Source organism: Medicago truncatula, chromosome 7 (assembly GCF_003473485.1).
Source record: "Medicago truncatula cultivar Jemalong A17 chromosome 7, MtrunA17r5.0-ANR, whole genome shotgun sequence".
NCBI lineage: Eukaryota > Viridiplantae > Streptophyta > Magnoliopsida > Fabales > Fabaceae > Medicago > Medicago truncatula.
In genome coordinates, this window is record NC_053048.1 from 22,901,186 (window position 1) to 22,973,274 (window position 72,089).

General features: G+C 32.7%; 4 protein-coding genes across 4 annotated transcripts; 2 read left to right on the plus strand and 2 right to left on the minus strand.

Moving 5' to 3' along the window:
• Positions 1 to 1,118: 1,118 nt before the first annotated feature.
• Positions 1,119 to 6,087, minus strand: LOC25499884 (uncharacterized). The gene is made up of 3 exons (XM_013592909.3): positions 5,743 to 6,087; positions 2,078 to 2,148; positions 1,119 to 1,631 (listed from the first exon to the last, which is right to left on the minus strand). Exons 1-3 carry the CDS (start codon positions 5,959 to 5,961, stop codon positions 1,613 to 1,615), a joined length of 309 nt encoding a protein of 102 aa, XP_013448363.1. The 5' UTR covers positions 5,962 to 6,087; the 3' UTR covers positions 1,119 to 1,612.
• Positions 6,088 to 11,450: 5,363 nt separating this feature from the next.
• LOC112416439 (uncharacterized) lies at positions 11,451 to 13,768 on the minus strand. Its single transcript, XM_024770250.2, has 2 exons — positions 13,585 to 13,768; positions 11,451 to 13,269 (listed from the first exon to the last, which is right to left on the minus strand). The coding sequence occupies exon 2, from the start codon at positions 13,267 to 13,269 to the stop codon at positions 11,995 to 11,997; it is 1,275 nt and encodes a 424-aa protein (XP_024626018.1). The 5' UTR covers positions 13,585 to 13,768; the 3' UTR covers positions 11,451 to 11,994.
• Positions 13,769 to 24,835: 11,067 nt separating this feature from the next.
• Positions 24,836 to 25,864, plus strand: LOC25499880 (GATA transcription factor 3). The gene is made up of 2 exons (XM_013592905.1): positions 24,836 to 24,908; positions 25,347 to 25,864. The coding sequence occupies exons 1-2, from the start codon at positions 24,836 to 24,838 to the stop codon at positions 25,862 to 25,864; spliced, it is 591 nt and encodes a 196-aa protein (XP_013448359.1).
• A 35,900-nt stretch (positions 25,865 to 61,764) lies between these two features.
• Positions 61,765 to 62,754, plus strand: LOC25499876 (GATA transcription factor 3). Its single transcript, XM_013592901.1, has 2 exons — positions 61,765 to 61,837; positions 62,273 to 62,754. Exons 1-2 carry the CDS (start codon positions 61,765 to 61,767, stop codon positions 62,752 to 62,754), a joined length of 555 nt encoding a protein of 184 aa, XP_013448355.1.
• Positions 62,755 to 72,089: the final 9,335 nt, after the last annotated feature.

Genomic DNA, 72,089 nt, shown 5'->3' on the forward strand with positions numbered 1-72,089 from the left:
AGCGGAGAAAAATGGTCGTTATTCTGTCAGGAACGCCTACAGGTTATGTATGGAAGAAGGTTCTGATAATTCACATCTTTACAGACCTCGGAGATGGGCAGGAATCTAGAAGTTGGAAGTCCCTCTGAAGGTGAAGAATTTAATATGGAGGATTTGCAGAGGATGCTTACCGACGCGTGCCAGATTACTTGATCGAGGAGTTAACTATGCTACTGTGTGTACTATGTACGATGGAAGTTATGAAGACAAAAAAACATGTGCTGCTTGATTGTCCTGCAGCTAGGAACGTTTTTGGAGAGAAAGTCATCTCTTGATTGATGTGACAGCAGTAATGCAAGAAAACAACACAGTAGCAGAAATTATATTTGCTTTAATGCAGAATCTATCATAAGAGAAGTATGAATTATTTGCAACAATTGTGTGGAGTTTGTGGAAAAGTCGGAACATAAAAATTTGGAAAAATGGTTCCGAACACTGTCATGCGGTGATTGAACATCCGAAACAACTGCTGTTTGGACAGCGAGCTGCAATCAGCTGCAGAAGTAAGCATGAAATGGATTCCATTGTTGCTGATGTGCAGAATTGTTACAGTGTTGCAATCTCAGCCTCGGTGGCGAAAACCGAGTCTTGGAAGAATTAAGTATATGTACATGCGTCATTCTCGAAGGGTGCAATGTGTAATATGTTTTACAGTATGTTTTATGATGTTGGCTTCCTAGGTGTACCCCAAGTTATCTCTCAAAGGGTACTTTTTGGTCATGATGTTGGTAGTTATATAAATGGATGGAGGAGCTACCTTGTATATGCATTAGAAATATTGATTAGAGTTTCTTGATGTTGAATTGAAATTTAACTATACCCTTGAAGGGGAAGGCAGTTCAAAATGTACTTTATTCAAATAGAAAAGATTATGCAAATACCAAGGCAAAACTGCAATCACTTACTGGTGGAGAGTTCAATGTAATTCCCCGTTATAGTCAAACCAGTGTGAGCTATATTTCCTCGAAAGATCCTTCAAGTGAAGATATCAACCAAACTTCAAAATGATAAAGCAAAGTTTACGAGCTTATTCATTGGAAGGTCATGCAAATTTGTAAAGTATTTGCAAACTTTATATTTAATGAACATGTCATTCTGAATTACCAATGACATAATGAAAGTCATTCTAAGTGGATGTACTTACCGAACATATTTTTATGCAACTTTGTCATGGATCGTGATACATTGCAAATCAACAGTACAAAACTATATTTGTATTTTCATAAATCCTATATGAAACTTGATTCTACTCTATATCTTAACAACTAGCATCATAGCACATGACATATGCATGTATGACGCTGCCACTAAGCGAGCCTAGAAGTGCCGGCTGACTAAGATCAATGAAATAGAAATTATCGATGACGATGTAGTACAAGTTGCATAAACAAAATATTACAAGTTGCATCAACAAAATTCAATTGGATCTAGTATCTCTAATAAGCATATTATTGTTGAAATGCACATCAAACCTTTAACCTTTCAAGGAACCACGCCACAAAATGTTATGACTGCTTCTCCAACAAGGAACCACAGCTCCAAGTAATATCACAAGATGTGAATGAGCATTTGGTTATGATTCATCCATTTTCCTATCCAAACAAAATATACTATTTTATTTCATAGAAGACCAATAAGTAATTAAAAAATACGCATGAACTTCATTATAAAAAAATAATAATTAATCATTGACAGGAGAAAAGACTGAATTTCCCTACTAGAAGAATTTATGAAGAAATGATGAATCTGTTGAAATTTTAAGATAAGGGTCCATTTACTTTCTAACATCATTCTCAATTTTTCATTTTTATAGTTTACTTTGTACATGGGGGGCTAAAATGACATTTGGTTATATATTTTCTTTTTCAGTTGTGATAGAGAGAAGATAGAGCTTATCTAGGTGGACTGCATTTTCGGAAAGGCCAAAAACAATGTTCGTAAAATTTTCTGAGTTTTCAAAAATATTTAATCCATTTTTAAAATGTATAACTCAGTTTGCAGATACATTTTCTTTTCATGAACTACAAAATTTACTTACTTATTCGGTGTGCGTGGACGTAACCCAAGTTTAGCTCTTAAATTGGCACCAGCTTCAATGAGATCATCCACCTATATGCAATAACATGTAGTATGTGAGAATATTAATATCAGCACATATGAGATCTTACATCTAGACCATACATTTTATTTTACTGAAAACAACTCGAAAGGAAGCAGATACCACAGTCGTGTATACAGAAGATCACTTGACATCTATAACAACTAAGCATTATACTAAGCATTTTCACATCTTCTGTTCAAACAACTGTAAAAGTGATAGAACCCCGAAATTTGAAAGCAAAACTGTATTTATTTAACTGGAAAGTGATGAGCTCAAAGCTCCAACAAAGATGAAAACAGAAAGTTGAAAAGATAAACCAGAGTTCAGAGAACTCCTACCAGAGCTAAGCTCCTAGACCAGAAAGAACTTCTCTCCTAAACAACTCTTAACAAACTTTCTGAATGCCTTATCTCTAGACTCCCCCCTCTTTTATAACGGAAATTCTCTTCTTAATGACTGACCCTCTAGGCTTCCCTCTCTTCAATAACTGCAATTCTGCCTAAATTCCAATAATTATTATAACTGTTTGTATTCCCACAGCTTCTACAGGCTTCTAGAGGTTGTGCTTGTGTGGATTGGGCCCAACAATTGGGCCAACACATGTACAGGAACTCAGGGTTCTATCAAAAAGCATCTTTAAAGTAACAATTATGCCTTATGATCTGGTTTCCTATTTAGCTTTTTGCAAAAAATCATAACCATCAATAGTATCATCCACCACAAACAGTGAAATAACATGTTATCACCTGCAATATAAGAAAAAGGTTTGAAGTTACCAAGCTACCAATTAAGAGTAGTGTTATTAAACCTGGACAGGATTGACCAGTACGACAGGTTCAACCAAACACCGGACCTGCCACTGGTCCTGTCAGTCATCAGATCATTTTTGCACATAACTGATGATGACATCAGAAACATAGATCTAAACTGGAAGAATCAGCAACTCAACTTTCTCAATTCAATTGCTTACACTCGCACTTTGTACATCCACGCACATCCACTTAGGGAACAGCTAACAGTATTTAAGGACAGTCACACATCCACTAAGTGAAGGGAAAGTTCGCTCCCATGGCTATTGCCTTGTAAATTGAAATGTTAACAACCCCAACATGACTTTCAATTTACAATTACAAAATGCAATTGCAATTCTGTCGTCTGTCAGGATTGAATCCACGTCAAATGCACAGCTTTGTCATGTGAGTGATGAAATAGTCAAATTAAAGTCTTATGAAGTTCATTAAGCCATCCTTCTCTTTGAAATTCCTAAATTATGTTGTAATAATTGTTGCAACTTAATGCTGGAAGGTATATTAATCATAAGCAGAATTATAGTCATTAAATTGATTTATGACATACCAATTCTATCACTAGTTTTCAATCTGTCCTTTTTATTATCGACCTTGATATACTAGTCATATACGCTGCGTTTGGCAAGAGTGTTCATCCTAAACTTAGTCTTGATTATACTGTTCTATTTGATTCTTAACTAAGTCCCCGAAGATTGGATTCAGCTCCATTTAAGTGTAAGGTAAAATCTATAACAGAGCAAGTCACAGGTGAGGCTACTGTCTGAGGGATGATAAAATCCAGAAGAGTGGGTTGGGTTCTAATGGAACACAAAAATTAAAGATAAAGAAAAGGAGATGATAAACAAGAGTGTGAACACTCCTACCAGAACACGATGTTCCTAACCAGAGAGAAACTCTCCTAACCAACTCTAAGCATATTTCTCTGTGAGATACACAATACTATTCCCTCTCTTTTATAATCAAAATATTCCTAAAATTCAGGAAATATTCCCAACTAACACTTATTGAACTAAGGCCCAAACTCAGGGTCCTATCAAGTTCCCACAAACTCAAAGAGTGTGAACAGTTGGTCATCAGTATAATTATCATTTCTAGGAGCATAAACCTGGTTGACATAATCTCATCTTGATTTCAGTTCATCAGTTACACTTTCATGTATCTTTTTGGTAGCGGGTGGATATCCAAGATACCTTGCTCTTTTTGTCACTACTCACCACATAATCCTCAAATGCCCAGCACCCTCAGTAATTTCGTATAATAAAAGTGTATTGATGAAAAATATGCTCGGACTTTATCATCTGATTATATTTACATGGTATTTAAGTCAAGGAATACTTCGATCATTGCGTAAAGCAGTGTTATCAGAAGCTTGATGAATGAATATCAAAACTAAGAACAACATCAAAGTAAAGCAGTGTTATCAATAGAGTATGGCAGAAAAAGCCAAAAATCCACCATTTTCAACCGCCATCCTTAAAAAATTGACCATGGTGGTTGTTAAACAATCAGCCACTGTAATCTGCCATGCCGCCGCCATGGCCAATATTTGACAACATTGCATCAAAGCCATTAAAGAACAATGCATTGTGGTGTGTTGTATTCCATTGTAAACTTGAACGACTATGAAGCAGATCTCTCTGCCATCACCAGAATCCAATGACACAGATAAACAAAAACCATATCAGAATTCACTTTCACTCTCCATAAATACCTTACGACATAAGTTTGTCCATTATATATCTCCCCAGGAACTACATCTTCATCCACACCTATTCTAGTCTTACAATCAACAAGGTCTTTTATTTGATTGCAAATTCAGCGTATGAAAATCCTCTTCCAAGCTCAATCTTCTGCTTCCACCAGAAACCCACAAACCACTAAAACCCCATTTCACAATTCACTTTTCAACTCACATTATCACTCAAACTCATCCCTTTTCCCCAATACAAAGTAAACACACAAAATTCATCCACAACCAACATAACCCTTTTAAGATCTCTTTTATGATGCAATTCATATTCACATTACTCTGTACTCCCAGTGTACCACTTTCACTCGGTCCCAAAAGATAAACTAAAATCGCATTCCATTTCATGGCAAACCAAACAAAGTTGCGATTGTGGGCATTGCGGCTGTTGTGATATGTATTGTTGCCGTTGCAGCATGCACAATTTATGACTATTATAATTCACACTAAAATATCTCTATTCCTTCATAATACCGTCTAAATCTATGACATAAGAAGATTGAAAATAATTTTTGTTAGCACCATATAGTCCGCTGCAACCTGATGCGCCGTTGCATAACTTGCATCTACTACATTGCAGCCATTGCAGTGCTGCAATGTAGATTCTACAGTGATTTACGATCACACTACAATTATGGGCTGATGTGGTTGTGGCAACAATGTCACAACCATAAAGGATTTTAAGGTCCCGCAGTGGCATTGCAACCACAATTCAATTTTCAACACCACCGGCCGCATATTCCCAAAAATGAATTTGAAACCCTAACTAACTAGTGACATAACAAACAAGCTACAAAACATAAAAATAAAGACCCAATTTGGTCCTTCACTATTTTCGAGCAGCCCGACTTAGTCCGTGACAAAAAATAATACTCAAACTAGTCTCTGACATTCTCGTAAAGAATAATTTGTCAACTAATTTAGATATCATGTTTTGTCACGAATTAAAGCTGGCTACACGAAGATATGTGAGCATCAAATTGGGTATTTACTCTTAAAATAAACGATTAAGAAATTTAAAAAGACAGTACTATAATAATTATTACCCCATGAATGCCATTAGCATGAAGAATGAAAACAGAAGCAGAAGCAGCACTGCCAATAAAAAGAGAAGCAACAGTGAAAGCCTTCAAAGGCATGAGACAAGAATCCCCTGCGTGACCCTTACGGTAGGAACGTACACCCAATCCCATTTGAGCTGCACTAGCTACACCCCACAACCATTGAATTCCTCCGCCACCGCCGCCACCGGTTACTTCCTCCATTGAATCTCCGTGCTGTGATTTTCACCGATCAGGGATTTTGATTACATGTATCTATTGCGGTATTGGGTTGGGGCTGCGATTTTCACCCTTTTTGTTCTTTTGTACTGTTGCACTTGGTGTGTGTTTGGGACTTAGGCCCCTTTGGATAAACATATTATATAGATGCTTATAACATTAGAGTTTACATCATAAGTTCTTATACTTGATAAGTTATTTATGTTTGGATATGTACACTAAAAAGTACTTACATAAATTGAAGTGTTTAGATGTGACATTATATAAGCAATTATCGAAATTTTAAATATTTTTAATTTAACAAAAAATCAAAGAATTGAACCACAATTATCAAGATTTTTTTTTATGAAATTAATCAAGGCGTAAAAAAAATATTATAATTTATTAATTATATATATATATATAGTATAATCAATATTTGTCCTTAAAAAAAAATATAAATATTCATATAAGACAAAATTAACGTGTAAATAAACTTATCATATATATATATATATATATATATATATATATATATATATATATATATATATATATATATATATATATATTAGTGTACAGTTTGTTAAAAAAAAAAAAAGTTAAGTTTGTTTTTTTTATTTAGTTTCATTTTGTTACGTAACAAAAAAAAAATCTTAGTTGGGTGTGTTACATTAGTAAGATACGTATATAGCAATTTTGTTACTCATGTACTGCAAAAGATAACTAAAATTATAATTAAAATATTCCTTCAAAAAAATTTATAATTAAAATATATGTTTTGAAAAAGTGGATCCAGAGAGAATCGAAGGAGGTTACATAAATTCATAAGCTTCTTGTTAAGCCGGAAGGTAAGCTGAAAATTTAGGCTTATTAAAATATGGCATAAGCAGCTTATGAAACTATGATAAGCTGTTTTTGTTTATTTACCCAAACACCTTCAAAAAGGCTTATGCGAGCAGATAAGCCCACATAAGCTCAAAATAAGCCAATCCAAACGGGGCCTTAATATCAAGAAGGGTAGAGTGGAGTGTTAAAATCCAGTATTTTCGCTAAAAATGAAAGAGAAGTGCGGTAGTTTTTTGTTTGTCAAGTAATACAGTGGCCGGAGCTCACACAATTAAATTTCGAAAAGTGAAGTGTTTGGGGTTCGAACCCCGCTCCCTGCATATAAAATGCAATATCCCTACCAATTGAGCTAAGCTCATGGAGATAAAAGTGCGGTAGTTTTAATAAGGGCTCGTTTGGATTTACCTATTTTTGAGGTTGGGTAAACTAGCTTATCCAAATATATAAAGGGTTAAGGCCGCGTTTGGATTGGCTTATTCTAAACTTATGTGAGCTTGTCTACTAACATAAGTCTTTTTAAAACTATTTGGATAAATCAATAAAAATAGCTTACCACAATTTTATAAACTGCTTATACCAAATTTTAATAAGCTCAAATTTTGAGCTTAACATGTAGCTTTTCACGGAGCTTATACAAACTTGCTTCGATTCCCGAATTAAACTTTTTTTCCAAAGCCTATATTTTATTCATTGTATGATTATCTTTTGCACCGATACTTATTTTATTTTATCCTCTATGTAAGTAATAACACACGTAACTACCAACAAAAAAATTAAAGAATTTTCAAACAATGGTTTAGGGCTATCAATTTTTTCTTTTTTAGGGAGTATAGGACTGTCAAACTTTTACCTATGTTTGATTATTTCTTACTTTTATATTTGCATTATTATACTTCTTTTAAAAGGGTATTTGCATTATTTTACATGAGAATAGTGATGTTTAGACTATTTATTTATACCTATAATGTTAATTTTGTTATAAAAGAATATTAATGATTTTTTATAGGATAAAATAAGTTTTTGGTCCCTATAAATATATCTAATTTTGTTTTTAATCCTCATAAAAAAAGTTGCATGTTTTAGTCACTATAAAAATTTTAGCACATAGTTTTAATTCCTATAAAATTAAAAAATTTATAATTATTCTTAAACTTTTAAATTTTTAAGTGTTTTTACAAACATGTTAAGAATATTATAAGAAACTATTTTACTAAAAATTATAACTTTTTAACATCTAATGAATTAAATATGATTTTTTTTAAATCGTCAAAATTTCAAGATAAAAGTAGTAAAATTTTAGACTTAAAAATCAAATTTTGAGCTACATTTGTATGGACGAACTTATTATAATGTTCTAAACAAGTATATAAAAAACCATTCAAAAGTTTCAGATTTTAAGCATAATTAATTAAACAAATTTTAATTTAACAGATACTAAAACCGTGTTTAAAATAAAAATTAGGGACCGAAACATTTCACTTTTTTTTATGAGGACTAAAAATAAAATTGACTATATTTTTAAGGACCAAAAGCTTATTTAAGTCTTTTTTTATGTATATTAAAATTAGGATTAAATATGTTTTTGGTCCTTATAAAATAGGGACCTTTTAAGTTTATTCCATACTTAATTTTAATAGTTCTTTTTTTAGTCTCTACAAGAAAATTATGCACTCATTATTTTTTTTGAAGAAGCCAAAATGAGATTATATAACAAAGCAGTCCCTAGAGCACAAGGTGTGTCTTAGAGACTACTACAGGAACCAAGAGTTACAACAATTACAAAACCAACCCAACATGACTACATTAGCCAATACCCAAGCAAACAAGAGGGCATGACCATCACTGCTGGGTACCAAAAACAAAAGTAGTTTTATTAGCTTTCAACCATCCTAAAGACAACATCTTTACCTTGTCTAACAAACGGGGAATGGGAGTTATTACATTATTAAACAGACGATTATTTCGTTCATTCCACACAACTCATGCACAAAGAAGCCATATAAGTTGCATAAAAGAACGTCTAGAAACAGCACCACCTATCAAATAAGTAAACTGAAGAAAATGGTCGGAAATATTATCAGCATCCACCCCCGCACAACCAATCCAATCACGCACCATATGCCAAAGCGAACCAAAAGTGTTACACAACAAAAAGAGATGTTGAGCCGTTTCAGGATGACCGCAACCAGCGACACATAAGGACATATCAGTCGGCAACACCCGTCGAGCAATCAAGTTAGTCTTTGTTGGTAAACGATCCCGGAGGAGTCTCCACGCAAAAACTGATACCTTCAAGGGAACCTGTTTGTGCCACACCAACTCCGCATCAGGAGCCGGACCAGAATGGTCCTGAGAGGTTAGCACATGATAGGCACCACGAACAGTGTATCCATCTAGAGGAGCAGGAAGCCAAACCCATCTATCTGAAACATTCGGAAACAAGAGAACATCAAGAAGTAAAGCCCTACACTCCGCTAACATCTCCTCCTCCCACTGCCACAATCTACGCCTCCACCTCCAGAAAACCCCCTGCTGCTCCAAATCAACAGAGAACAAGTCTGCCATAGACATGAGCTTATTCTCCGTTAACTCAAACAGTCTACGAAAACGGGCACAAAAAGGAACATCCCCTAACCACCTATCAAACCAAAACAACGTATCAGATCCATCTCCAACCCTCCTAGCCACGTGGCCAACAAACCACCCACAATCACCCTCACCAACACTATCCCTAAGACGACTCACCTCCCTCCACCAACACGACACACTCCGGCCCCCAACCTCCAACCTGCCACCTAATTCGCCATACCTGGCAACTAAGACCCTATACCAAACCACCTCTGTCCACCAACATCCGCCAACACCATTTACCTAACAAAGCACTATTAAATTCCTTCAACTGTCTCACCCCAAACCTCCATTCTCCTTTCTGGAACAAACAGTTTTCCAGCCTATCCAAATTCATTATTAGTCCCTACTTAATTCAAATTTGTTTAATTTATGCTTAAACTCTTAAATTTTTGAACAATTTTTTACAAACGTGTTAAGAACATTACTAAAAGTTCCTCCACAAAAAATTATCGTAAAATTTGATTTCTACGTCCAAATTTTGTTACTTTTAACTTTTGTCATTTTAAAAAATTCATATTTAATTTGTTTCATATTAAAAAAAATCTAAATTTTAATAAATAAACCTTTCATATTGTTCTAAACGTATCTCAAAAAAATCGTTAAAAAATTTAAGAGTTTAAGGATAATTAAACAAACTTTTTTTAGCAGGAATTAAACTTATATGTATTTTTTTGTACAGACTAAAAAAACTATTCAAATTAAGTTAGGACTAAACTTAAAAGTTTACAATTTTATAGGATCAAAAACATATTTAACCCTTAAAATTATTACTAAATTTTAATATTGTTCTTTTTACAACTTTAAAATCGTGGTTTGATTCCCTAAAAAAATTGGAGTAAATAGTCAAATACCCCTCCGAAATTGCAGGTTTCATCAATTATCCCCCTCGAAGTTGCATAACAATGGTCAATTTCATTCATCTGTCCATTTCTGCCGTTTGCAACACCAGGCATCACTTCTTGAAAAGCAGGTATAAGTCTCTGCACAAAACAGAACAAATGATCAAAACCCTCCTGTTGTTTATCACAAAACAGAACAAATGATCAAAAACCCCCTGTAGTTTATCACTAATGATCAAACCCCCCTATAGTTATCAAAAATTAATGCATAAATGTAAAACTAGTGCAATATATTAGTGCACAAATGGCATATATTAGTAGTAATAACACTGAAATAACAGACAACAAATGTAAAACTAGTGTAATATATTAGTGCATTATTCAACAGAAGCAAATTATAGTCCCTGGACATATAGTTACTTTAGTAATAACAGAAGCACTTTAGTCATTTTAGTCACTTATAGCACATATAATTAGTATGACCTTAAACATACCATCATCTGGGTTGTGGCTTAGTAGTAATTTATAGAGAATATATACATAGAAGCACATTATAGAGAATAGTATAAGGTATAAGCACTAATTTATAGAGAATATATACACATAAGCACATTATATAATGTGTAAGATTCATAGTATAAGGTATAAGCACATTATATTAGCACATTATCAGTGGCATATATTAGTCATATAAATTAGCATATAGAAGGAATAAGATTCATAGTAGTAATAAATTAGCATAAATTTGCAAGGTCAAGTATACTACCTATAATGACAGTACCTATAATTAGCATAAATTTCTTAGTTGATTTTGACTCTTCTTAATTCTTAGCATAAGCATATGCATATAGTAATTGACAGAAGCATATAGTAATTCTATGACAAAAGCATCACTCAGTCATATAGCACTTTCACACAAACTTGAGATGAAAAAACCCCATGTAGTTTATCACTTATATATTTATGCATTGTCATTATTCTGCACATATTCAAAACTAGTAATAACAGAAGTAGTCAAAATTGTAGCACATTAAAACTGCTCATATATTTCTGCACTGTCATTATAGCACTTTAGTCATAATTTAGTAATTGTTCAAAACTGCTATACACACTTATATATGTTTCATAAGTAGTAATAACAGAAGTAATAATAACTTAAGTAATATAAGCATATACTGGATAAGTAATAATATCTTCTGCATATCAGATATAAAGTTCCAACCATATTGCGTATGTTGACCAAAGTCATTTTCCAACAAGGAAAGAAATCATTTTTAGTTATCTTTGTTTTCAACATCCACAATTGCATAAGCAATCACATAAATATGATTATTTGCATCTTGGCCAACATCAGACAACAATTGACCACCATAATAACCTTTTAAAAAGCATCCATCCAAACCTATGAATGGTCTACAACCAGCTTTAAAACCCCTCTTGCATGCATCAAGACAAACATAGAACCTCTGAAACTGGGGTGGAGAATTAGGAATAGGTATGGTATCTATCTTTAATGTTGATTCCGGGTTGCTCCTCTCGAACTCTTTGGCATAGTCCCATACTAGACCATATTGTTCCTTTTTAGAACCCTGAACAATTTCTCTAGCTGCCCTTAATGACCTTGTTATTTTTGAGTCGGAAAGAATCACATTAAAAGCCAGCTTGAAGTAATCATGTACCTCTTTATGTGAGATAGTTGGCTGAACTCTAACTTTATCCACTAACATCTTAACCACCCATTTTCTGCCGATATGTAAGATTCTCTGCTGCAAGTATGGGGTTCATGGTATGTTTTAATCTGAAAGCTATTTCTTACATTATTCCTGCAGCAGTATATTTCCCACTGACATCCTTCAACATCCTTCTTGCACTTAGCCCTCGCTCTGTATGACTCATCTTTTATCCATCGTATATCTTTGCCATTCCAGATTGTGTAGTCCCTAACAACTTCTCTAAAAATAGCCAATGATGCAAATTCCATACCCGCTTCCAAAACAACTTCACCAAATGATGCACCTTTATTCAACTGAGGGAAAATGCCCTTTTTAGTACCGTCCCTATCAGAATCCGTACTTATTGGAGACTTGAGCACTTCAGAATGGTATGAATCATCGCTTTCACTTTCACCTTCCCTTCTAACTTGCACAATACCACTTCCACCACCATTCTCATCAGCATCTTGATAATAACGCTCTCTATGATCTAGTGCATCTCTAAACTCAACATGGTAATCATCGTAACCACTATCTGAATCACTATCACTTGGTGGTAACACATACCTCTTCCTTTGAATAACACTTTTCACCTTTTTTTCCCCCTTCCGTTTAGCCTCCTTTCTCATCTTCGAAAGCTCCTCATTCAAAGTTTGCTCTTGTTGGATTAATTCATCAGCGCATGGAAAATCATCTGGATTTTGATTTTGTTCTGGACCTTCTTGCCTTGCTTGAGACTCTTGACCAGATACATCTTTTGGCTCTAAATCAACTCTTGTTTGAGTACGTGTTTGAACTTCCCTAACAAGTCCTTTGACGAATTCCATGTCAGGATTCTTCACTGGCTCTTTGGATACTTTACATGCACTTATCTGAGTTTCAACCAACATCAATGCTTCTTCAATCTCTTTCCTTTCAGCTTCAGTGATATGCTCCACCTCTACACACTCTATAACATAATGTGTAACGTTTACGTCAACACAATTTCCATTTCGCTCTGTAGCGTCAACCATGTTGATAAAGTCACTATCAACAGACAATGGCCTCAACCCCAAATCATAATCTTCGCCAAATTCTTCCCTCAGCCACTGCATACCCTCAACATTCCCATAATTATCACACTTCACAACCATTTTTTTAAGATCAGGTATGCAAACGAGGTCTGGGTCTACATCCCACACACGTCTTCCTTTCCCTGTATATTCACAGTTACCTCTTCCATTTCTTACAAACCTCCCTCCATGATACATGACAAGTGATATCTCCCCATTCATCCTATACATCTAGAAAAATAACATTGAATCAGAATAATAACAACTTAACCCTAAAAAAACAAACATCGGATAAAGATGCAAAATCAAAGAAATTAACAACATTCAAATACTATAATATCACATATAAACAATAATAGGATGATTAAAATGGTAAAAGAGATCATTTCCATATCAACCTTATGTCAAAAAAATCTAATCTTTAACATGCAAAACCCATCAAATAGTAAGATTTAGATATCAAAATAGTAAGATTTCCACCATTATGGTAGTTTTTTTTAGACCAAAAATTGAGCAACAAAGTTTCAGGACTTATGAGAAGTGTACCTTACGTACGTGTTCTCTTACGGTGACGGAATGATGAAGATGGTGATATCTGGAACTGAAGGCGCAACGACGCCGATGACGACGGGCTTCACGGCGGCGATTGGTGGTGGCTTCCGGTGACTCTTCGCTGGATACCAGTGTTGAAAGGAAGAGAAAAACAAAAAGGGTTTTGGTATGTTGTGAGTGAAATTAGGGATATATTTGGGGGGAAAGTAATAAAAAATATATTAAAAGTGACTTTTATAATTCAGTCATTTACGCCCTGCCAGCAAGGATTGACACGTCAGCATCAAATAGCCACATCATCACCTTTAACTAAACCACTCAACACAAGGACTAAATTGACTAACAGTGTAAAATTTCGAGGGGGCAATTGACGTTTTGTGAATTTCGGGGCAATTGATGAAAACTGCAATTTTGGAGGGTATTTGACCATTTACTCAAAAAAATTGTGGTTTGATTCTTTGATTATTTTTTTAAAAAATTAGAAAATATTTAACATTTTATGTAATGACACATCCAAACACTTCAATTTATGTAAGTACTTTTTAGTATACATATCAAAACGTAAATATCTTATTGAGTATAAGAGCTTATGATGTAAGCTGTAGTGCTATAAGCTCTACTGCTATAAGCATCAATATAAGCTGTTTATCCAAATGGGGCCTAAATATGTATTTGAATCCTATAAATGTATTAACTTTTCGTTTTAATTTCTCTAAAAAATTTCTTCAAATTATAGTCTTTATAAATTTTGGGTTAAATATGTTTTTGGTCCCTACAAATATACCAACTTTTCGTTTTAATTCCTCTAAAATTTTTCTTCAACTTTTAGTCCCTATAAAATTTCCAATCACTACTTTTGGTCCCTATTTTTAAGTTAATTTTAGTATTTTTTTAATGAAATTTGTAGAATATTGTAAAAATATTTCCCAAAATTAGAATTTTTTAACAAAACATAAATTTAATATGAATTTTTAACCATCAAAAATATAAAAATTCATATTAAATTCATGTTTTGTTAAAAAAAAAAAAAATTGGGAGAAATTCTTATAATATTATGATTCTTTTTGCAAAAATATGAATTCTACATATGAGTTTACTTTAAAAGAGAGGCCAAAAGTGAAGATGAAAAATTTTTGAGGGACAAAAAGTTGAAGGAAAATTTTAGATTGACTAAAATGAAAAGTTGATATATTTATAGGGACTAAAAACATATATAAATGATTATTTTTTTTCTTTATTTTTAACTCAATTTTTGTACTTTTTATTTATGAAATTGCAAAGAAATATGTAAAATATTGTAAAAACCTCTCTAAAAAAAGGAATTTTCTAACAAAACGGAAATAAAATATGAATTATTAACTGCAAAAAATATAAAAATTCTTATTTAATTATTTTTGTTAAAAAATTCTAATTTTTTTGAGATTCTTGTAATATTATAACCGTCTTTTTGCTAATTTTTTATAAAAAAAACACCGTTCATAATTTTCAAACATTAGCATAATAGTCTTTTTTCTAGTATGAATAATGAAAAAACCATCCAAAATTTGTCCATCTTTCAGTTCTTTTTCTTCGTTTTTGCGTGTAAATTATGAATGATATTTTATATGAATATTTGATTTTGATTAAAATTATAAATATATATTTGTAAATTTCAAATTGTAACAAAAGCAACAAACCATGATCATATTTTTTAATGACACATATAATATAAAAATATAATATAAATTTTTATCTTTTTTAATAACATCAACAATCTATTATTGTTATAGAAAAATTTATTTATGAGTATAATAGTAATAATAAAAATCTTATATTCCTTTTACGTATACATATAGTATAGCTATAAGTTTATTTGGGAGTGAGAATGAGTTATTACTGGGAATCTATACTGTATATAAATAAAACTATCCCTTTCAGCATTTTTGAACTATAACAAATAGATAAGTATATTTAAATATTAAAACAAATGTAATAGATACGATATGAATATATTTTTTTCCTTTATCATTTAAAAAGTGTAGCAAACTAGATGAGTATATTTATACTTACTTTTTCATCATTTCAATTATACCATTAAAACAACTTTTTCTATAATAAAATTGTCGTTGGTAAATAAAGAATTTAGATTATATTTTTTTGTTATATTGTATTATTGTCGCTGCCGTTGAAATAGATAATCATGGTTAGTTTGATTTTTTATAACTTGAAAGCAACACACATTTATATATATTTTTTTTAATTTTAATCAAAATCAAAATTTCATAAAAAAACATCGTTCATAATTTTCAAACGTTAGCGCAATAAAAAGAGCGGAAAGACGGGCACGTGAGTGCTCGTCTTTTTGCTGGTTATTCTAAGAAAGTTTATTTCAATTGACAATTTTATTGTTACATTTGTGAGGGAAAAATGAGCTATCATGAGAAAGTTTGTTTTAAAGTGAGTTTTTCTTTTTGACAAGTTGTTTCAAATGATTTCTGATTCTAAATGTTTTGATTAATTGTTTGTGTAAAGTTGTTTTTGACCGTCAACCCACTATCATTAAACTCTAAGAGTTAAAAAATAGACAATTCATCGACTAATAATATTTTATTTTATTTTTGAAATATGTTAATCTTATTTTGAAAACATGATAAGAATGAAATTAATTTAAATCCAATTTTAAAATTGAACCATTAACCCCTTAAAAAAAAAATTAAAAGGTTGTTCCCTATTTTTTATCAAAAAATAAAAAGTCGGTTCCTTATTGTGTGGGATTTCTGTTAAAATTTGGCTGTTATATATATAGTAGATTATGCTGGTTGAATTTCAAGAATATCTCTTATTATTGTTTAAAAAAAGAGTGCAGCACAAAAGTTTCACTATGGCTATATTCGACTTCAACTCAAAAAGTAAATATCATGAGGAAAACCATGCAGAGCAATTTCATTATTATATCCCAAAGGAGGTGCTACAAAATTTGGAAACCTACCCTACTTTTTGGGATACCATGGAGAATAGTTTGCAAGAGGATTCCAATTATTTTCTTTTTTGTGACACTTATGAGAAAGAAAAGGTCAAATTCAATCAATTGGGTGAAGGAAATACACAATCTTTCGATGTAACAAATGTTCAAATAAATCAAGAGGAGAATATTGATACATATTTGTCTAATGATTTCGTGTGGCCAAATATTTATGAGAGAGAAATTATCAATTTGGAGCAACAAAACCTAAAGGTTCCTTTCTTGGATGTGTCAAATATTCATGCCATCAATCAAGAGAATCTACCAAAGGAGAAATTGGATACAATAATACATAAAGAGAATATGAAAGAAGAGCAATATGGTAAAGGAAATACTCAAAAGCCTCTACAAAGGACTAAAGTGAAGTCAAATTCTATTAAGAAGAATAGAGATAAGATCATAGATATATATAAAGAGAGAAGTTGCAGTCATTGTGAGACCAAATACACAACTCAATGGAGATTGGGTCCTTTGGGGAAAAATACTTTATGCAATGCATGTGGATTAAGATACAAGTCAAATCGATTGGTTAAAGGGTATAGACCTGTGGCAAGTCCATCCTTTGATTTTAACAAGCATTCAAATTTTCATAAAATCTTGTTGAGAAAGGAAGGATAAACTATTGGTTAGATTTTTTTTTTTTATAGGTATAGCATTGGTTTTTATTTTTATTTTTATTTTTATGTATAGGTAGAACATTTGTTAGATTGAACATATAGGTTGGTTTGGTAATGGTAGCGCCGTTTTGGTGAGATGTTTTTATTTTTTGACTTTTATATTCTTTCAATCTTAACACTTCTTGTCTTTTGATCGTTGTTTAATATAGCTTTTATTTGATTATAATTAGAAAAAAGATTTAATATATATAAGTATTTTTTTTTTCTCAGACGATTACTATGTTCGTTCTGTGTATGTTATGACCACAACTCACGAGGTACTGCAGGTTACTCAGGATTTAGATCTAATTTGGCATAAACAGATTCCACTAAAGGTGTCAGTCTTTGCTTGGCGGCTGCTCCGTGATTACCTTCCTACTAAATCTAACTTGGCATCACGTGGTATAATTAATGTGGACGCTTCTATGTGTGTTTCGGGGTGTGGCCAGGTGGAGGATGCTCATCATTTGTTTTTCTCTTGTCCTTGCTTTGGGTCATTGTGGCCTCTAATGCGGTCATGGATTGGTTTTGATGGTGTTGATCATCAAGAAATTTCTGATCATTTTATTCAATTTACTCACTATACAGGTGTTATGAAATCAAGATGGTCTTTTCTTCAGCTTATTTGACTTCTGACCGTTTGGACCATATGAAATGAAAGAAATGCTAGATTATTTAATCAAAAGGAGTCATCTTTAGATCAGCTACTAGACAAAGTAAAAGTATTATTCTTTGTGGTGGTTGAAACCCAAAAATGCTTGTTTTGTATTTGATGATCATATGTGGTGGTCTAGTCCTATGTCGTGTTTAGGCGTTGGATAGACTCTTTGTATCTTTTATGAACCATTGTTTTCGGTGGTTTCTTGGCACACCTTGTGCTAACGATATCACTTTTGCAAGTTAATATAATTCATTTTTGCTTGTTCAAATTTTTTTTTTTTTAAGGATATTCTTTTTTTTTTTTTGAAAGATGAAGGATATTCTTTTTTTTTTTTTGACAAGGATATTTTATTTGTTAATAGATTTTAAATTCGATTATATTTAGATTAGTGTTATTATTAGATGATATTACATATGGGTAGCATGAGTGGTTGAAGAACACTATATGTGGTGTGCATAATTTTGAACCGTTATTTTTATTTTTTTATGGATGTATATATTCTTTTTGTTAATAGATTAAAGTTCAATTATATTTATATTCGTGTTATTACTAGATGATATTACATAAGTGGTTTTATCGATGAGGATTCAGATCATCTCATGCCCTTTTTGTTAAGCCTTCTCTCTTTTTCTAATTCAATTATTGATTGATCGACGCGAAGAAAGAAAAAAAAAAAACGATACAGAAAAAAAAAAGAGAAAAAATGTGAGTGAATGATTGTGTTTAAGAATGGACAACACAAGAGTATGGGTAGGAGATGATCGAAATCTATATCCAAGTTTTCGAGTTAGGGCAATGCAAATATTTTCACTTTTTTTAATAATTACGTTATTATCAAGGTTTTTTCTAGATTATCTTTAAAAAATGGTGGGTAATTTACCCACCAACCAATCATAATGAGCAATTTATTGGTGGGGTCAAAATAGTTTATGGATACCACCTAAAAAGGTGAATGTTTATTGATTGGGGTAAATTACCCACCATTTTTTCATGGGTACACTAGTTGTCATCAATTATCAATCATATCTTAGTGGAGAAAAACTTGTTTGGCCATAACCTTTAAAAAATCAATTTTCAATTGTGAAGTTTGAAGGAAATTGGAAGATTAAACACACGGTGTTTAAATTGTAGTACTTAATTTTTAAATACTTATAATGATAAAAATAATACTCAATTCATTCATTTTTAAGTGTCGTTTTAGAAATTTAACACAAAAATAGTTAAGTGTATTTTTGCACATTTTTTACGATTATACCCTCATTTTAATCCACTAATAATTTTCTATTTTTTTGCACACATTTTATCTTTCCAATAAATTTAATATTTAAGAAAAAATTATTAGTTACGAATCTCTTTCTCCAACAAATTCATATTCTTTTACTTTGCACTTGAAATTTTTAAAAAGTACTATTCATCTTATTTATAGAATTTTAACTCTTCATGTAACCATTATGATAGCTAACAAAATTTTGTTTAAATTTGAAGATAACAATAAACAAATTTTGTTTTAAAACAAAACAAACAAACTTTGTTTAAAAATAAAAAACTTTAGTTTTCCAAATATATAGCATTAATTAGTTTTATTGAAAAAAATAAGAGTAATTGATAAAGGGTATAATTGAGAAATCGTACCCTTAAAATACCAAAACGACAGTTAAATAGAAACGAAAAATTCATCCTAAAAAAACACTTAAAAGGAAACGGAGGGAGTAATAATTATTATTTTTTATTCATGATATCACATCCCATAATTTTAACTTATGCTAGTTGTGATAAGGTTCGAGAATCCAACTAAATTTTTTATCTTTCCTTCGTTCATAGACAATACATTTGTTTCATTCACTTTTGTGGTTTTGTTTCTTTTTTATCTTATCCACGAGATTTGTTGAGCTGACTAGTGATTAAGTTTCATTTTGATCTTATCCACTAAAGTAAATTGTTGTCGAAATTTTAGCTAAAATACAAAATCTTTATATATAAATAGAGGATTCCACTGCAAAACCAGTAACAAAATCTCTATATAAATAGAGGGTTCCACTCAATTGAAAAATAACACCAAATATTTCTATTGAGTTGTCAAGAAATCATTCTCTATTCTCCATCCAGTTTGGGTTAACAATCTATTCTTATCCTCATCTCCTTTTTATGTCCCTTCAGAATTAATAGTGTTCTTAATACATTAGTCCTTATTGGAGATAATGTCCCTTTAGAATCAAAAATGACTTTAAGAGCATAATCCCTTCGAAATAAAGAGTACTTTTAAGATTATAGTCGTTCTTTGTAATAATAACTTGCCGTTAGAATTAAGAATGATATATATATATATATATATATATATATATATTCTTTTGATATTTTCCTAGTTTTGGAAAAGTTAAAAAGTCAGAATGACGGTGTCACCATATTTGAGTGGTTGTAGTACTATATTAATATTTTGGAGAACTTAAAGGTTATAATGGATATTTGAGTGGTCGTAGTACCATCTTGATATTTTGGAGAACTTAAAGGTTAGAATGGTGATAATACCATATCTGAATGGTCTTAGCACCATAAGAGAGTGGTCACAGTACCATATTTGAGTGGTTTCTATAGTGCAGTAGTTAACCGTGCCGTTGTAGCTGAGCCTGTTTTGTCCTGGAGGCGACGTAGTTGATAGTTTGTCTTCCACAATTTTGGATAGTGTCATGAAACGTCTTAAAAAGAGCGACCTGATCGTGACACAATTCTGTAACAACTTCGGTAGATATTCTTTTTCAAAATAGAATTTGAAAATCCAAATACAGCAGTTTAAAAATCCAAAACAAACAATTTTAAGATGGACTAAATTCAATCCTATCACAATCCTCTATCGATCTTGAGATCTACAATCGGACTACCATTCACTAAAACATACATAATACTAAAGAATATACAGGCTTGAATCCAACTAATATATTTTTCTGAAAAACCCATCTTCTGAAACATGATCAACAAATAACTCCAATTAACTTAACGACATTCCTTTACTAAATCTACAATCTCATTAAGAACGACAATTCCATCTAGAAATTCTCTTCCTGATAGAAACACCACCTGAATTTTGGAAATCATTCTTCCAAACATTAAGGACCCATTTGTTATGGATTAAAATAAAAATGATTTTGACAGAAAATCTACAATCTCAATAACAACTACAACTCCATCTAGAAATTCTCTTCCTGATAGAAACACCACCTGAATTTTGGAAATCATTCTTCCAAACACTAAGGGCCCATTTGTTATTGATTAAAATAAAAATGATTTTGACATAAAATAATCTCGATTATTTTATAGAGATTTTGAGCCCGTTTGTTATAGCTTTTTTTAAGAAGAAATCATTTTTTTTCAAAATAATCACTTTTAAAAGTTTTGCTGTCGTTTGTTACAACTTTTTTAAAAAATCATAATCTAAAAAAATCTAAAAACAGTTTCATACGAGAAGCTGTTAAGAGCTGCTTCTCAAAAAATAGTTTTTTTTTAGAGGAGAGAGAAAATATGGATTAAAATATTGAACTATGAACTCGTTTGTTATAGCTTTTTTAAGAAAAAAATCACTTATTTTAAGAAAATAACCACTTTTAAGAGTTTTGCATCCGTTTGTTAGTGTTACAACTTTTAAAAAAGATCAAAATCTAAGGTACTGTTTGGCCATGCTTTTTTACGGTCTAAAAGCTATTTTAATACAAAGTTACAATAAAGTTCTTTAAGAAAGAAGCTAAGGGCCTGTTTGTTACAGTTTAAAATAAAAGTGATTTTGACATCAAATAATTTAGAGATTATTTTCTAGAGATTTTATGAAAAATCAGAATCTATTTTGTGTTTGTTTTGCGTAGAAAAAATCACTTTTTTAAAAAAAAAAAATAATTTAGTTTGTTTGGAAACAGCTATATAAAAGCGATTTTTTTTTTACAAAATTAGTTCAAATTTTTGGTCCCAATATAAAAATATCAAGGAATAATTTGAGTTTATTTTCTACTGTGATGGACCAAATTAGATTTTTACTCTAAAATTATTAGTTGTGATATACAGCTTAAAATTATCAGTTTTTTTTTTAAAGAAAATAATAACTTTTAAGAATATTAAATATGTCTGTTACAGCTTTCTGAAAAACATTAGAGTCTAAAAAAAAAAAAAAAAAAAAAATCCCAAAACAGCTTCAAATGAGAAGCTGTTAAGAGTAGTTTCTCAGAGAATAGAATGTTTTTAAAGTAAAGAGAAAATATGAATCAAAAGATTAAGGACCCGTTAGTTACGGATTAAGCGATATTTTTGTTATAAAATTAGTTCAATTTTTTTATCCATATTTTCTCTCTCCTCTAAAAAAAATCTAGTTTTAGATTTTTTTTAGATTCTGATTTTCTTAAAAATCTGTAACAAACGAATGCAATATTCTTAAAAGTGATTATTTTCTTAAAAAAAGTGATTTTTTCCTAAAAAAAAGCTATAACAAACGGGCTCATAATCTATAAATTATTTTATGTCAAAATCACTTTTATTTTAATCTGTAACAAACGGGCCTTAAATATATATATATATATATATATATATATATATATTTTTTTTTTTTAAAAAAAAGTGATTTCTATTGTGGTAAACAAACGCAAAATAGATTCTGATTTTTCATAAAATCTCTAAAATATAATCTCTAATTTATTTTACGTGAAAATCACTTTTATTTTAATCTGTAACAAACGGGTCCTTAGTTTAAAGCCTGTTTGTTATAGCTTTTTTTTTAAGAAAAAAATCTATTTTGTTTAAGAAAATAATCACTTTTAAGAATATTGCATCCGTTTGTTACAACTTTTTAAAAAAATCAAAATCTAAAAAAATTCTAAAATCTGCTTCAAATGAGAAGCTGATAAGAGCATCTTCTCAAAAAATAGAATTTTTTAGAGGAGAGAGAAAATATGGATAAAAAAATTGAACTAATTTTATAACAAAAATATCGCTTAATCTGTAGCAAACGGGCCTTTAATCTTTTAATTCATATTTTCTCTTTACTTTAAAAAGAGTATATTCTCTAAGAAGCTACTCTTAACAACTTCTCATTTGAAGCTGTTTTGGGATATTTTTTTTTAGACTCTGATGTTTTTCATAAAGTTGTAACAAACAGATTTAATATTTTTAAAAGTTATTATTTTCTTTAAAAAAGTGATTTTTTTTTTTTCTTAAAAAATCTATAACAAATAGGAACTAATTTTAAGCTGTATATCACAACTAATAATTTTAGAGTAAAAATCTAATTTGGTCCATCAAAGTAGAAAATAAACTCAAATTATTCCTTGATATTTTTATATTGGGACCAAATTAGTCCCTCTGTTCTAATGAATCAGGTTTTATATTGAGTTTATTTTTTGTCAGGGATTAAATTGAGAGAAAATTGTGATATACATGATTAAATCTTTATCCATACTATTATATAATGTCTAAACTGTCCCCGCGAGTTTAATTCAGTTGGTAGAGACATTGTATATTATATGCTAGAGTTGGGGTTCGAATCCCGTACACCCCACTTCCCCACAGTTAAAATGTGTAAGCTCCAGTCACTATACTACTTGACAAAAAAAAAAATATAATGTCTAAACTCTAAAAAAATGAGGTGACTAATAGAATATTTAAGAGGCCGGTAAGGATAAAGAGAAAAGACGAGTGAGCTAACTTGATATTTTGTCATTATAAACACAAAGAATACCTTTTGGATTTCCATTTTTTTTATCTTCAAAAAAGATTGGAATCATAGGATTGAGCTCTAATAAGGGGATTCATCGTATACTTTCTTGGTGTAGTTTATTATGAATATGCATAAATTATCCTCAAACCGTTTACTCTCAAATTCATTGAATTATGATTTCTATGAATATTTCTTTGTTTAACTCCCAAACAGTTAATGGGATTTTGCAGAATTCATAATATAATTTCTTTTATCCTCAAAGACGTATATTGTTTTTATATACAAAATTCATTAATGGGATTACTTGGTGCTTGTGGTTAACGAGAAAATTTATTATGAACCCCTAGTAATCCCATTAATGAATTTTGCAGATAAAAACGATATACGTCTTTATGCTAATATACTTTGACTACTACTAATTCATATAAACGGATGATAAAAGACAGGAAGAAACTTATAAATGCATTTTCTTAATTTTTTTTTTCAATGGGTTCTTTGACTAACAATCATTTTTTCAAATCATTTCTTCAAATCTATAAATAACTTCCGCAACCCAAACTTAGATGGATAAGTTGCGACTACTCGACCTACAAAGTCTTTCCGTCATTGATTCCACCACCAAACTCCAAGTTGAAGATCTTCTCGGGTTGGCTCCCACCAGAATGTCCAAGAAACGAAAAGCTACACTATATATGGTTCATGAAAGAAAATTTAATGGAGCATACATAAAGGAATCCTCCAAGTTCAGTCTCTATAACTTATTTTTGAAACAATTAACCTTTAGACTCGTAACGAGTTCAAAGCTTCTTATATTTGTTTATATTCTCCACAAATTGTCGCAAGAAAGTTCTCTCGAGAATTCTATCGTCATGTACCATATAACCTCTCCGCTGCTATCAAGAAAAGAACCACGCTTATGGATCTCCTGACATAATACTAGAGAATATACATACGCATTCAACTAACAAATTTTTTCTGAGAAACCCATCTTAGTGAATACTAATTAATTATAAAAGGATGATAAAAGAAAATGTGAATGAAATAAAGTTCTATAAATACCGAGACAAGTACAAATGGAAGTGATATATTCTGCATAAAAAAAAAAGAAGTCATATACATTTTTGGCAGCAATAAGAATTTATCCCTTTAACCAAAGCTTGGTAATATTTTCTTCAATTGTGTCTTTTCTCTGTCTTCAAGATTTTTTTCCCAGTTACCTCTTCTGAGTTTTCCTTGAAATGGCTAATCTGAGAGAAGAACAAGATTTCAGTGAACATCAAGTCGATCAGTACTCGCAATCCTCATCTTTGGGTTAGTATTATTAGTCTCTCTTTCTTTTGTTTGGTTTTCTACATTGTTGAGTTCTTGCATGAATCACTCTTGATGTTCTTTGTCAAACTCTTTTTCTTTTTCTCCTTTCCTTATATTTTGTTTTGACCGTACTATAAATTAGTGGTAGAATTAATAAATATTTGATGATCAAGATTTGCAACGAAGTATTGTTGCAATTCTTGATATTATAAATAATTAGCCACAATTGTCATGTTCTTGCAATTTAAAATCTTGATTATGACCACCCTACTTTTGAATGTGTTTAATTGTGGTTTTTAAAGTTTGTGACTCTTGTATTTTTTGTTGGCTGGTTTTGGATAAGAAATTTTGGCGTTGTTTAATTTTTTGTGCAAGGCGATGTATTCATCATTTTGTGGTAATTCTTAAGTAATAGAATATGGAAATTAAACCTTGCAGGGAAACTTGATTATATCCCACAGGAAGCACTAGAAAATTTGGAATGGTATACTACTTTTTGGGATGACATGGAGAAATTAGAAAAGGTCTTAAAATTCGATGAATCAATGGGTGAAGGAAACACACAAGAAAATCGATCTTTCAATGTGTCAAGTGTTCAGATTAATCAACAGGACAATATTGATACAAGTGTGCCTAATCATCATCAGAGAATTTGCAGCGATTCTGAGACGAAAGAAACTACTCAAAAGCCTCTGCGAAGGACTAAAGTGAAGTCATGTTCTATTAAGAAGAGTAGAGCCAAGAAATTCATAGGAGATAGAAGTTGCAGCCATTGTGAGACCAAAGAGACTACTCAATGGAGGGAAGGTCCTTTGGGGAAGAATAGTTTGTGCAATGCATGTGGATTACGATACAAGTTAAATGGATTGGTTAAAGGGTATAGACCTAAGGCAAGTCCAGCTTTCGATATCAGAAATCATTCAAATTTACACAAGAAGGCGATGCGAAAGGAATGATAAACGATCGTTTAGATTTTTTGCTTTTACAGATGTTTCATTGTTATTTTTCACAAGATGGTGATGATATATATCGAGCTTATATGCATGCATATTCTTTTGAATTAATAAATATATGCAAATATGTTCACTTTTTTTTTTTATCAATATCAATCCTATCCTCATGAGGAGAACATTATTTTTGAATCCTAAAGTGACCAATTTGAGAATTTAAGTATCTGTTTCTCTGACTCTAATAGCAACTAAGAGTATCAACATTCAAGAGCAAAATGTTTTGTAACCCTTATTTGATATGTTATGTTATCCTATTGAATTCCTAACCTCCTTTGTTATTATCTATCTATGAGTATTGCTATTTCAAACGCACGACAATGCACGACTCACGTGCTTAGTGTAAAAAAGTCACGCACACTCTCTTATATTTTATTTTTTATTCTTATTGATTTTGTATAAAATAAAAAAAGCAACTGAAATCACTCCCACGTTTACACCGCCAAATACAATTTAACCGCCACCAATTGGTTGATCTCACCACAAATTCCACAAGCCTTTGTCTTTTCGTCGCCGTTGTTGTCTTCTCTACCATCGCCACTGTTGTATTCACCGCCACGGTTCTCGTCGCACAACTATAACTGCATATTATCGCTGCATTTAACATTCAATTCCACAAGTAAGTATGAATAATTTGTTTTTTTTTTATTGTTTTTATCTAGTTAGATATATAGAAATCATGTTATATCCACTTGTTAATTTAGTTGATTGATTTAAGTTTGTGTTTTGTAAAATTTTCTGCATTTAGTGGAGACGGGATCTACTTCTTCTGTCCAAGAGGAGGTAAATGAAAATAGTGATGAAAATTTAGAAGCAAATATTGTTCAAGCAACCTAGGATTGGGATGACATTTAGTTATGAAGAAGAAATTACCAAATATTTACAAGAGTTATGCTAGATGTATGGGTTTTGGAACTGTTAAAATCAATTAAAAAAATGCAAAGGATGGAAAAAAATACTTTACTCTAGGATGTACTCGTGCAAGAAGCTATGTGAGTAACTCAAAGAACCTTTTGAAACCAAACCCTACCATAAGAGCACAATGTATGGCTAGAGTAAACATGTGTCTGTCTTTAGATGGAAAAATTACAATTACAAACGTTACTCTTGAGCATAATCATGAATTAAGCCCAACAGAATCTAGATATTTTAGATGCAATAAGAATTTGGACCCTCATACAAAAAGGAGGTTAGATATTAATGATCAAGCTGATATTAATGTAAGCAGAAATTTCCGATCTATGGTTGTTGAAGCAAATGAATATGATAATCTTACATTTGAAGAAAAAGATCGTAGAAATTACATAGACAAAGTAAGACGGCTTCGACTTGGTATAGTTAAAGTTTGGAAATTGCGACTTTGCTCTGTCTTCAAGAATTTATCCCTTGAAATGGCTTCTTGTTATCTGAGAGAAGAACAAGATTTGTCTAAACATGAAGTGGGTCAGTTCCGCCAATCCTCATCTTTGGGTTAGTATTAATCTCTCTTTCTTTTGTTTGGTTTTCTACATTGTTCAGTTCTTGCATGGATCACTCTTGAAGTTCATTGTAAAAAAAATTATTTAGATTCCAACTCTGTAATTTGAAGATATTTTGATTTTGAACCTTTATGCCATCAAATTTCAAAATTTATGGTACTTTCGCCCCCTATAACTTGAGAGAATTTCGTTTTACCCCCCTACCATATCATCGATATTTCGGTTTACCCCATGCCATATCATCTATTTTATACGGTTAAAATTCATGAAGGTCCAAAACCAAAAATCTTCAAATTACAGGGTTGGATTCTAATTTTTTTTTACAGGGAGATAACCTGGAAATCGATAATATTACAGGAGGTAAACATATATTAACAATTTTTTGTATAATTTTTTTACGCAAAATTTATTAAAAAGAGTATAAGAGCACTCAAAATCCGGTATAAAAATAATGTATCAAGTCTAGAAGTCATAGCTCAACTAGCAAATGCCGAAATTGTAAAGTCGGACGTCGTGACCCGGATTCGAAACCGGAACTTCACAGTTGTGTGTGAGTTTATTTTCAGTAGATTACCACTTCATCTAAAGCCAAAAAAAATAAAAAAATAATGCATCAATCATTGCAAAACGCACCACTAAGCACACACACCCCCCGTTCCAATAAGCACTCTGGACGCATTCTACCACCATTCAAACCACCACATTTAAAGCACCGGTGGTCACTTTCTGATCAGGTACGATCAAAGACCTTCTCGGGTTGGCTCCCACCATAATGTCCAAAAAACGAAAAGCTACACTACATATGGTTCATGAAAGAAAATTTGATGGAGCGTACGTACATAAAGGAATCCTCCAAGTTCAGTCTCTATATCTTATTTTCGCAAGAAAGTTCTCTCGAGAATTCTATCGTTGGCTTGTTGTAAAATATATAATGCAAAATGCATGTATAGGTGATAGGGGATGTATATAATTTGTTTTTTTTTGTGTTCATCCTCGTGATGGTTAACAAATCTCTTTCCATAATATTCGGAGAGTTCACAAAAAATAAAAATAGTTACTCCACATGTAAACCCGTCATTTTATCTTAATTTAATGAATTAAATTATGTCTGTTTTTTTTTTAAGAATCAAATTATGTCTAAACCACCCTTATATTTGAACATCAATTATTCTCAAACACTCATTCAACACCTTATTTAATTTTCTCTCTTCCTCCCAATATTTTTTTGTACTATTTGTTATATTCTTCTTCCCAATATTTTTTATACAAATGCATCGATCGCCATCATGTCTAGTGACTATGGATGCTTGCAGTTCAATACATAAATAAAAAAAAAAAAAGACAAACAACCAAACTCCAAGATTATTGGTTTTGGACCCACCGAGAAAATGAAAGTAGTGAGCCAACAACGAGAATTGGAGGATTAAAAAACCTGATCATTTATTGTAATAAATGTTTATTAATTTTATATACATTTTTGAATGAAATATATGATTGGGAACTAACATAGATGCCCAGTGCATTCCTCCTGTTTACATACTTTTTAAAGCTACACTATTGCGTAGTAATTGTAACAATCCATGTGGAGAAGAATTTACTTTATAAATTTGATAAATTTTCAGGACACTTGCTAAAATTCTAAAATTCTATGAGTGTTCACATAAATTGTTGATTCTTAACGTCATTGAATTAATTAATTGAGCAACTCGTCAGAAGTTAACAAATACAATGGACCTTGTGACCATTTTCCAAACACAAAAATGGATGACGAGCGACATGTGAAGTTATAATTGAAGCCTTGAATGCTTAGAATCAGTTTTGAGGATATATTATAAGAATATCTGATGAAGTCTAATCCAACACAAATATTTTAAACTTGACATCTTTCTTAATATTATGATTAATCGTTTCAAACAATCAACCAAACCCTTTTTCTTAGAATACAAAAAATTGTTAAACGGTTAGAAAATTACCAAGTCCTTATGGATATGATAATCTTAAATACTTTGATACCTTTATATGGTGTTATTATTGTTAGATAATAAAATATTTATTGAACCTTTATATTTTTTATTTTTTTTTAAGAAAACATGCTTATAGCATTTCATTGATAATAATAGTTTCAATACAATTGGGTATTTCAAAGTAAACAACGGGACTAGCTAGTAACGTGGCTTCTCTTGCAAGAGTATGAGCAACCTCATTGGCTTGTCGCCTAACAAACTCCACCCGAGAGTTGGAAAATAAAGCAGTGAACAACGAACGACAAGAAGAAATAATGCAGCCAAATTCGGACGTGTCGTTCCTGTCGGAGAGAAAAGAATCAGCAGACAATTTAGAATCTGTTTCGAAATCCACACTATCAAACTGCATGTCGCTCAACCATTGGAGAGCAGCGTGCAACCCAAACGCTTCACCTACATCAGTCGAAACAGTACACGGTAATGACACATTTTAGCCAAAACAAAGGTACCTGAAGAATCACGGACACAAATACCAATACCAGTGTGGTTGAGGGAGGAAGAGAACGCAGCATCAATGTTGCATTTATATCGACCCGAAAGAGGAGGTCGCCAAGAATGTGTAATTTGGGGCCCCTAAGTGGACGATCCCCCCTCAAAGGGTATTGGCGACTGGTGTTGACTGTTAGATGCTAGGGCCGCTGGATCATTGGCTAACTGCCAATCAACAACCATGCTTCGGGCCCGGTCTGTAACGCCCTATTGTTATATTTAATTATTTTGATTTATGTGGGTATATATATATATATATTTATATATGATGTTTGGTGATTTATGTGGAGTATATATATATATATATATATATATATGTGTGATTTTGGGTGATTTATGTGGTGTATTATTTTATTATATGGTTTATTTAATAATAGTTAGAATAAGTGTGAAATAATAATTATTTTGGTGTTTTGGAAATTAATAGAATTTATTAAAATTAAAGGGAGTTAAGTGTAATATTGGGGAGTTGAGAAGGCAGTTAAGATAGAAAGATTAGAGTCAGAAACACTTTTACCTGAAACTGACAGTTTTGGGAGAAAGGAGGGAAGAGCAAGTAGAACTCAAGAAACCAAATTGCTGTGCATTTCTTTCTGCAATTCTAAGGTAAGGATGAGGTTTACTTCAATAGTGTAGTTACTGATTTCTGATTTTGAGTTTAACAGGTTTTGGTGAGGAATTGGGATTTTGGGGTTTTATGATAAAATGAGGAATTTGAAGTTGTAAGCATGATTTCGATGTTAGAATTAGGTACTGTTGCATAGAACACGTAATTATGTATCTGTAAACTGATTTGGGGAGTGATTGGAAGAAAAATGGGATTTTTGGGAAAAACCTGTTTTCTGCCCGTACTGATATTCATCGCTCGCCTCGCGAGCATTCATGTCTCGCCTCGCGAGTGAACAATATCATGGCTCGCCTCGCGAGCAGTCCAACTCGCCATGGCAAGCAAGCCAAATAAAAACTTGATTTTTGAAAAGTTGTTATAAGATGTTTTGGGGATGGTTTAAGGTACCTAGATGATAATAATGAAGACTGGAACAATTTTCAGGTTAAAAAGATGAATAGGGAGCTTAGTATAGAAGTTGGAGTGAGAAAATGTCATTTTTCCCGAGAGCACCTAATTTTCACTCGCCTCGAGTTCGCCTTGAACTCGCCATGGCGAGCTAGTGATTTTGTGAACTTGCCATAGCGAGCAGATGTGCTCGCGAGGCGAGATGTGCAGTTTTGAGTGCAGTTTTGCTTGCATGAATGGTAATGTTTGAGTGTTGTTGTTTAAGCATAATTATATTTAATTGTGCATAATTCTGAATGGTTGGATCTCTGTTGGTTGTTGATTGATGTTGAGGAATGCATTGTATGTTTTAACTATTAATCATACATGTTGTTTAAGTGGAGTCACATGGAGTTTGCATTGCATGGTCAGTTGTATGTAGATATACACAAGTAGGTCCATCGCATATGAATAAAACAGCGGAGAGGACTCATGTCCTGGAGTACTAGTTGCTCAACAGCGGTGAGGGCTTCGGTCCTATTTGGTACCACATGCATATTTGCATCCATTGAGAAGTCTAAGGTGTTGTCTTAGCAGTGTTGTCATGTCATTGCATGAGTCTTAGTTGTTGATTGTGGTTGTTACTTGATGATGATGATGTTGTTGGTGAATATGTACATTGTTTACATACTTGTTAAGTGGATTATGATGATGTTGTTGTTGCTTGTGAATTAATTATGTATATTTGCAAGATGATGTAATTTGATGTTATAGGGTGTTAGATTCAATTGAAGATTTAATATCTATATTTATTGTTGTGAATCTCACCCCTTCTGCTTGAAAATGTGTGCCCTTCCTATGGGTAACTTGCAGGTGATCCTGAGTAGTTGGTGGTGGCTCAATGTCGTATCTAGGGCTCTGATACGTGGGATTGGGAATCATTATTTATATTATTGTTGTTTTTCCTTTCCATGTATCAAATTTTGGAATTGTGATGTGGAGCCTTTTATTGTCTTTTGAACAATGATGTTGACTTATGCTAAGGCCTTTAATGCCATAGACTGTTGTTGGATGTTCATGAGGTTATGGATTTGAAAACTATTCCGCTGCTATGTTTTCATATATATCAAGTTGTTTTGACTAAATTGTTTTATTTTCTATTTAAGAAATTTTGAAATGACGTGTAGCATGCCCGTTGTGGAATTACTCTGATGAATATTTGTTATTTAATTGCTTTTGGGTAACGGGGTGTTACACGGTCAACCACCGTAGCGCTCGTTTCTGAAACATCGTCCCAGATGCGAAGATCGCGGTGTTTCCAAATGCTCCATATTACGGTTGTCAGTCGTTGTGAAAGTTCAATCAACAAGGTTTCGAGCAAAGAAAAAATTGCAGCTGTAGATGATGAGGAAGTCGAAAGTGCATATTGAATAGAGCTCTAAAGACCAGTTATCTGCCAAACTTGGATGGCAAAAGGACAAGAGAAAAAGACATGCTTGAAATCTTCATAATCAGATGCACAAATGACACAATTAGTGGGACAGGTGACACCTTTGTCTAAACGTCGAATCCGCGTAGGGCGGCAGCCCCTACAGATACGCCAGATTAAATTCTTAACCTTTGACGGGACTTTAAGGTTCCAAATACCAGTCCAGTACCCTGGCCGCCAAATATAAGAAGAATCGATAAGTTCAGAAACACAAAGTTTGTAGGCATTACGAACAGAGTAACGTCCGTGACGTTCTGCTTTCCAAATAAGTCTATCTGTGGCAACCTGTGGGATGAGGGGTGTGTGCAAACATGATTAGCTCACCTTAACTTGAGATTTTCCGCTAAGTCATAACTTGGAAGTCTTGGAAGTTTTTGGGAATTTTAGGCTTTTGTCGAAACAAACTGTTGTAAACTAATGGAGCTTGCAAGTTGAACCTACAGTTCATATAGACTTAGGTAAGGCTTGTGGGATTGGTCAAACATCTTAATCATGTTAAAAGAGATATTTCGGGTGGGAATATGATAGATTGTGAAATTGGGTTTTTCATACGAACTTAAGCTATTCTTTAAACTAATGTCCAATAGTCCTTAAGTGGCTTAAGCTCATGACTACATGATTGATTAAGATTGTTTGAGAGCTTTCAATTTGTCTATGTTGTTAGTCTTGGGAATTATCAATGTTGGCCGTTTGCCACTTGATACGGTATGGTCGGAAATGTTCCTTTGAGTCAACCGACTTATGATTTATCGTGACTATTCTTATATGACTAAGTGAAGTGGTATGAATGAATGATATATGTTGAATATAATGTTTATCATGGAATGTTGTATGTTCTCTTACTTAGAATGTAAGAAATGCTTGAAATGATAAAACTATATGAGATAGTTGATGTTGAATGACATTGTTGATTATTGATGATCATGTTGATGTTAAGTTAATGAATCTTATTTGAATTAAGAATTGATTGTGTATGGACATGATTTCTTGATAATACAATTGTTGTGGAAATGATCAATATATTTGAAAGTTGTCCTCTATATTGTGGTGAAAATTGTGAAGTGACGTCGCATTATCGAGTCTTTGTTACATGTCCATGCATCATAGTCGCGTTGAGATTTTATATGATGTTTTTGTTGCATCATTGGGCTTCGGCGTAGCAGAGATCATTTAGTGATCTAGTTTTGTGGACTTCGGTCTTGCAGAGTTCCATTAGTGATCTAGATTGTGGGCTTCGGCCTTGTAGAGACCTTTGGCGGTCTAGATATAGGTGACGACCATGAATTGAAATGGTACCACATGCATATATGTGTCGAACTAGGTGCACATCATGACATGAGTCTTATTGGTGAAATGTGAATGATGATTGTGCATGAATAAATGTGAGTTGATGATTGTTCATAACACATCTGATTGGTGATTAATTGATGTAAGATATTGGGATTATGGTATGAATATATATATGGATATTATGATTTGATTAAGTACATGATATTTGAATTGAATTATTCATGTTAACTGTTATGTGGATTATGATGATGTAATACTTACCCCTAGTGGTTTTGACCGCCTACCTGTCTGTATGGATGGGTAGACGATGTGTAGGATTAGTTGCTCTGGTGAGTTGATTGTTGCTTGGTGGATATCGGGAGCTATCTCCAGTATCGGGAGCTATCTCCAGTATCGGGAGTCTAGGTTGGCACTGATCTAGGCGTCTGTTAGATTTCCTAGATTTATACGTTTGGATTTTATTCATGTTGGAGATTTACCCGTTGTTGGGATTTGGATATTCATCTATGTTGATGTATTACTTGATTCATGACATGTATGTTTGAAGTATTCTGGTTTATATCCTCTGCGACTGTTGAGATTTTGTGTATGCGCGTTGACTGTTGAGATTTTGTGTATGCGCGTTGAATTTGAATTCTGGATGATGACGTAGCATCTATTTCTTGAATAAATGTATTATTTGCATGTTTTATTGCTTTAATAGAAATAGGGTGTTACACTAGTGGTGAAGTTCGAATGTTGGAAACTTTTCTGAGGAATCACCCACCTACTTTCAAGGGAAGGTATGATCCTGATAGAGCTCAGACGTGGCTCAAAGAAGTTGAAAGAATTTTTTGGGTCATGCAATGCAGTGAGGTTCAGAAGGTGCGCTTTGGTACGCACATGTTAGCAGAGGAAACTCATCATTGGTGGGTTAGTATTCAACCGATCCTAGAGCACGGAGGTGGAGTTGTTACCTGGGCTGTGTTTAGGAGAGAGTTCATGAATAGATACTTTCCGGAAGATGTTCGCGGGAAGAAAAAGATTGAGTTTCTTGAGTTGAAGCAGGGTGACATGTCGGTGACCGAGTATGCTGCTATGTTTGTGGAGCTGACTAAGTTTTATCCACACTACACTGCTGAGACTGTTGAGTTCTCTAAGTGCATCAAATTTGAGAATGGCTTGCGTGCTGAGATTAAGCGAGCAATTGGATATCAGAAGATCCAAAAAATTTCTGAATTGGTAAGTAGTTGCCGGATCTATGAGGAGGATACGAAAGCTCATTACAAGGTTATGAATGAGAGGAAAAGTAAGAGTCAACAAAGTCGTCCAAAGCCTTACAGTGCTCCTGCTGATAAGGGTAAACAAAGGGTGAATGATGAGAAGAGGCCTAGAAAGAAAGATACTCCTGCTGAAGTTGTTTGCTACAACTGTGGTGAGAAAGGCCACAAGAGTAACGCTTGTACTTGGGATGTGAAACAGTGTTTCCATTGTGGTAAGAAAGGGCATACTATTACAGAATGCAAGCATGATGATGTGGTGTGTTTCAACTGCAATGAAGAGGGTCATATTGGTTCGCAGTGAAAGTAGCCTAAGAAGGCTCAAACTAGTGGGAAAGTGTTTGCTTTGACTGGTACGCAAACAGTGAATGAGGACCGGTTGATTATAGGTACATGCTTCTTTGATAGTACTCCTTTAATTACTATTATTGATACTGGTGATACGCATTGTTTTATTGCCGTTGATTGTGCTCCTATGTTGGGTCTTGATATGTCGAGTATGAATGAGGAAATGGTTTTCGAAACTCCAGCTAAGGGTTCGGTGACTACTTCTTTAGTGTGTCTAAGGTGTTCTTTGCCGATGTTTGGTCGAGACTTTGAAATTGATTTAGTTTGTTTGCATTTGAGTGGAATGGATGTAATCCTTGGTATGAACTGGTTGGAGTATAACCATGTTCATATTAATTGTTTTAATAAGTCGGTGTATTTTTCTTCTGCGGAAGAAGAGAGTGGAGCGGAGTTCTTAACTACTAAGCAGCTGAAGCTGTTAGAGCGTGATGAAATCTTGATGTTTTCTTTGATGGCGTCCTTGTCTGTTGAGAATCAAGCAGTAATTGATAAGTTCGAGTTGTGTATGAGTTTCTAGAAGTTTTTCCTGATGAGATCCCTAATGTGCCGCCAGAGAGGGAAGTTTAATTTTCGATTGATCTTGTTCCGGGTACGAAGCCTGTGTCTATGATGCCTTACCGTATGTCGGCTTATGAGTTGGCTGAGTTGAAGAAACAGTTAGAAGATTTGCTTGATAAGAAGTTTGTAAGACCGAGTGTTTCACCTTGAGGAGCACCGGTGTTGTTGGTTAAAAAGAAAGATGGTAGCATGAGGTTATGCATTAATTATCAGCAGTTGAATAAAATGACGATAAAGAATAGGTATCCACTTCCAAGAATTGATGATTTGATGGATCAGTTAGTGGGTGCACGTGTGTTTAGCAAGATTGATTTGAGATCGGGCTATCACCAGATTAAACTGAAAGATGAAGATACGAAGAAGACGGCTTTTAGGACACGTTACAGACATTACGAATATTCGGTGATGCCTTTCAGTGTTACTAATGCACCAGGTGTATTTATGGAGTACATGAACCGTATTTTTCATGCTTATTTAGATCGCTTCGTGGTTGCGTTCATCGATGATATTTTAATATACTATAAGTCTGAAGAAGAACATGTCGAGTATTTGAAGATTGTTTTGCAAGTGCTGAAAGAGAAGAAGTTATATGCTAAGTTGTCAAAGTGTGAATTCTGGTTGAATGAGGTGAGTTTCCTTGGCCATATTATTTCTGGTAACGGTATTGTTGTAGATCTGTCTAAAGTTGATGCGGGATCACAATGGGAGACTCCTAAGTCGGTTACCGAGGTTAGAAGCTTTTTGGGTTTGACAGGTTATTATCGCAGATTTATAGAAGGATTTTCCAAGTTAGCACTTCCGTTAACTCAGTTGACCTGTAAAGGTAAAGCTTTTGTGTGAGATGTTCAGTGTGAGAACAATTTTGTTGAATTGAAGAAGCGGTTGATGACGGCTCCGGTTTTGATTTTACCAAAGTCCGATGAACCTTTTGTTGTGTATTGTGATGCGTCCAAATTGGGTTTAGGTGGTGTGCTTATGCAGAATAACAAGGCAGTGGCCTATGCATCAAGACAGTTGAGGATTCATGAACGAATTTATTCTACTCATGAACTTGAGTTAGATGCAGTGGTCTTTGTGCTTAAGATTTGGAGACATTATTTATATGGTTCTAGATTTGAAGTGTTCAGTGATCACAAAAGTCTAAAGTATTTGTTTGATCAGAAGGAATTAAATACGAGGCAGGGAAGGTGGCTTGAATTATCATCCAGGTAAAGATAATGTTGTTGCAGATGCTTTAAGTAGGAAAACTCTACATATGTCTGCTATGATGGTTAAAGAGTTGGAGCTGCTCGAACAGTTTAGAGATCTGAGTCTAGTCTGTGAATTGTCACCTCAGATTGTGAAGTTAGGAATGCTGAAGATTGATAGTGAATTTCTCAATAGTATTAAAGAAGCGCAAAAAGTGGATGTAAAGTTTGTAGATTTATATATTGGTGGAAATCAGACTGAAGATAGTGACTTTAAGGTCGAGATGATCAGGGAGTGTTGCGATTTCGAGGCAGAATTTGTATTCCTGACAATGATGAGATGAAGAAGATGATTCTTGAAGAAAGTCACAGAAGTAGCTTGAGTATTCATCCGGGAGCTACAAAGATGTATCATGATTTGAAGAAGTTGTTTTGGTGGTCTGGGTTGAAATGTAATGTGGCACAGTTTGTGTATTCATGTTTGATTTGTCAGAAGTCAAAAGTAGAGCATCAGAAACCTGCTGGGTTGATGACACCTTTAGGCGTGCCAGAGTGGAAATGGGATACTATATCCATGGATTTTGTGACGAGTTTACCGAATACTCCAAAAGGGAATGACTCTATTTGGGTGATTGTGGATAGATTGACGAAGTCGGCTCATTTCATTCCGATTAATATCAGTTTTCCTGTGTCTCAGTTGGCGGAGATCTACATTCGCGATATTGTGAAGCTACATGGTGTTCCGCCGAGCATTGTGTCAGATAGAGATCCAAGGTTTACTTCTAGATTTTGGAAGAGTTTGCAAGAGGTTTTGGGTTCTAAGTTGAGGTTGAGTTCGGCGTATCATCCGCAAACAGATGGTCAGTCGGAAAGAACAATCCAGTCGTTGGAGGACTTGTTGAGAGTTTATGTACTTGAGCATGGAGGAACTTGGGATAGTCATCTTCTGTTGATAGAGTTCACGTACAATAACAGTTATCATTCTAGTATTAGAATGACACCATTCGAAGCACTGTATGGTCGGAGGTGTAGGACTCCATTGTGTTGGTTCGAGTCAGGTGAGAGTGTAATTTTGGGACCAGAAATCGTTCATCAAACTACTTAGAAGGTTAAGTTGATCCAAGAGAAGATGAAAGCGTCGCAGAGTCGATAGAAGAGTTATCATGATAAGCTTAGGAAAGACCTTGAGTTTCAGGAAGGAGACCATGTATTTTTGAGAGTCACTCATGTGACTGGTGTTGGACGTGCATTGAAGTCAAGGAAATTGACTCCGAGGTTTATTGGTTCATATCAGATATCAGAAAGAATTGGAACGGTGGCGTACCGAGTGGGTTTACCACCGCATCTTTCGAATTTGCATGATGTAAGATGCTAGAGTCTTATCCAGAGTTGTTTGCATGAGGTACATTTTCGGGGACGAAAATTTTATAAGTTGGGGAGAGTTGTAATGCCCAATTTATTTATTTAATTATTTTGTTGAATTTAGAGTCTAATTATATGACTTAATTCTTTGTGTGGTAAGTTGTTATGTTGTTACGTGGCTTTATCTTATTTAATAAAATATGATTTAAAAATAGAATAATATAAGTGAGGGGCTGTTTTGGAAATTAGAAGAGTTTAGTGAATTAATTTGAAATAAGATAAAGAGGGTTAAGGATATATATATATATATATATATATATATATATATATATATATATATATATATATATATATATATAAGGAAGAGACAGAATTGAGAAAAAAGAAGAATACGTGAAAGCAGTTTTTGGGAGAAATCAAGAGAAGAGAAGATTCAGAGGAGAGAAAGCGGCAGAGTCTTACTTCGATCAATCTAAGGTAAGGGTGAGACTAACCTTCAATAATTCTAAGTGTATGATTCTGAAATTGAATTTAATAGGTTGTAGTTTGTAGTTTTGGGAATTTGAGAATTAGGTTTAGGAGTTGTAATTGGTTAGTTTAATAGAGAAAAATATGTTGAATTGATGTAGAATTAGTCTTCAGACCTTAGATTATTCATAGTGCATTGTCGAGTTGATGTCGCTGTTGTCGCATTGTCGTTGTTGTTAAGTTGTCAATTATCAATAAATTGTTAATGAAGAACTATATGAAGTATTAATATTATTAATTGTTGTGGTTTATGTTGTTAAATTCTATTGATGAATTATATGCTTATTATTATTGAATGTGAAATCTCACCCCTTCTATTTGAATGTTTCCTCTACGTGGGTAACGTGCAAATAACCAGGAATAGTTGTTGAAGTGAGTTGACTCTCTCATGCGTTGTTTTAGTGTCACTCTAATACGTAACGTGATGGGGATTTTGCTTGTTTTCCATGTGTTACGTATTTCTATGATTTTATGTTTATGAACCACCTAGATTGGAATTTTAATAAGTTGTTTATGTTGAGGCCGTTGTGCCATTACGTTGAATAATGAATGTTTTCCGCTGCAATGTATTTTGAATTGTTGACATGAGATGTTTCGAATAGATAGTAATTCTACTCTATTTATCTTTTAAAGTAGTGTGACATCCTGTTGAGTTGATTACTCTGATTATTATGTAAAAGTTTTCAAGTTGAAAAAACGGGGTGTTACACTCACAATTTGGTTTCTTCTCCCCGTACTGGTTCTTCAATTTGGTTGTTTGGTGAGTCTAGTTCTCACATTTGATTGTTTGGTGAGTTGAGTGCTCACAATTTTGTTTCTTCTCCCCCTACCGATTCTTCAATTTGGTTGTTTGGTGAGTCTAGTTCTCACATTTGGTTGTTTGGTGAGTTGAGTGCTCACAATTTTGTTTCTTCTCCCCCTACTGATTCTTCAATTTGGTTGTTTGGTGAGTCTAGTTCTCACATTTGGTTGTTTGGTGAGTCGTGTGCTCACGATTCGGTTTCTTCCCCCCCCCCCCCCCCCCCCCCCCTTTATTCTTCTAATTGTACTTTTCCCACTTGTGATGATTCTTTGGTTACGCCTCTATTGGTTCTTATGTATGACTGCTTCTCTCTTGTTGCTCTCTCTACGAAGATAACTCACTTTGGTTGATGCTCTCCATTGGTTTTGCTAACAACAGATTTGGTTTATTTTTCTGGGTTAATTTTTAACAAGCTTAAAACTTAGTAAGCTTCAGCTCGAGGGGTAGTGTAAGAACTTTATATTATTTAGTATGTTTTTTCATATTTTGTTTGACAAACTCACAATATTCTTGTTGACTCATTTTGAGTTTGAGGGTAGATGTTAGATAATAAAGTATTGGGCTTAAGTTATTGGACCTTTATATTAGCAAGTTAGAGTCCATTAGGTTTTATTATATATTCTTTTATAACCTTTTGTAATATTAAGCTATTGTTATTCTATGAAACCCTAGTTGTCTTTATCGTTTTGATTATCTCTTTCTCTATTTTGCATTGTTCTTGTTAACAGTTATAACCTATTAAAGTGATTTGTACAGGTGGTGGAGTTAGAGAAAACGTGTGATATGTCATAATTGCAGGTTATGGTGATGCCTCAAAATTTACACCTAAATGAGACATTAGAGCATCTACAATGGTTGGTGCTTTACCTATTTAACACCGGAATAAATAAGCGCCTCCATCGTGAAGAGAAAATGTTTGGTACTTATAGAGAATGGTGACTATGTAATCACTCTCTCTCTTTACTTTTCGTGGGCCATACATCATTAATTGTACACAAATCAAGAAACTTTAATGAAATACAATGACATTGAATTATTAATGACTTATTTAGTATCTTTTTTCTGAAGTGCTGGGTTGGAGAGAACGGATGCTTATTAAGTAATATCATTGAAAATTAAAAAAATAGATGACATGTACATGCACGACCCACTTAAACACTTAAAATAGAGTGCTCTGTTGTAGATGATCTTATAAATAAAACTCTTTTGTACCTTATTTCATTAATTTCATTGCAATCGCCGATCTCCTTAGAGTAAAAACCATAACTCCAAGATTCATGAAATTAATTCACTAAAAAAAAAAAGATTCATGAAATAAGGGAAAAAAAGAAGGGAAATAAATACAATTATTCGATGCATGCACTGAAACTAAATGTAAGCTCATGTAATATTCTACATTAGATACATTGTTCACTGATTTTGCTAGCACGAGAAATCATTCAGAGGATATTTACACAAAAACCTTTACGACACCTAATATTAAAACTTTTGACCTTTGGACAATCTTTATCTTTTATACAAGAATAATCTGCCAAATTAAGAGAATCAGATATTGTTATGACAAAACATATGGAAATAAATAAAATTAAAACATAAACAAATTTAAAAGTTTCAGCCATATTTTTTCCTCTTACCATCTAAAATTTAGGATATGATTTGATCTATTTATAGTGTATAAAGTTCATTTTATCATAAAACTAATTAAATAATAAACTTGATAATCTTAATTAGATTTTTTATTAAAGTTAGAATCAATGAAATCATAATTTTTACTAAAGGCCTCTTAAGTATATCAATGAGTTGTGTTAGACCCTTTACCATAGTCAAAAGGTGATCATATAATAAACATCTTAATCATAAGAATTTAATGTTATTTAAGTCACTTTTCATTACATTATCCTTCAAAAAAATTCATTTCCTTTTCAACCTTTCATGATAGTAAAGAGCTATTTTTTTTGGAAAATTCTATGGTGAAGTCATGAGAATAACGTTTCTTGTGAAGTTAACACTATAACATCAAAGTGTTATGAGTAACACCCCAGTGTTTGTAGAGTGGCATCAAAAGTTCAGTCCCTATAATATCATCAATTCATCAGATTAACAAGAATACACTTAATTTAATTTTATCCTACCTTGTTTTAAGTGTAACACCCCACAAAGTGTAACACTTAAGACTATCACATGATATCAGCAACTCTGTTTGCATGTTAAAGATGCCAATGATAAAATAGTACCTGTAAGTCTAAGATGTTGCAAGCATTACTAGATGAATTATTGTTGATCATTAATCAGTAATCAACAATTTAAAAATGAATCAATCATTAAGATTAAAATTAACTTTTTAAAAAAAGTCAGTTTCATGACTGCACCGTAGAAGCTCCCATTTATTTTTTATTTATTTTTTGTGAAATTTTTTAGGGTAGTTGGACTCCGGGGTTTACTAGGGTCTGGGAAGGTGATGACTCCTTATCATATGATTTATATTAAAATTTTATCGAGTGTTTTCTTGTTTTATCTTAGACATTTTATAGGATGTACAATGAGTTGCACCTGTTGATCCATGTGACGGTTCGTGGGGGTCTTACCCGCTTAAAGGTAATTGAAACATAGACTTCAATTAGCGTTCCTAAATTTCTAAAGGCATGACTTGCCAATGTTCCTAAAGGTTCCCTCCTCTATGAATCTTAGCAATACATAGCATACTATCCTTCTCGATAGTTCTACAAACGGGTAGCCCTATCAGCGTCTACTTTACCAAGGTGAAAGAAAAATGGAGTTACCGAGTTGATTTAAGTTGTAAAGTCACATGTTTCCTTAATTACTAACTTGTTACTACTTGATTTAAACATATGTGTATCAATATTATGTATCTCATCTCGCTAAATACTTACTATCAAGGTACGCTCGCTTTCAGTTTGTTTAGCTAGTTACTAATTAATTACTTTCTGATTAGACAAATATTATTTTTATACATCAATATTAGGTAATGTCACCTCCCTTACTGACTAAGTCAGGGTTATGCTTCAGGGGAGACAAATCTTACGCACTATAGTAAGACTAAATAACAAACAGAACATAACTAAACAAAAGACTTTGAATTAAATAATTTTCCAACAAACAAAATAGAGGTTCATCATAGAACCCTAGCCTAAAGAGATTTAGTTACTCATAGAAACTTAAGACAAATTACAAAACAAATAAAACATACTCTAGAGAAACCTGGAGTGAGAAGAGAAAATTCTCCTTTGAAGCTCCTAGTGCTTGTCTTCCTTTTGAACCACTTTATTCTGAATGAGAAACTATGAATGAGGAATGCGGTATTTATAGGGAGAGTTTCCATCTGAACTTTGGCTAAAATTCCAAGATTTTGGCACCAAAAAGTCACAAAACAGCGTCTTGCACCACAAGGAACGGGCGCCTATAACCATGAGCCCCATTGTAGTGTTCATGATCGCATGGTGCCCCACTATTTTATCTGGGCGTCTGGTGCTAAAAACGCATGTTTCTTCACCTTTTTGGGTGTTTGCTTCTATATAAGATGTCTTGGAATTTGGGAACATAATTTCTCCCTCTGTAACGTCTTTTTAGGCCTCTTGAACCTACATTATTCATCTTCCCAAAGACTTCACAAATTTTCAGATGTCTTTCTTTGCCAATATGCATGATTTCTTCGTGAATTACAACAAAACACTCTAAATTTGCTATGTTTCGGGAAGAATAGAATTACAAGCTCAAATATAAAAAACATTAAAACTGTCCCGAAATCATAAGAAATTTATCTAATACTCCTCTATTCTGCTTGAAAAACCTACTAAAATGAATGAAAAACATGCTACGTTTGATAGGCATCACCATGCAAATTGTATGCTTTGATAGGCGTGTACTAGCTTTGATAGTCATATCATCATGAAAATCTTATGCTTTAGTAAATGTGTACTAGCTTTTATTTGCTTCTTCATCCAATTCTTATGCTTTGATAGACATCTAGTAGTTTTAATAAGCATTATCATGCAAATCTTATGATTTGATAGTCGTGTACTGACTTTGATATGCATCATCTTCTAAATCTTATGCTTTGATAGGCGTGTAGTAGATTTGATAGGCATTATCATGCAAATCTTATGCTTTAATAGATGTGTATTAGGTTTGATAGGCATCATCATCATCCAAATCTCAGCTTTGATAGGCATCATCATGCCTGTAACACCCCGTTTTTCCAACATAAAAATTTCATAAAAATAATAAGAGTTTTCCACGTAAACGGAATGTCACACTTCTTTTCTTAAAATCATAAACTGGATAAATAACTATTTATCCTTTAAAATTCAATAACAAAATCTTTAATACTTCGCAGCGGAATTTATTCAATAACTAAGACAGTCTTTGGCACGAAGGCCTCTTCATAAATGTCTCATAAAAATCCAATCTAAAAACATAGTCATAAATCTTCAAAAATAATACGTAAGGAATATAATAGCAATAACAAGTTCTCATCCTGTTACGTATCAGAGCACCTAAGACACACGAGAGAGAAACTTCACACGACATCAACTATTCTGGGTTACCTGCAAGTTACTCAGACGAAGAGCAAAATTTTCAAGCAGAAGGGGTGAGATTTCACAAAACAATAATATCAAGCATATAAATCATTAATTATATTTAACAACATAAATAACCTCCTCTATTAGTAATAATAATCCTTCATGTAATAATTCTTAATAACTCAACCAACTTTTAATTATCATTTACTTCATATTCATCACATTATAAACATCATCATATAACACATAATAATCAAATCATAACCAACATAGATCATCACATCATAGTTCATATACAACATAACAACATCTTAATCATAATTCATATACAACATAACAACATCATTAATTCTAATTCATATACAACATCATTAATTCGTAATAACATTTCTCCACCAAGCATCACGTTAGCAACTAATAATAGAAGTCAACTTAGCAACTATACGTAACATGATCAATTCATAATAATACTTATTCATCAAACATCTCATTATCAATTCATGAATAAAAGACAACTTATCAACTTAACATAAACATCATCAAGTACACTTAACAACTCATAGATATCATCATGTAATCATCATCACTAATAACTTTAAAACAACACAATGTAATCAACATCTCACTATAATAATAATCATATACGAAACAACATAAATCATCATCTTATAATCATATGAACAACACATATTAATCATCTTATAATAATATAACAACAACATATACATCATCTCGTCATAATATAATAATATAACAACAACATATTCATCTTCTTATATTAATATAACAACAACGTATTCATCATCTTATAAAAATATAAAAACAAAATAACATAATATTCACTTAATAATAATTAATCATATATAGTACAACATATTCATCACTTAATAATAACAATTATATACATCACAACATAAACATCATCTTACAACAACATAACATAATATTCACTTAATAATAATAATCATATATAATACAACATAATCATCACTTAATAATAACAATTATATACATCACAACATATAGCATCATAATAACATCATATAATCAACATCGTAAACAACATCATAACATTATAATCAGTGTCATATACAACATTATAACAACATCATAATAATTCACATCATAAACATCGTATAATTCTTCATAGGTACTTCTTTAACAACACATGGGTAGAAGACAACTCGACAACTCATAGATGATAATTCATTGTTATCATGGTTTTTGGGTGCCAAGCCATTAATTGGACTTGAACCTTTTGACCGTTGATATCTCTCTTTTTTCTTGGGAAGGGTAAAAGGAGAAAAACCCTTGATTTTCCGAATTCGGGGGTCGTTTTCGCTACGGGAAGGTGTTAGGCACCCGGAGCGATTATGGTATTCCATAAGAACCGTTCTTCTAAGTTTATTTCTACGCTTTATTTTTAGAGACTATTTGTAAAAAAATGAAGGTGTGATTAGTGAAGAATGGGGGTGAGAAGAAGTAGAATTTGATTTTATTTCGGCTTGGAGGGGTTAAAGTCCCTTGCCTACGTACCGTTTTACGGGATCAAAACCGGCGTAGTTCTTGCTAAAAAGACTTGTTGTTTTTTTTGTTTTAATTGTTTGATTTTAAATTTTGAAAATGATTTTGAAGAAGGGGATTGAGAGGCTTCATGAGCATTAGAGTATGAAAAAGTGGGGGTTTGTTTAGCGATTTTGCAAAAAAGTCTAAATGATTAGATTTCTTTGAGAATTTTATTAAGAAAATAAAAGGTGAAAAATTGTTGGAGTTTTGACTCCATTTTTTATGAAAAATATTTGAAGCGAATTTGTTTGCATATTTTTTGGAAAAAATTGGATTTTCTCTAAGTGTTTAAACCTAAGCATTCATCTAACCATGCAATCCTAGCCATACATCTACACATGCAATCCTAGGCATACATCTAGGGTGAGTGTGTGCGTGCCGGTGCGCCATAGAGTCCATAGTCCACATTACAAAAATTGCCTAAATACATTCTATGGCCTCTTTGCCAAGCTACAAACCAATGATAACAAATTACATCACCGAATGAATTAAAATTTGCAAAAATAAATGCTAAGCTAAAGAAAGTGGAGGAGATAGTGAAATGCTATGAGTGAAGTCACATGAGGAACAAAATGTTAGTGAAACAAGAAAAAATATAATGGGAATGATGAAAAATGCACCAAATGAATATGCAATAAAAAGGGGTAAAAACATGAGAATTTATCAATCACAATATGTAAAAATGCATCAAGAACATATATGGAATTTTAATGAGCAAAAATTAAAGAACAAAGTAAAGGAAATAAATGCAAAAATAAGCAAATAAATTCTAATACTTAGAGGAAAAATTAAAATGATAGGGAAATATTTTTTAGAAATTTTTTAGGAGCATAAAACACCAAGAAAGTGTAAAAAAGGTATTTAAAACACAATTAAAAAGCAATTAAAAAAAAACTCAGCAGGATTTAATCTGGACCGTTGGATGAATCCAGAGGTCCAGATCAAGCCCTCAAGATCACATCACAGCCATTTGATCAAAGATCAAAGGGTCCAGGAAAAAGCATAAAAGATAGTGTAAAATGCAGGAAGCACAGTGACCGTTAGATCAAAGATCTAACGGTTCAAACAGAAGATATACCATATTTCACACAAAAAGTCATGCACAGGATTCAAAATCAAACACACAGCAGCCATCAGATCTTGGAACAATCCATATCTGATGGTTCACAGAGCGAGGGAACACAACAAGAGCACGCACGCGCGCGCGTGGGATCGGAGGGAGTATAAAAAGGATTTTCTCTCACAAAAACCTCACAAAACCTTTCCTCTTCTCTCTCTAAGTTAAACTTAGAGAGAGAAGCTCTCCCTTCTCTCTAAAATCAACACGCCGGAGCTGATGGAGGAGGTGGCGGCCGGTTTCCGGCGGCGGCGCCACCGCGTCGGAAATTTTTCTTTTTTTTTTTTTTCAAAATTTTTATACCAAAAGCTTCGTCTCCTCCTCCTCTACACAAATCCGGCACTAGTTTTAGCGAGAAAGGTTCGATTCGGACTAGATCTACATTTTTCTTTGAAAATTTTTTTCACACTTTTTTTGAAAAAAAACCACGGATCTAGATATCCTTTTTGCTCTAGTGTCCGAATCCGGCCTTAGAATTTTCAAAATCCGAACGTACAAGCCTAGATCTACCGATACATATCCGTAACAAACTTTTTCACACTTTTTCACTACATATGCGCGCAAAACGGAGGAAAAGGGGGGAGAAACGCGTTACCTCTGTCGTAGAACGGAGAAAAATCTTCGAAAAAACTTCGAGTCTCCCTCTTCTCCTCGCGCGCGCGCTTGATGTCCCGTCGGCGTTGTTTTTGCTCGAAAATCCGGTACGTTTTTGTGTTGATGTGATGTTTCGCGGTGGTTTTGAGTGAATCCGGTTCGGATTTGTTGATTTTGTGGTGGTTGGGGCTGTTTTGGAGCAGATCCGGTTTGGATCTGTTGATTTTGGTGATGAATTGTTCTTGGTGTTCTTGGTGTTCTTGGTGTTCTTCCTCTTTTTCTCAGCTTTTTTCTGTTTTGATTCTGTTATGGATGAGAGAGAGAAAAAGATTCTGTTTGAGAGTGATTGTGATTGATTCTGATTTTTCTGACTTTATTGATTGTGATGGATCTGACACATTTACTATTTATAGCCTACCATGTGTATTAGAGACCCAATGGAAAATTGACACCTGGACTGTTTTGGATTTAAGGACTAATCTGCAAAAAAGTTAATATGAGGACTGATCTGCAATAAAAAAAGACTAAAAAAATGCAATTAAAAACAGCATTGGACAAAAATGCAATTTTGGGACCCTTTTGGGGGACCGAAATGTAAATAAAAATAAAATGAATTAAAATTGGTAATTGGTAAAAAGGTAAAGTGAAACGAAAAATAAAATCAACAAACGGACTAAAACGAACAAATTACCGACATGAGGTATTTTAAAATACCTCCCTGTCGGAATTTCGACAGGAAAAGACCAAAATGCCCCTAGGGACTAAACTGACTCAGATGCAATTTTTGAAATGATTTTTTTAAACAAAGACTCAACAATAATTCGTACAGACAGGTTGAAAAGACTCAGAGGCAAACACAGGGACTAAAATGGGTTCCACTGCAGGAAATGACCAAAATACCCTTTTGTATGATTTTTGAAATAAAATGCAAGAAAAGTAACGCGACATTTCAGAGAGTTCTTAAATGACTTGTAATGTCAGAAAAGACAGAGGCAGTAAAATACGTTTAAAAAGAGAGTAAAGATTCAGAGTAAAATAACAGAGAATTGACAAATATCAGTGTAAAAAAGAAATTTGAACGAGTATTTTTTAGGTCCAAAATCAGGGTATAACATTCATCAACAACTCAAAAACTCATGGATGATAATTCATCAACAACGAATTTGACTCGACAAATGCGACTCCAACTCGACTATGCAACTTAGACCTCTTATATGCATGTGGTACCAAAACTTCATCATAGTATTAATATACTTTAAGCATCATGAGGAGGACAAACTCCAATCGTGGTGAGGACAAAACTCAAATCGTGGTGAGAACAAAGCTCAATGTATGCTAATGCATGAACTCTATCAACAAAACATCTTAATCATCATTGTATCTTTGATAAACAATTATCAAGTAATCACAGCATTCAATCATCATCAATAACATAACATCTTTAGACTCGACAAATGCGACAATGCAACTTAGACCTCTTATATGCATGTGGTACCAATCGTCATCATAGTATTAATATACTTTAATCGTGGGGAGGACAAAGCTCCAATCGTGGTGAGGACAAAGCTCAAATCGTGGTGAGGACAAAGCTCAATTTATGCTAATGCATGGACTCTATCAACAAAACATCTTAATCATCAAATCACTTATACATCCAATAATTTGGAGTTCATCATCATATTCAGACTCATGCATTTTAGTTAATTAACAATAGCAGCATAATCAGATCACATCAACAGCTTAATATCAAATTCATTTTCAACAACTTCTTGATCATTCAATAATAATTCAAGTAATGCAATCAATCAATAAATCACATTATAAACACTTAGCATTTCATAATAGCTTCATAGTTCTCAGTTAATATCTTAAATAGGTCTCATTAGTACCTAAAGTTCCTTTCCTAATCAATCCAAGCAACTCGGGTCTCAAAGTCCTCAAATGCACTCAGTTCTAGAAGTGGTCACGAGGCAAGAGCATCTGCTCGCCATGGCGAGTACAAGCCAGATTCTCAACTAAGGTTGTTCCAGGTTCAATCTTGTTCTAAATCATCCTCTAATATTTAGTAAACACCTAAAGGTACTCAAAAGCATCTAAGGTTCAACTCAAAAGTCAAAAGCTCAGAATTCGACATGCTCTCTGGTCAAGCTCGCTATGGCGAGCTACAACTTGTAACTCGTGAGGCGAAGGGAAATGGCTCGCGTGGCGAGCGATGAACATCATCATCCATCGCGAGGCGAGGATCATTGCTCGCTATGGCGAGCGATGAATGTAGGCTCGGGCAGAATGTAGTTTTTCTCAAAAATTCATCCTTTCTCAAGGTTTTAAGCCTAATTTCGATTCCTTAATTCATCTTAATCATAATCTAAGGTCAAGGGACGTTTTAAACATCAATCTACCCTTACCTTAAAGTGAAGAAAATCGCAGCTCTCTCTTGTCTTCTCCCTTTTATGACTTTTTCCTCCTTTTTTCAAAAACAGTGCAATTGTTTTTCTAAAACTAGGTTTTCTCTCCTATTTGTAAAAATCTTAACCTACTTATTTTTCTCTTAAATCCAAATCTTAATTTTCTATCCCTATATATATATATATATATATATATATATATATATATATATATATATATATATATATATTTCCATAACAAATCATTTATAATTCTATAGCAAATGACATATATTTCTACAACAAATCATATATGTTTCTATAACAAATGACATATATTTCTAAACCAAATAACATATACATATTTCTACATCAAATAACATATATATATTTCTAAATAATATATATATATTTCTAAATCAAATAACATATATATTTCTAAATCAAATAACATATACATATTTCTAAATCAAATAACTTATATATTTCTAAATCAAATAGCATATATATTATACTAATAAATATATAACATAACAAAATATCACTCATCAAAATAAATCATATAAATCACACAAATCATATAAGTATATTCTAAACTCATTAAAATAATCAAATAATTAGAGAGGGTGTTACAAAGCAAATCTTATGCTTTGGTAGGCGTCCGCTATCTTCGATAGACATCATCATCTAAATCTTATCTTTGATAGGTATCATCATGCAAATCTTATACTTTGATAAACGTGTACCAGTTTTGATAAGCATCATCATGAAAATATTATACTTTGGTAAGCATGTACTATCATAAAAATATTATGTTTTGATTAACGTGTACTAGCTTTGATTTGCTTCATCATCCAAATCTTATGATTTGATAGGCGTGTATTAGCTTTGATAGGCATTATCATGCAAATATTACACTTTGGTAGGCGTGAACTGACTTTGATATACATCATCATCCAAATTTTATGCTTTGTTAGAGCATCCACAATGAAGAAACTCATCCACAATGACTCATGAGGAATACATGCAACAAGCAAAATTTCAATAAAAATACATTCAATAAGCTAAATTTTATCCATGCAATAAACCAAGTGTCATGATAGAATCTAAATAAATAATTGTTATTTGTTTTACAACATTGTTTGAATTTTTTACTTTCATTGCACATGAACTCATACTTTATGAACCCTTGCTAAGCCTAAAGACTACATTGATCCAAATATATGTCGTACTCAAGATTTGTACACGAAAATTAATTATTGAAAATGTAACTATATTCTTAATAAATTATTCTTCCACAAGTCATATTATACAAACTCCTAATATTTTCAAACTATGTCATTGGTTTAAGATTCTGCCAATTCTTGAAATTCATTATTGCATTAGATGTAAATTACATTTGATGTTGTTTACAAACAAGTGTTCTAGAATATGTTCGTTAATTAATGTTATTATTATTACTTATGTGATGTCGTAATGAAGTCTCAAATGCATTATATTTAACATGTTTTTAATTTATTCTGCTCGATCTAGTTTTGTGCTATGCCTAATAAAATTCTTTTAAGCGCAAGTACTGACACAGTTTGTCATCTTTGACTGTTGGAATTCTTGTGTTTGTATGTTTCCGGACTTGAACTACATGAGAGGTGACATTGTGTTTTCTCCTTTCAAGATTATTATTTATTTGCATCCATTATTATCCATTACCATACGAAGCTTGTCGATTATAGTTGAGTATCTTGTAATAGACACATTGCGATAATTTGTAATTGGCTGGAATAACATACTCTGTTTACTGTCTTGGAGAAAATTGTGATAATGTGTGATATTGACGTGTGTTGTGTTAGCTCTTTTGAACAAACTCACATCAATTTGATCAAATTCGATTGTATAATGTATATACTTAATCCTCAAGCATCTAAGGTGATTTTCATCGTTTGTAAACGGGTGAAGAACGATCGACGTTTATATACAAAAACTGAAGATTTTTTTAGGAGGAAAGCTACATAGTACAGAAAACTATAGTACGGATACACACGATACATGCGGGCGGTGGAGTAATATTTTTAAAGTATACAAAAAGCAGAAATATATATATCCTACGGTGTATATAGATTCGTCGTTTTTCGTCACTGCACTTCCCGTACCAAGAAGCTTTTCCCTTTTTTTTAGTTAGTATAGAAATAGACTTATAACACAAAATGAAAATCTTTAAATCCATAGTTGATTTGATGAGATTACCGAAAACATTGATTTAAATTTGTAGCCATTTGATTGGGAATGATTCAATAATATTTCTTATGCACCTATAATTGAAACTTTTGATGTCATTCCAGATTTTATAGAGGGCATATTCATAAAATCAAGCTTTTAATCACTATTTTTTGTTTAATACAAAAAATTGACACGTTCCACAAGATGCATATTGTGAAACTTCAATCCCTCACGATATCTCTGTCATTTCCATTATCATTGCTAACTCAGACTTGTATCACCACCATCTCGTCTTTGTATTATCGGGCTTATCTAAAATCCCAACCTAAAAATCATCTTCCATGGAACCCATTTGACCTCTTGTACGAAGAAAATCTTCACAAAAGCCTTCAACAACGTTTATGACATGCCGTTATCGTAGCTACCTCAACCCATGATCAAATGCGATAAGATTGCTATCACGATCCATGAGGATGAGTATCAAGCTGATTTAACTGCAAGGAAAAATAATTTGCATGGTCGCATCTTGTGGTCTATACTAGAGCTCGAGGACAAATTTTACTCATGGATCCATTTTCCCCCTGAATAAGTATTTTCCCTCATCATTCAAGGTGAAAAACAAAAGACATTTCTTCACAAGTAACATCGGATGCAGTAGCTTTTGTTGTCATAAATGAACCAACAAATTCCAACATGAACTATCAACCAAGGTATCCACACCTCAAATGTGATCGCTGCAACCTTGTTGGACATATCACTGAAAAACATCTTAAATGTTATTACTATGGCTACAAGGGCCATACCATAAACATTTGTCACATGCTTAAGCGAGTAAATGTTCAAGGGGATAAGAAATGTTTTCCAAATTCACTTTCTAGAGTGCATCAGGCTGAGACATCCTCCTCCTACAACTATGACTTTAGATCAATACCATCATCTACTTGAACTCATTGATTAGACAAAATTGGTCAGTGTTGCGAATCAAGTGTCGGCAATGAACAACCTTTCAAGCATTGCTCCTAAATCTCCCACATATGGTAAGTGAATTAGATGGATATTTGATACAGGCGCCACTTATCACATGGTTTGTTCGTTTCAATTCTTCACCACTAGCAGTCCTATTATAATCGTTATGTCCATTTTCCTAATCATACCCTTACACAAGTTGCTCGCATAGCGACAATGCATTTTCATAAAAGCCTCATACTTAATAATGTGCTTTTTGTCCCTTCCTTTGAATTAAATTTAATATTCGTGGCTAAATTAAATCAAACATTTTCCTGTCATGCAAATTTTACCAACAATCAAGAGAATCTACCAAAGGAGAAATTGGATACTATATATAAAGAGAATATCAAAGAGGAGCAATATGGTAAGGGAAAAACTCAATCCTTTGCGAAGGACTAAAGTGAAGTCAAGTTGTATTAAGAAAAGTAGAGCTAGGAAAATAGATATGTATATAGAGAGAAGTTACAGTCATTGTGAGACCAAAGAGAGTACTACTCAATGGAGGTCAGGTCCTTTGGGGGAAAATACTTTATGCAATGCATGTGGATTACGATACAAGTCAAATAGATTGGTTCAAGGGTATAGACCTGCGGCAAGTCCATCCTTTGATTTTAACACACATTCAAATTTTCACAAGATCTTGTTGAGAAAGGAAGGATAAACCATTGGTTAAATTTTTATTTATAAATATATGATTGGTTTTCTTTTTATATTTATATATAGGTATAGCATATTTTTCTTTTTGAGAATAAGATATAGTTTTAGTTAGATTGAACATATATATTGGTTTTTTGGTTACAAAGCTAATCAAAGAAAAAAAAAACAGAAAATGAAAAACGAAAAAGACAAATTTGTAGTTCTTAGGAGATCTTTGATATTCTAGATTAGCACCGCATAAACATGGTATTGAGAGTAATCATCGTTGATGAGGTTGACAATGAGAACAGAGTCAGAATAGCAAACCACTTCTTCAAGATGCAAGTTGACAGCTAGAGTTAAACCTTGATAAAGAGCTGTTAGTCCGGAAACAAAATGTCATGAGAGTTGTTTATAAAACCTGTGAAGCCTGATAGGTAGGTGCCCGAATGGTTGCGAATGACACCACCAAAACCTGTGCGAATGGAATCTCCCAAGCAGCTGCCATCAACGTTTAATATTGTGCCAACATGGTTTGGTAGAGCGGTTTTGAGGAGGTGCTTTTTTTTTTTTTTTTTTTCGTTTTTACTTTTGTACTAGTTACAAACCCGTGCTTCGCACGGGTTGAATAATATATTTTGCAAAAAATTTCTTCTAAAGGAAAAATAATTAAATTAAGGGAGATAGTTACATTTTTCTAAGAGATTGTTGTTGATTATAAATGTGAGAATTAAGTAAACATATTACCCAAAAATTAGAAATGTGCACTTTTTTAAAATATTTATCAAAGCATCAAAATAGCATATACTGCAATCAATATTCGAGATAGTAGTCAGGTCTATCTATTTAGATACACCACTAATTATCTCAAATAGCTAAAATAGACCCGTGTATATACATTAGCGACATTGATGAGATCTAAACACCATCGAATTTTACATAGTAAAAATTCAGCCATCCCTTAAAAAATAATTGCTACAAAGACTTCCTTCCTTTTGAATAGTATTTGAAGATGTAGTACACAATTTTATTTTATTATGATCTTCAATTACAATACTTATTTTGAGGGACTTTAGACTACTGAGTAGTATTAAAACTTTAACTTGCATAATTGTGCACGATTATCAGGTATGGGATCTGGAACACACATATATAGTTGTGTTTGATCTCTTCCCCATCCATGTTATTTGTGTAGTAATTTCAAAATCAGAAGAGTTGAAAAAGATTATAGATCTAGGAGTATGGATTGTGGATGCACTATTCCAACATTCTTTTGTTTCAAACATCATAAATTGAGTTGTTTCCTTCTTATTTTTATTAACTCATTTATGGATGTGTAAGAACTATAATTTGAACCTTCATTTTTGTTATAACTCAATGATATATTGGTGTCCTTCATCTCAAAAAGACAATAATGTAGGAGTATGGACACTCACATTTTTAGAATTTTTTTTCCCTAAAACTCAATGCAATATTTTTATGAAGTCTCAACTTAAAATACTTTCAGAAGGTATGCAAATGAGCAGAACAGCTGCATATGTTTATGGTATTCAACATTTTATAAGCAAAACTAGAAGAAGATTCAGAAGACAAGACACTTTTGTTAATAGAAAATAGAAAAGGATACATTCAGATTGTAAGCAAGCAAAGTTATTCGCTGGTTAGGTTATGTAGGAGAGCCATCAAAAACAACTTATACAGGAGAAGTGGCAATGCCCCTAATCCTACGTGAACGCATAACCGGAGTAACTATCTCCTCTCTGCCGCATCCCTGTAAAAACAATATGATGAAACACATTAGAAACAACTTAACATGTTAACAATTAACAAAGATAAAATGATGATTCAATTAATAATCAACAATACTCATCTTTGGAATTTTCTCACACACTGTTAGGCTTCCATAGGATGGTGAACTCAAGCAGTAATAACTTCCCCACAAGTACCCCTATATCTTTTTGTTTTTTATATTTGGTCAAACCTATTGAACTCTTGCTGCAATTACTTAATCTATGCTATTCAACATTTCAAACAATTACGCACCATGGATGAAACTGAAACTTATTGGACCAAATCCAAATATTATAAATTAATAATAATGAATTGCTCTGTATCTATTTACTACAATAAAAAAATTATTAAAAACTTAGTGCAAGCACAAATATCTACATGGGCTTGAACATGTATCTGTCCTTGGGTAGCATAAGTGATTTATTTAAGAGGGTTCAAATCCTCTCTTGTCCTTTTTGTTTAGCAATTTTTATTTTTTTTTCAATCCAAGAGTTGATTGATCCAAAAAATAATACAGAAAGAGAAAAATGTGACTGAATGATTGACATTAAGGACGAATGAACATAAGGAGACAAAGTTATTGATAATTTTGTTTTCTTTTTAGAGAATGTTATTGTGTTTGAAAATATCAATCATAATGGAGCAACATTTTCTTGACATAACCCTTAAAAAATCTATTTTCAATTACATTTAAGAGCAAGAGCCTTCAACCCCTCCACAACACTATTAAGAAAATAAATCAAGCTAATGGATACCTCGGACACAATCCTATTTATTTTTTTGGTGTCGTTTATTTTCAATATACATAAATTATCCTCAAACAGTTTTACTCTTAGATCAATTAATTATGATTCGGTTGTTATAAATATGTTTTTGTTTAATTTTCAAATTTAAATAGCACCAATTAATCAAATAAATACCATAACTAAGCTTTTACTATCATCAACAAATCTCACACACCGTATCTCCCAAATTTAAATATGTTTTTATGCAAATACTATGACTAATAGTAAATTACTTATAATTCAAATGATAAAAGAGAGGAGAAAACTTATAAGTACATTTTCTTTTGTGTTTTTCATACAACTCGTAATTAACCATCATTTCCTCAAATCTAATTTTTTTTCAAAAGTTTTTATAACAACAAAATTGATTTTTAGTAAATAACTATACAAAAGGACCTAACAAAATACAAATTCCTAAAAGAAAATGTGAACGAAACCAAACCAAAAGAAAAAAGGAGACGAGAAAATTAAAAATAAAAAAATAAAAAAAATCATGTTCTAAGAATACCGAGACAAGTACAAAGGGAAGTGATATATATATTTTGCATCAGAAATAGAAGAAGAAGTGATATACATTTAGTTGAAGGAAGAAGAATTTATCCCTTTAGCCAGAGCTTGGTAATATCTTCTTCAATTGCGTCTTTGCTCTGTCTTCAAGAATTTCTTTATCTTTTGCTTCTTGAAATGGCTAATCTGAGAGAAGAACAAGATTTGAGTAAACATGAAGTGGGTCAGTTATGGCAATCCTCATCTCTGGGTTAGTATTATTAGTCTCTCTTTCTTTTGTTTGGTTTTTTACATTGTTGAGTTTTTGCATGGATTACTCTTGAAGTTCTTTGTCAAACTCTTTTTCTTTTGCTCTTTTCCTTATAATTTGTTTTAACCCTACTATAAATTAGTGGTAGAATTAATAAACATGTGATGATCAAGATTTGCAATGAAGTTATATCGCAATTAATTTAGTTGTTTAATTTTTTGTGTATCGCGAAGTATTCATCATTTTGTGGTAATTCTTAGGTTTCTAGAACTAGCTTTTGTTATATTCCACTTGAACTCGAATATTAAGTAATGCAATATGGAAATTAAACCTTGCAGGGAATCTTGATTATATCCCAAAGGAGGCACTAGAAAATTTGGAATGGTTCACTACTTTTTGGGATGACATGGAGAAATTAGAAAAGATCATCAAATTCGATGAATCAAGAGGTGAAGGAAACACAAAATCAAATGTTCAAATAAATAAAGATCAGAACAATGATACAAGTTTGCCTAGTGATGGAACTAAGACATTCAAAGAAGAGAGATCGTTGCAGCCATTTTGACCAAAGATACTACTCAATGCATCTGGATTACTTACGATACAAGTTAATCCATTGATTAGAATTTTATTTTAATAGATATCATTGAATTCGCATTAGTTAGATTGATTAGTGTTATTATTGAATGATATTATGTATGATAATATGGGTAACCCTTATTTGTGTTATGTTATGTTGTTCTATTGAATACCTTGCCTCCTTTGTTAATTCCTTTGGGTTAGTGATGTAAACTTATTTGGAATTGATTTCTTTTGCTAACACTTATACAACCTATCATTGAAATGACCAACACCAAGATAATACACTAGTTCTATTACAAATGGAACTATGTACATTTCTTTACTTTATGCAAGTCTTAATCGGTATAAAAATGATGGGAACTTTTACGGTACATTCATAAATTAAGGTGTACCGGTACTTCTGCTTCCTAAATTTATGCATTAACAATCAATTTTATGAAATAAAAAGTTATTTGTCGACATTTTTATCTCAGAAAATATCATTTCATAAGAAAAACACATCATTCATTGTTTATAAGAGTCATAATAAGTTTTTTTACATATTATCGTATAAAATAATCAAAGTTCTCTATTATGAGCAATAAAAATTCAAAAAAAAATCAATTTCAATTCGTTGATGTTTTTGGTGAATAAGATTTTAAGTATTATAATTATAAATGATAAAAAAAATATTTTTCTTCTAAGAATAATTCATTTAACTATAAATTTAAAGGTCTGGTGTACTGGTACACTCAAATATGTTGGGTGTACGGTAGAATTTGCCAAAAAGGAAATAAAAATATGTATAATGTTGTGTATAATTTTTTTACGCAAATTTTTTAAAGAAAGTATAAGAGAACTCAAAATCCATTATAAAAATAATGTATCAAACATTGCAATACGCATCACTACACCAGAAGTTCCCTGCATAATTTGAATTTACCGCCAACCATATACTTTTTTTCAAAATCTCTACCAGTTTCAAACATTGCAGAAAGAAAAGAAATGGTTAATTGACTATAAATCACTAAAACAAAAGACACAGCATAATTGATGCTCATCTCATATCAGATTATACAATGCTTTCATTAGTGTCCCCCTTTTTGCCCTAGAAAAGCTAGCTTTATTTTTCCAACAAGCAAATGGTTACCCACCAAAATGAGTTTTTTCGTCCTATTTCGACTTCATCCACTTGATCATATCTAAATTTAATTTGATCATACCATATTGTATTAAAGAGCATATCCATCTCCATATAATAAACAAAGCTAAATAAACTTTTACAAATTTTTAACTCCAAAGCCTATCTTTTCCTTCGGAAGACAAACCTTTTTCCATCCCGGCCCCTCTCCATAAAAATCTTCTTTAAACTCTATGGGGAGGCTCAAATAAGGAGAAAAAGAATAAAGGAAATAATGAGCACCACCCAACCTTTGAAAGATAAGTTGCGACCACACCAAAGTCTTCTCCTCATTCATTCCACCACCAAATTCCAAGTTGAAGACCTTCTCGGGTTGGCTCCCACCATAATGTCCAAAAACTGAAAAGCTGCACTATATATGGTTCATGAAAGAAAATTTGATGGAGCGTACATAAAGGAAACCTCCAAGTTCAGTCTGTATAAATTAGTTTTGAAACAATTAACCTTTAGACTCCAAACGAGTTCAACGCTTCTTAAATTTGTTTTTATTCTCCACAAATTGTCGCACGAGAGTTCTCTCGAGAATTCTATCATTGGCATCTTGTAAAATATTGTAATGCAAATTGTCATGTACCATATAACCTCTCCACGGCTATCAAGAAAAGAAACCGCGCTTATGGATCTCCTGACGTAGTACTAGAGAATACACACACGCATTCAACTAATACATTTTTTCTTCTTCTGAGAAACCTATCTTTCGAAACATGAACAACAAATAACTCCAATGAATTAAGTCATGCACCTTCACTAAGTCCACTTTGAACATCAAGCAATTATACTTTCTTCTTTTCACTAAATCTACTTTCTCTTTAACGACTAAGACTCCATCTAACAATTGACTTCCCGATAGAAATGTTGTTTGACTTTTAAAGATCACTCTCCAAAACACTCTTTTCAACTTGTAAAGCAAGAACTAAAATTTTTGAGTGAAAACCCAATTTAGTCCCTCTATTCTAATGAATTAAGTGTTTGGTTTGATTGTCAAATTTCTTGAATAAAGAAGGAGGTTAAAAAATATTAGTTATTGGGAGAAGTCACACGTCACTTAGTTTGGTGAAGCAAGGGGAAGACCAAGGCTATATATTGAATCTAGGTTCTTTGTATTTAGATGCACAGGTCAGTAGCACATTAAGCTTATATCTTACTTAGGTTCAATATTTGCTTTGGGTCAGTATGGTTGTACTGGGGAATTGGCGTGAGAGTGAGAGAATTCCATGTGTTATGTAAAAAATTTCACATAGTAACAATTCTCTGGTTGTCGGTTTAGAAAACGGTCATGGGTTTTTCTTCGGTTTTGGAGTTTCCAAGTTATATTCTTGTGCAATGATTGTGCTTATTTTTCTTCTTTAGCCATGTTATTTCCTAGTGCTATTAAGAGCTTCGGTTCCGTGAGATTTCACAATTCTTAGTATGCTATGTGGTTGCAACATTGTCTGATCTTCTACATCAGAAAAAAAAAGTGTGATATTGTGAAGGTGTTGAAGAAGGGTTGTAGTGTGCAACCGTTATGTCTTATTCAAGCGCGATGAAGTTTGACATAGAGAAATTTGATTGTAAAATCAAGTTTGGCTTGTGGGAAGTACAAGTCAAAGATGTGCTGATACAATCAGGATTACACAAGGCGGTGAATGGAAACACTTCCAAAATGGAGGACGATAAGTGGGAGGAACTAGATTTGAGAGCTGCAAGTGCAATTCGTCTGTGTTTGGCAAAGAATTTTCTTGCGATGTGCAGAATCTTTCATCAGCCAAGGAACTATGGGAAATGATCAAAGGGTTATATCAGGCAAAGGGCGTCTCAAATCGGTTGTTGTGGAAGGAGCGATTCCACAATTTGCGCATGGATGAGGGTACGAAAATCTCTAATCATCTTAGTACTTTGAATTATATTGTTTCTGAGTTAGAATCTATTGAAGTTAAGATTGATGATGAAGATAAAGCGTTAAGGCTCAGTTTCACCATAATCTTTCAGCAAGGTTTCGACGTGAAAAAATTCTTGGAATGATTCGGTTTCAAGTGAAGCATACTCTTTATGGTGGAGTATGATTGTTGGTATAGGCAATGGAAGCGGAATATGAAACTCTTACAATCAAGTTGGAGATTGTTGGGTATGATTGTCAAGTTTCTTGAATAAAGAAGGAGGTTACAAAATATTAGTTATTGGAGAAGTCCCACATCACTTAGTTTGGTGAAGCAAGAGGAAGACCAAGGCTATATATTGATGGTACGTTCTTTGTTTTTAGATGCACCTGTCAGTAGCACGTTAAGCTTATATTTGACTTAGTTTAAATATTTGTTTTGTGAGAGTTTGGTTGTACTGGGGCATTGGGGTAAGAGTGAGAGAAGTCTATGTGTTGTAAAAAATTTCATAGTAATAATTCTCTGGTTATTTCCACGTTATATTCTTGTGTTGTGATTGTGCTTATTTTTCTATTTTAGCCCTCTTATTTCCTAACATTAGGTTCTAATTTGCCCTTCATAAGAAAATGCCAAAGAATAATATACATTTATTCTTTGTCGGAGACTAAACATGACTGAGAGAAAATTGTGAGAGATCAAATTGAATTTTCAGTAATAACTTTATACAATGTCTTAACACTAATTGGGAAAACACTGGGACAATACTGGTTTGTAACATATTAGTGAATACTAATTAAATATAAACGGATGATAACAGAAAATGTGCATGAAATCATGTTCTATAAATACCGAGGCAAGTACAAATGGAAGTGATATATTCTGCATAAAAAAAAGGAACTGATATATATTTAGTGGAAGCAAGAAGAATTTATCCCTTAAACCAAAGCTTGGTAGTATTTTCTTCAATTGTGTCTTTGCTCTGTCTACAAGATTTTTTTCCAGTTACATCTTCTGGGTCTTCCTGGAAATGGCTAATCTGAGAGAAGAACAAGATTTGAGTAAAGATGAAGTGGGTCAGTACTGGCAATCCTCATCTTTGGGTTAGTATTAGTTTCTCTTTCTTTTGTTTGGTTTTCTACATTGTTGATGAGTTCTTGCATGGTTTTCTTTTGGTCTTTTCCTTATAGTTTGGTTTGACCCTACTATAAACATGTGATGATCAAGATTTGCGAAGAATTTATGTCGCAATTCTTGATATTGTAAATAATTAGCCACAATTGTCATGCTGTTGCAATTTAAAATCTTGATTATGAACGCCCTACTTTCGAATGTGTTCAATTGTGGTTTTTAAAGTTTGTGGCTCTTGTATTTTCTGTTGGCTGGTTTTGAATAAGAAATTTTGGTGTTGTTTATTTTTGTGTACGGCGATGTATTCATCATTTTGTGGTAATTCTTAGGTTTCTAGAACTAGCTTTAGTTATATACCACTTGAACTCGAATATTAAGTAATAGAATATTGAAATTAAACCTTGCAGGGAAACTTGATTATATCCCACAGGAGGCACTAGAAAATTTGGAATGGTACACTACTTTTTGGGATGACATGGAGAAATTAGACAAGGTCATCAAATTGGATGAATTAAAGGGTGAGAGAAAAACACAAGAAAATCCATCTTTCAATGTGTCAAGTGTTCAGATTAATCATCAGAGAATTTGCAGCGATTCTGAGACGAAAGAAACTACTCAAAAGCCTCTGCGAAGGACTAAAGTGAAGTCATGTTCTATTAAGAAGAGTAGAGCCAAGAAATTCATAGGAGAGAGAAGTTGCAGCCATTGTGAGACGAAAGAGACTACTCAATGGAGGGAAGGTCCTTTGGGGAAAAATAGTTTGTGCAATGCATGTGGATTACGATACAAGTTAAATGGATTGGTTAAAGGGTATAGACCTAAGGCAAGTCCAGCTTTTGATATCAGAAATCATTCAAATTTACACAAGAAGGTGATGGGAAAGGAATGATAAACGATCGTTTAGATTTTTTGTAACCCTTATTTGATATGTTATGTTATCCTAATGAATTCATACCCTCTTTTGTTATTCTCTGTTGTCTCCGATTCTCGTATATTGTTGACAGTTAGTTCGTTTGGGCTAGTGATGTCAACCTATTTGGGATGAATATCTTTCTCTAATTCTTGGTGCAATCTTTTGGCTCATAATTTTTTTTTAGCAACATCTAGACAATACACTAGTTCTATTATTAATCCAGTGATCTATGCATTTTTTACAATTGGTACTATATACGTTTCTTTATTCTATGTTAGTTTTAATCGGTATAAATATGAAATAATAATATGTATAATGTTGTGTATAACTTTTATACGCAAAATTTACTAAAGAAAGTATAATCGTACTCAAAATCCATTACAAAAAGAATGTATTGAACATTTTTTATTTTAAGATAGTGAGCACCCGTCATAGAGAATACTAGACTTTTATTTTCCTATCCTTATTGAGTAATCCACAACAACCTTTTTATTTGATCCGACACATCTGAAATATCCACCTCCGTCCCGTTAAAAAGTACATTGTTTAGCTCCAACCAAATGCAAGAAGTGGTAGTTAACCAAACAAAACGCACGACATCTGACGTTTCCTGCAAAGTTTCAATTTGCAGCCAACCATATACACTTTTCCCCCCAAATCTCTACCACTTTCAAACAGTGCACAAAAAGACGGTTAATTGACTCTAAATCACTAAATCAAAAGACACAACAAAATTGATACTCGTGTCGAATCACCCCTCTATTCCACAATTCATCTCCAGTAGGTAACCTTCCCCGTTAAAATCTCCACCCAAACACATTGATTTTCAACTGAATTGAGGTTTTGCAAAAATTTGGACAATAGTTTAAAAACCTGTTTATGCTAAACCTGTTGTCCATGAGCAGACCAGGAAATTGTATCAAGAACTTACTGCAAAAAATCTCAAAATTATCGAGAAGTGAACATAGGGAGAGCCTGTACATTCCAACAATCGGACATGGTTGCTGTATATTTAATCTCAGATCAGATTTGCAGTATTTTCATTAGTATCAAATCTATAATCTTACCAAAGCGTATGTTGGAATTCCCCTGTTGAAACTGAAAGTTTGCACTGAATAGAGATTTTTTTATCTGTGCCATTACACCATGCAGTGAAATTCTGTGGTTTTTTACCTAGGGTTTAACCTCCTTCTTCAAGTGGTGCGCGTTGTTCTATCCACTCCTATTTGGCATTTGTGGCGAAATCGGTGTAATTCACGAGGGGACTAACGTTTGATGCTGACAGTTGATGTTGACTTAAGAGATTCATTGTACCGGTTTTTGGCTTATCCTCTTGCATCCTATCAATTGGTAAATGTTAACACTAATTTGTCACTTGGGTAAAATTTGAATTATTTTTTATGAGCGGTTGTGATTGATCTGATTGGTACTGTTTCTTCTGCTTTTACCTTTGCAGTTGGCTATAAATACGTTTTGAGGTTCCACATGCTCATCACTTCCACTGCAGAACTTTTGTTATTCTTTCATCTCTTTCATCCCAATCCTATTATCAATCCTGTTCAATTTTTGGAGAATGGCTAATGCGTTTGATAATGGTTAATTTTTGTGTTTGTATTTGAATTTGAAAGGGCTGCACTATATATGCGATTGTGACGAAGCAACATTCTGTATGTCTTACATCATAAATTCAGTGAGAGCGAGGTGTACAAGATGTCATACTTTTTTGTAGCTCCTAACTCTGGTGCGCGTAGAGCTACATCTCATGGTTACAAGTTGATTATTCAATCGAAGATTCATGTTCTGAGGTTATGATGTGGATTATTTGGTTGGTATGTAACACCCAATGGTATTTTATTTGTTTGAGTTTATGTTTCATTTTTTTAGTCTTGATTTGTTAAATTGGGCTGGTTGTTTCATTCTTTGTGTAGATGTTGTTGCAATCATTACTGGGATTTATGATCATATGCAGTACATTCTTGATATATTATTGATTGTTTCAAACAATCAATCAAGCCCTTTTTCTTAGAATACAAAAAAATTGTTAAACAACTAGAAAATTATCAAGTACCTATGAATATGATAATCTTGAAAACTTTGATACTGTTATACAGTCTTATTATAGGCAAATTTTATGGTACACGCAACATATTTGAGTGTAACGTACACTAAATCCTTAAATTTATAGTTAAATGAGTTTTTTTTTTTAAGAAAATAATTATTTTTTATCTCTATGATTATAATGATTAAATTTTATTCATCAAAAGCGTCAACGAAATAAAATTGAATTCTTTTGAATTTTGATCACTCATAATAGAGAACTTTGATTATTTTATACAATAATATGTAAAAAATTTACTATGATTCTTATAAACAATAGATGACTTGTTTTTCTTATGAAATTATATTTTCTAAAATATAAATGCCGATAAATAACTATTTGTTTTATAAAATTGATCGTTAATTTATAGATTTAGGAAACAAGAGTACCGGTACACTGTAATTTACGAGTGTGCCGTAGAAGTTCCCCTTATTATAACCTACTAAAGTAATTTTTATAGGTGGTGGAATTGGAAATAAGGTGTGATATGTCATAATTGCAGGTAAAGGTTATACCTCAAAATTTACAAGCAAATGATATTATAAATAGAACTCTTTTCCGCCTTATTTCATTTCATTGCCATCATCGTAGAGTAAAAAAAACATAACTTCAAGATCCATAAAATTAGGATAAAAAAGAAGGAAAAGAAAATACAATTATTCGATACAAGCACAAAAACTAAATGACATCTCATGAAATATTCTATCATAAGATATATTGTACATTTATTTTGCCAGGGAAAAGAAATCTTTTACCTGATATCTACACAAAAGCCATTACGACACCTAATATTATGAAATTTTAACTGTGGACAATCTTTATCTCTTAAACAAGAATGATTTCTCAAATTAGGAGAACCAGGTTTTTTAATGATAAAAGGTGTGGAAATAAATAAAAACAAAACATAAAAAAACTTAACAATTTCAGCCATATTTTTCCTCTTTGAATCTAAAATATAGGATATGATTTCATCTTTTTATAGTGTATAGATTAGTTAATTCTTTTTTTGAGGAAAGTATAAAGTTCATTCTATCATGAAAATACTTAAAAACTTTAAGCATTAATGAAATTTTAGAAACCCTTCATGAAATTAGAACTCTTACAAAATGCCACTTAAGTATATCAATGAGTTTTGATCATATAATAAACTTAATAATGATAAGAACCGAATATTAATTATTTAAGTAACTTTTCATTACCTTATCCTTATAAAATCATTGCCTTTTTAACCTTTCGTTATAGTAAAGAGATTTTTTATTTTATTATTTTGTGAAAAATATTTTAGGTGAGGGATTCACTATAGGGTCAGGGAAGGTGATGATTCCTCATCAAATGATTTATTTTAAAATTTTATCGTGTCATTTCTTCTTTTGTCATGCTATGTTTTGTGTCATTATATTTAATATTTATGTTTCTTCCCTCACTAGAACATTCGATAGGTGTTTTGAGTCTCTTTGGGTATAGATCATGGGACTAAGCCAACAAAAGACATCTTTATAGAAGTTATAAAAGCAAGTAGGATCAAGTACGATGAAAATTTTGAAGTTCAAGAAACTTTGGAATTCTGTCTCAAATCCCAACCTCATATCAAGGATTAAAAACACATGAAGATTGAAGAAAATAGTGAAAAATGCAATAGTTCTATGTGCACCATGCATTATGAAGAAAAAAGGTACACACCCTCCGCACAAGGTCCTCACGTTGGAAATGGTAGTTGAACCCGTGCCTTCTAAGTGAGTCAATTTCTTATTCATAAGCGAAACATATTATAGGATCAATATATTTATTTTATGAAATCATTCGGTATACTTGGAGTGAGTACAATATTAGAATCTAGGCTTTAGACTGTTTATGTGATGGCTTGAGAATTCTCTTAAGAGGTGTATTTATTGTCCTCCGTGGGCTTGATTTTTCGTGACTTAAGCCCCAAGTAATGTGGGCTTCAAGTCTTTTTACTAGGAGGGCGCCTTAGCCTTTCTAGAGGGCATTCGAACCCTTAGGAATATATTGACAGTCCATTGAATCATAAAGAATGTGATAAATTATATAGCAGATTATACAATTAATATAATTAATTACAAAACTAACATGCTAACGAGACGAAAATATTACAAAATGTCTCATAAACTATAGGCAATTGTTTAAAAACTTTTATAATTTGGATGAAATAATTACTAAAATGACTGAAAAATATGCGAAAAATAACGTAAGATGACTCGTCACAGTAAAGGATAATAATAATAATAATAATAATAATCTATATCTATATACTATATATAGAGAAAATAATCTCTTTCAACTCTTTTTTCTCTTTCCAAAAATGATCTTAATTTTCAATACAAATAATACATGTGACAAATACATACGAATAAATTTAAATATTAAAAAATTGTAACAAATACGATATATATATTTTTTTTTTTGTAAAATGACAAAAGAAAAAGAAAAAAAGAGAAAAAACCTAAAAACAGGGCTCAGCCTGGGGCATCAAGCCTCAAGACTGACTTCAACTCCGATGGGGGAACATGCCAAAAAGTCACACCTAATCTTGAAGAGCTCCCGAGCTTGGCCAAAAAATATGCGCAATGGTTGCCCTCTCGAAGCACATGTTGGAGAGAAATGTTACAAATATGCTCCTTTAACCCAAAAATCTTCACCAACAAAGAGGCATACACATGCATATGAGAGTGATCTAGATCTTGAAGAAGACGGAAGACTTCCAAAGAATATGTTTCGCAAATAATTCGTTGAATAGAGTTGTTGATTACCAACATCAAACCATGGTAAACCCCAAATAGCTCAGCGAAAAGCGCATCCCCTTGCCCATCATTAGAAGAGAATCCAGCTATCCAATTTCCCTTGTTATCACGAAGTAAACCTCCAAAACCAATATCACCAAGGTAGTGAAGCACATCTTCATCGTATTTTCCACATTGCTGGCAAACCGGAGAAGTTGCCAAGTTGTAGTGATATCGAAGCTTATTAGTTGGGATTGCATTGTGCATGCAAAACCACATGAAATGTTGTGTAACGTCCACTTTCGTTTAATTAATTATTTAATCGAGTCTAGGCAAGTTATATTATATTTATATAATATATGTCTGATTTTTGATGAATTATGACGATTTAGATGATTTGGAAGATTTTGATGTGTTTTGATGTTTTGATGAGATTATGAGACTTATTTTATTGTTAAATAAAATAAGATTTGAAAATAAAATAAAATATTTAGTTGAGGGCTGTTTTGAGATTTTAAAGAGTTTTGGGGGAGAAAGTGAGATAAGATAAGATATTAGGAGGAGATATAAAAAGGAAGACCTAGGTTTGCAGAAAATTAGTACGTACGACTGTTTTTGGAGAAAAGGAGGAAAAACCAAGAGAAGAGCAAAAACACCTAGGAGAGCTGCGATTTCTTCAATTAAGGTAAGGGTGAGACTAATGATTCAGTAATATTGATCCTTATGATTCTGATGATTAATAAACAAAGTTAGGATTGAATTAGAAAGGTTTTGAAATTAGGGTTAATAAGATAATTTAATGATCCGATGATGATAAGTTGTTAGATTGTTGTAGAAAACGTCCCTTGACCTTAGAATATGCCTAGAATGAATTTTGGAACTGAAATTAGGCTTAGAACCATGTGAAATCATGTATTTTTCGTAAAAATTGCATTCTACCCGAGCCTACATTCATCGCTCGCCATAGTGAGCAATGAACCTCGCCTCGCGAGTGATAAGTTCATCGCTCGCCACGCGAGCCAATACCCCTCGCCTCGCGAGTTACATGTCGTAGCTCGCCACAGAGAGCATGTCGAATTCTGAGTTTTTGACTTTTGAGTTGAACCTTAGATGCTTTTGAGTACCTTTAGATGTTTACTAAAGATTAGAGGATGTTTTAGAACAAGATTGAACCTGGAAACAACCTTAGTTGGAAATCTGGCAAGTACTCGCCATGGCGAGCAGATGCTCTCGCCTCGCGAGCACTTCCAAAACTGAGTGCATTTGAGAAGTTTGAGGCTTTAGGTGCTTGAATTGATTAGGAATGGAACTTTAGGTTATAGTGAGACCTATTTAGGATGTTAACTGAAAACTGTGAAGCTATTATGAAATGCTAAGTGATTATAATGTGATTTATTAATTGATTGCATTACTTGAATTATTATTGAATGATAAAAAAGTTGTTGAAAATGAATTGATATTAAGCTGTTGATGTGATCTGATTATGCTGCTATCGTTATTTAACTAAGTTGCATGAGTCTGAATAAGATGATGATGAACTCCAAATTATTGGATGTATGAGAGATTGATGATTAAGATGTTTAGATGATTGAGTCCATGCATTAGCATACATTGAGCTTTGTCCTCACCACGAATTGAGCTTTGTCCTCACCACGATTGGAGCTTTGTCCTCCCCACGATGCTTAAAGTATATTAATATTATGATGATGGGGGCTCATGCCCTGTAATGCTACCACATGCATATAAGAGGTCTAAGTTGCATTGTCTCATTGTCGAGTCAATTGATGAAAAATGTTATTTTGTTTAAGATGTTTTGAATAAGTGATTATCTGATATTTGTTTATCAATGATACTATGATGTTTAAGATGTTTATGTTGTTAATCATAATTGTTGAATTATATTGATTAATATTATTGTTTTGTGAAATCTCACCCCTTCTGCTTGGAAATGTTGCTCTTCGTATGAGTAACTTGCAGGTGATCGAGCTTAGTGTGCATATTGCTGTCGTGAGTGGCCTTGCCTCACTGTGTCGTCTAGGTCGCTCTGATACGTAACAGGATGGGGTTTATGATATGCATGCTTCATTCTCTTACGTGAACAATTATGTTATTTATGTTATTGATTAACTCTCTTTTAAGATATTTTGATGGGGCCTACGTGGCAAAACGATTTTATGGATTTCGATTGAATTTCCGCTGCATTGTTTACGATATTTTGTTGAAAGTTAAATTGTTATTTAATTGATTTTTGGATTATGTTTGAATGTGATATCCCGTTTATGATGTTTACTCTGATAATTGCTTAGAAATTTTCATATTGGAAAAACGGGGTGTTACATGTTGCATCTTGGCCGGAATTGACAATTTCCATATCCAACCCAACTTTCATTATCATTCAACTCTCTATAACGAGGTAAAAGCCAACTATATGTTGTAGAACAAGAATACCTTCCTGTTTTAGAAGCTCCCCTAACCCATCTATCCTGAATATCATCATCAAAGGCCAGAGGAGGAAGGAACTGATCAACAGTCGTGATTAGCTCGTTTGGAACTATTGTCATCAATTTATTCCAATCCCATGATCCATTAAAGCTAACATCCTTAAGTTGTAATTGAGTATCTAAAATGTTGACAAAATCAACCAAGTGACAAAGCTCTCCTAGCCCCTTCTAGTTATCATACCAGAATGAGGAGGATCCGTCACCAATGCGTAATTGAAAGCCTTGTCTCAAGGCTTCCAATGCCTTTAATATATTTCTCCAGATTAGAGAAATGTTTCAAATGTCACCACCTTTGATGTACTTGTGAGATAAAACCCTCACCCAAAGTTTCTGAGGATCATAAAAAAGGTTCCAAACTAACTTCCCAAGAAGAGTAATATTAGATAATCTATTCCACTTAACTCTACTCCAAATTTCTTAGGGGAAGTAACAGTAGACCACTTAACTCTATTCCACTTTCTATTACTCCCTGTGCCACCCCGAATAAAGCTCTTTGTGACTCTATCGATCTTATGACAAATATTTGAAGGTAAATAATGCATCTGCATAGTATATTTAGGCATTGCTGTAGTAACTGACTTGGCTAGGCAAACCCGCTCCGCTTTATTAAGGAGATTAGCTTTCCAAGTTGAGAGTCTTCTGTGCATCTTCTCTAAAATATAATCATATGTATCTTTGGTAGCTCGACCTTGTATCAAAGGAAAACCCAAGTAGTGTCCCAAATTGGCCACAAAACGGATAGGGGAGATTTCTTTAATACTTCATTTAACACTCTCATGTACTCTCTTAGAACACATGGCCTTAGACATTATGATATTTACTTTCATACCAAAAGCAATACAAAACTCATTTAAGGTATCCATCACCACTTTAGTTTGATCTGGAGTGGCCTCAGAAAAGAGAAGAACATCATCAGCAAAAAGAAGATGAGATAAACCTGGGCCTTTATGAGATAAATGTACTAGACGCCAAATCCCTTGTTGGACCTTGCTTTGAATGCTCAATGCTAATTTCTCCATGCACAGAAAAAAAGATAAGGAGATAGTGGCTTTCACACAAGATAGAAAGGGTTGTGGCTTTCACACAATTCATAATCAAAGAAATAGTGTGTAACACCCCGTTTTTCCAACTTGAAATTTTTTACATAATATTCAGAGTATTCAACTTAAACAGGGTGTCACACTTCTTTAAAAGATAAATAGAGTAAAATTACTATTTATTTAAAACATCTGCTTCCAATAATTTTCAATAAACGTCGCAGCGTAAAATAATTATTCTTTCAACAAAATTGGCACTAAGGCCTCAACATAAATATCAAATTCCCAATCCCGTTACGTAACAAAGCGACTCCTAAGACGCCACAAGGAATCAACTCACATCAGCGGTTACTCCTGGTTATCTGTATGTTACCCACGTAGAGGTAACATTCAAACAGAAGGGGTGAGATTTCACATTCAATAATAATAAGCATATAATTCTTAAAAGAATGGGTTCTGCTAACCAATGCCCCCGAGACACTGGATAATAAATAATAAATAGGTAATAAATAAATGAATCTCAATTGGTTTACCTAAATTAAAGTGAGATATAAGTCAACTAATTAAAATAAGATATAGTTGTATTTATTGTTTGCTTTTGTAGCACTAACATCATCAATTATGTTATTTATCATCTACAAATAAAAACGATAATATAAAAAAAAAAAAAAAAACATAAAGACAAGATGTAAGAACAAGAACAATTTTTTTTTTTTTTAATAATACCTAATAAATTGAACGTAACGTAAAAAAAAAGATTGAATATTTTATTTAGAGCAATGCTATATATCAAGAAAGATTTTATCAAGAAAATTTCAAGAATGACATGGCAGAATAATCACCCTTAGACTTTATCAAGAAAAAGTCTTGAAATTAATGTTAGCCAATATAATCTCAGTCTGGCCGGAAATCATGGGTTGGTGGGTGTTATGTATTT

What these genes read in the sequence shown, in the direction of transcription:
- LOC25499884 (XM_013592909.3), bottom strand. Translation starts at nt 5,961, where the DNA reads ATGGAGGAAGTAACCGGTGGCGGCGGTGGCGGAGGAATTCAATGGTTG. An exon ending in ATGCTAATGGCATTCATGGG is followed by an intron (nt 2,149 to 5,742) that starts GTAATAATTATT and finishes TATTGCATATAG; the next exon opens with GTGGATGATCTCATTGAAGC.
- LOC112416439 (XM_024770250.2), bottom strand. Translation starts at nt 13,269, where the DNA reads ATGTATAGGATGAATGGGGAGATATCACTTGTCATGTATCATGGAGGG.
- LOC25499880 (XM_013592905.1), top strand. Translation starts at nt 24,836, where the DNA reads ATGGCTAATCTGAGAGAAGAACAAGATTTCAGTGAACATCAAGTCGAT. An exon ending in CTCGCAATCCTCATCTTTGG is followed by an intron (nt 24,909 to 25,346) that starts GTTAGTATTATT and finishes TAAACCTTGCAG; the next exon opens with GGAAACTTGATTATATCCCA.
- LOC25499876 (XM_013592901.1), top strand. Translation starts at nt 61,765, where the DNA reads ATGGCTAATCTGAGAGAAGAACAAGATTTGAGTAAAGATGAAGTGGGT. An exon ending in CTGGCAATCCTCATCTTTGG is followed by an intron (nt 61,838 to 62,272) that starts GTTAGTATTAGT and finishes TAAACCTTGCAG; the next exon opens with GGAAACTTGATTATATCCCA.